The sequence below is a fragment of the Anolis carolinensis genome, unplaced genomic scaffold, assembly GCF_035594765.1.
Source record: "Anolis carolinensis isolate JA03-04 unplaced genomic scaffold, rAnoCar3.1.pri scaffold_9, whole genome shotgun sequence".
In the NCBI taxonomy this organism is placed as follows: Eukaryota; Metazoa; Chordata; class Lepidosauria; order Squamata; family Dactyloidae; genus Anolis; species Anolis carolinensis.
This window is the reverse complement of record NW_026943820.1, coordinates 13,611,820-13,683,908: the sequence shown is the minus strand read 5'-3', so window position 1 is coordinate 13,683,908 and position 72,089 is coordinate 13,611,820. Positions and strand designations below refer to the sequence as shown.

The following is a 72,089-nucleotide window of genomic DNA, read 5'->3' as shown; positions in this document are numbered from 1 at the left end:
CCGGCAGGGACGGTGGGAGGGCAAAAAGCGAGTGGACAACAGAACCCAATCTCCTACCTTGATTTCGGGGCCCGGCTGGCGATGACCGTCAGCGTAGCGTTTATAGTCCTCCTTGGCTTGGTCCAGTTGCTGGAGCAATAGTTGTTGCACTGCTGTGAGTTCTTGCAGCCAGTCCTCTGCTGCGGGGACATCTGAGGTTTCAATGACAGAAGGAAAGAAACGTGGATGGAAACCGTAGTTTGCAAAGAACGGGGTTTCCTTAGTTGAAGCCTGGACACCGTTGTTGTAGGCAAACTCTGACAAAGGTAATAGGGACGCCCAATTGTCCTGTTGATAGTTTACATAACAGCGAAGGTATTGTTCCAAAGTGGCATTGGTGCGCTCCGTTTGCCCATCTGTTTGAGGATGGTGAGCTGAAGATAAACGAGAGTCTATGCCCAGTAGTTGTTGTAGTGCCTTCCAGAACCGAGAGGTGAATTGAGATCCACGGTCAGTGACTAGACACTTGGGCAATCCATGTAGCCGGAAAATATGTTGAAGGAATAAATCTGCGGTCTCTTTGGCCGTGGGAAGGCCATCACAGGGAACGAAATGGGCCAATTTGGTAAAAAGGTCCACCACCACTAGGATCGTGGTATATCCAAGGGAGGGTGGTAGGTCAGTGATAAAATCCGCAGAAATTATCTCCCATGGGCGAGATGGAGTAGGAAGGGGATGCAGTAGCCCTAAGGGCTTCTCCCTTCTTGTCTTGGAACGCTGGCATACCGGGCAGGTATTGACATATTTCTCCACATCCTTGCGGATCTTGGGCCACCAGAAATCCCGTAGGATCAAGTGCATGGTTTTGAAAAGCCCAAAATGCCCTGCTGGCTTGCAGTCATGACACAGATGAAGTGCCTTTTCTCTGCCTGGACCTGGAGGGATGTAAACATGATTTCTGTAGCATAATAGCCCATCCTTAAGTGAGAAAGGGAAACGTAGTCCTTGGCGAATCTGTTCTTGAGCCCAGGCATCCGCATGCTGACTGGCTCTAATTTCTTGAGCACAAAGGGGTTCTGGGTTAGAGGGAGTTGGTTCAATTGAAGTGGATTTGGTGTTTCCCACTGTGAGCGTGGCAAAGTTCTCGGGTTGCAGCAATCGAGACTCTGAGGTCTCTCTGCGCCCTGCAGCATACTCCGGTTTCCGTGATAGAGCATCTGCTTGCTTGGTCTGAGCCGGGGTCACATAATGGATCTGGAAGTCAAAACGTTCAAAGAACAAAGCCCAGCGCTGCTGCCTTTGATTTAGTTTTCGTGCAGTTCTTAGATGTTCCAAATTACAATGGTCAGTATGAACTTCAATGGGAAATTTGGCCCCTTCTAACCAATCTCTCCAATTTTCAAAGGCTGCCTTTATGGCCAAAAGTTCTTTCTCCCAAATAGTGTAATTTCTCTCTGGGGCTGTTAGTTGACGGGAGTAATAGGCACAAGGATGGAGATGCTCTCCCACTGGTTGCATAAGTATAGCTCCAATTGCCCCATCAGAGGCGTCAGCCTGTACAACAAAAGGGGTTTTAGGATCAGGGTGCTGAAGAATTGGCTGGGTCGTGAATAACTTCTTTAGCTGCTGGAACCCTTTCTCTGCTTGCTCCGTCCAGCGGAAAGGCTGTTTCCCACGGATGCAGCTGGTGATTGGGTCAGACCAGCGAGCGAAGTCTGGGATGAATTTGCGGTAGTAGTTTGCGAACCCCAAGAAGCGCTGCACCTCCTTCTTGTTGGTTGGCGCCCGCCATTCCAATACTGCTGAGACCTTTGCTGGGTCCATGGAGAGCCCTAGAGGCGAGACGCGGTACCCCAGAAAGTCTACTTCTTGCAGATCAAAGGCGCATTTTTCTAACTTGGCATATAGTCCATGATCCCGCAATCGTTGTAGCACCATTCTGCCGTGCTTCTCGTGCTCCGATTGTGATCTAGAAAACACCAAAAAATCGTCCAAGTATATGATCAAGAACCGATCTAGATAATCCTGGAAGATATCGTTGACAAAATGCTGGAATGTTGCGGGAGCTCCGGATAATCCGTAATTCATGACTAGGGACTCGAATAATCCGAATTTGGTCTGGAAGGCGGTTTTCCATTCGTCCCCTTCTCTGATACGAACTAGATTGTAAGCCCCCCGGAGATCCAGCTTGGTGTAAACCTTGGCCCCTCGAAGCCGGTCTAATAGGTCCGAGATCAAAGGCAGGGGGTAGCGGTTCCACTTCGTGATATTGTTCAATGCTCTATAGTCCACAACTAAGCGTAGGTCCCCTGACTTCTTTTTCACAAACATTACTGGGGAAGCAGCTGGGGATTGAGAGGGTCTGATGAACCCCTTGCGAAGGTTTGACTCTATGAACTCCCTGACAGCTTCTTGCTCTGGTTCAGTCAGGGAGTAGAGATGTCCTCGCGGAATTGGGGCCCCCTCCACCAAGTCAATGGCACAGTCGTAGGGTCTATGTGGGGGCAGTTTTTCGGCTTCCTTTTCATTGAAAACGTCCCAAAAGTCCGAATATTTCTTGGGCAAGGTGATGATGGGCTCAGCGTCTGTGGGATGGCAGACCTTGGCTACTAGACAATGGTTTTGGCAATATTTCGAGGCAAACTGTAGTTCTCTGTTGGACCAGGAGATGTTTGGGTCATGGAGCGTCAGCCATGGAATCCCCAAAATCACAGGGAAGTGGGGAACCTCGGTAACGAAGAAATCTCTTCCATGTGTTCCCTTATCCACATCCTGGTGGGTTCAGTCCATTGGCTTACTGGGCCCGTCTTTAGGGGACGACCATCTATGGCTTGCACCACCCTGGCATTCTTGAAATCGTGATATTGTAATCCCAGAGAGTCGGCATACTCTCTGTCGATGAAATTGTTTGTTGCCCCTGAGTCTATCATGGCATGGATCATGACGGGTCCCTTCTTCACTGACCACAGCGTAATCACCAGGAGAAATAGGACCCCGGTTTGCGGCTCTTGAGTGGGGTTTTTGACCGGGTTGTCGAGCCTCTCTACGCCCGGTCGCTGGCTTCCCCCGCCGGCTTGGTTTCAGTTGTCGCGGCCGCTTCCGCGGAGGACGCCGCCGCCAGGCGGGTGGTGGGCTTTCCCTTGGCTGGGCATCCTTTGGCGAAGTGCCCCCCATTCCCGCAGTACCAACAGAGGTTTAAACGTTGGCGGTGGGCCTTTTCGGCAACATCTAGTCTGGGGCGCACATTGCCCAACTGCATCGGCTCCTCCTCGCTTCCCCTGGGGTTTGGGGCTGGTGGTGGGGGTCTCCACACTGGACGTGGCTGAATGCTGGCGGAAGCGGGAGGTTTCACTCCGGCTCTTCCACTCTGGCCTCGGAGCCAGTTTTTTTGTTGGCAAGCAGGACTTTGGCTCGTAAACACTGATTGATAAGTCTCTCAAGACAATTTGGTGGATCCACCTTGGAGATTTCTTCCTGCATCTCGATGTTGAGACCCTCACGAAACTGTCCTCTCAGGGCTATATCGTTCCAGCCAGTGTTCTGAGCCAGCACCCGGAACTCGGCTATGTACTGCGACAACGGCCTGTCCCCTTGGAAGAGGCGCCGGAGTTTATGGCCGGCCGCCTCCTTGTTGTCCTCGATTCCCCATGTCGCCTTAAGGTGATTCAGGAAGTTTTGCGCGGAATTTAGGTGCATGGAACCCGCATCAAATAGCGCCGTCGCCCAATTGGCCGCAGGCCCTTCTAGGAGGCTGTAAATCCACACCACCTTGACTTCTTCTTGGGGAAACCCGGCTTGGCGGGCTTCTATGTACGCCTGGCACTGGCGACGGAAAACATTAACCTTGGAGGCTTCTCCGGCAAACTTGGTTGGGAGTGCTAGGGCAGGGAGCCGGATACCGCGTTCCTTCAAGCCCCGTATTTCTCCCTCCTGCGTACGGAGTGTATCGCGGATTCTGTCGAATTCTTCCTTGGAAATGGTGTAGCTGAGTGGTTGGGCTTCCGCCCCGGTTCCTGTAGACATCCTGGCCTAGGTTAATTGGTGCTTAGGGTGGCGGAGTCAAACTGTCAGGACCCAGGCTACAGAGCACCAATAACCATGCGCAGAGGCCGGATTCTATCTAATATCTTTATTAAAGGAATATATAAAGTCAATAAAAACAAGTGAAGAATAAAGTTCAGAAATAAACCTTTCAGGAAAGGTCAAATATAGTCCAGGAAAATAATGTCCAATATGTCATATTAAGGTCCAAAGTTATAATCCAATAACCGAAACACACACTTTGCCGAGCAAAGTGTGGGGAAATGACAAGGTCCTTTAGTCCATAGAACTTGACAACAAGGCTGGAAACAAACTAGATTCTTGGCAAAACAAGGCTTGATATGAGGCAACAAGAAACAAGAACAGGGTCCATGGCGAGGTCCGGGGAACAAGGCAGGCTTGGAACTTGGTCTTGGAAACAAGGAACTGGAGTTGCGTAGTCCACACACGATCTCACTCCTTGAGCTGACGAGTTGACTCCGCAAGGTTTCCTTCGCGGCAAAACACCTAAATAGGGTCTCGTTTCCCGCCAGAAGAACACTTTCCCTGGAGAACTAGAAGTGAAACCCATCTCTGTCCAGATGCATGACTCCTTAGAATTTCCCAAGGGAAGCAGACCTAATCAGCTAATTGTTTGGCTGCGATTCTGGCGCTCCGGCGATTCGCCTCCCTAGCGCCTCTATCTCTATTATAATTGTCCTTTCGAGAAAACAGGGGAGAATTCTGCCCAAGGCTTGTTTGGCTGACTTCTTGAGGGCAAACATCCTCCAGGTGCACGGGCTCCGATTCTGGCTGAATCGGTGGAAATCCCATGTTTTCCTCTTCGTCTGCCACAATAGTACTAGGAATGGGACTACAAGGCCCATGAGACATCACACCAAGTGTCTAGGATTGTATGATGTATTTTCGGATGATGCGCACAGATCCCAGCAGGGTGGCCTTTTGCAGCTGGCAGATTGTAATTTTGTCAATGTCTATTGTTTCCAAATGCTGGCTGATATCTTTTGGCACGGCACCCAATGTGCCCATCACCACCGGGACCACCTGCACTGGTTTCTGCCAGAGTCTTTGAAGTTCAATTTTGAGGTCCTGATAGCGGCTGAGTTTTTCCTGTTGTTTTTCATCAATGCGACTGTCACCTTTGATGGCAAAATCAATGATCCAAACCTTTTTCTTTTCCACAACTGTGATGTCTGGTGTGTTGTGTTCCAGAACTTTGTCAGTCTGGATTCGGAAGTCCCACAGTATTTTTGCGTGCTCATTTTCCAATACTTTTGCAGGTTTGTGATCCCACCAGTTCTTTGCTGCTGGGAGGTGGTACTTGAGGCATAAGTTCCAATGAATCATTTGGGCCACATAGTTGTGCCTCTGTTTGTAGTCTGTCTGTGCAATTTTCTTACAGCAGCTGAGGATATGTGCCTAACATACATGCAAAAGTAACCCAGAAAGGAATTGGACTGATGTTTTCCATTTTGCTATCCCACCACAATCACACTAGTTTAACTACAGAAGCATCAATCTTTATCACACTCAGTATTACTGCTTTATCACTGCTTAACGTGGTTAAGGTGGGGGGGGGGGGTTTCCACACCATGGCCATAACTCCTTCGTACCATGTATGTTCTACCCTGCACATGCATGGTTTTTGGAAGACAGACATTCCCACAATGATAGACTAGCATTATTTCTTGTAGGGTTGGGGAAGCAAAGTGTGTCCCCAAAGGAGGAATGGCAGTCCTTGCTGAAGGAAGGAAGGAAGGAAGGAAGGAAGGAAGGAAGGAAGGAAGGAAGGAAGGAAGGAAGGAAGGAAGGAAGGAAGGGAGTGAAAAGGGGAAGGAAGGAAAGGAAGAAAGAAAGAAAGTTGTGCACTGAGCAACCACCAAAACTACCATGATCCTATAGTAACATCACTTTACCAGCAATAATATGAAATGCTTTCTTGAAGATTTCTAGACAGCTAGCAATGCCTTATTTCAAGGTATCCAAGTTCATGGCAAGATAGATGTTGTCATCATTTGGGTACCACCACAAAATAACTAGGCATGGCCTGAGGGGAAGACACTCACAAGGGACTATACTTTAGGGGAGTAATTGTAGAAAAGCAGAGTTCAATGTACCTCTCCCGCTGTCTGAAAACAGCAGCAATTTTCTCTGTGGGCACAATAACTAATTTACCGAAGATTGCCTGGATGATAGGGGAGAAGACAGGGCTGCTTCAGCTTGTCATTTCCTTGTCTGCAACGCCCTGAGTGGTTGGTGCTGTGGGAAAGTTGGATGTGCAAGAAAGAAAAAGACATACAGCACACTTGCATACCTATCTACCGAATGGGTTCAAATGGGCTTCCTTCTAGATCAAATCATGGGATTGCAGCCTTTTTGACTTGGCACATTTCTACGCCATCTGTTTTCTACCTAGTTTCTGTTTACTTACCACGTTTACGCTTCGTTGGCTTTGCGGGAGAAGGAGTGAAACACAACATTTAGCAGACTAAAGCCAAAGGATACAACATAGATTCTAATTAATTACATCAGCTTGTCTGAATTTGTTATAAACCAGTGGGTTGGTATGTGCTTTTCGCTATATAATAGAGGTAAGTATTATATTAGGTTGCTCTCCAGATGCATAGAAATGCACAGTGTAAAATGGATGAATGATTGAAGCCAATTGTAAATAGATGGATGTGTGAGATGGATGATGTGATTGATTGTGATGATCTGAGGCAGGGAGGAATCCTTTTGAATCCCACCGCTTGCCACCAAATTGTAATTAGATGGATGAATGATGTTAAAGCCAAATTTAATAGATGGATGTGTGTGTGGTGATGACAGGGAGGAATCCTTTTCGATCCCTCTCCTTTATATATCTATCACCTTTATATGAGGGAAGGATTACAGGGGGTGATCTTTATTTCAAGATCCCAGCCTCTGTCTCTGTAGTTAGAGATTTCTATATTGTGGTTCCCTTTCTGAGGTAAATGTGGCTCTTACTCTTCCCCAATTAAGTGATTTATTAAAGTATCTGCCACCAACGTGAGGCTTTTGAATTATTACCGATGAAATCTGGCTCCACAGACGCAGACAAGATCAAATGAGTCAGTTGTTAACAAAGAATAACAAGTTTATTGCGTACAAAGCTTATGGTTGCAGGTTGATTGATTTTCTTATGGAACTTTAAATAAACAAGTGGTTTAATAACTCTTATAGCCATCCAACAGTAGTCTCTGGTGTAAATCCTATCTCACTCTCCTACTGATGTTATGAATTGTAGCGAACTCTAACCTCAGCTGAGTTCCTTCATGAACAATGTTCCAATTACAATATAATCTTTCAATTTGATCTATTACCGACCAAATCCCTGATCACTAGTCTTTTCTTCAACTAGAGATCTTAATTAGGTTCTCTTAAGTCTTCCTTGACTAAAGATTTCTTGGCCAGGACTGTCTCCTCAGCCCTTCCTGACTGAAAAACCTCCAGCCACGCACACACACCTCACACTCTCCGGCTTCTCTTTTTAAAACTGCTCTTTTTTTCCTTTCTTGGCTCCGCCCACTTCTCCCTCTGATGAGCTAGCCAGCTTTGTTTCCTAGGTAACCGCACTACTCTGGATTGAAACAAAATGGCTTCTGTTTCAGCCAGTGTCAAATGAACACAAATACATTCTCCGACAGTCAAAATTAAACACAATAACTATAACTTCTCCACACACAGCAACCCTTGGTTGTGTAGCTAATGGTGCAGAATGTTGGGAGTTGCAGTCCAACATCATCTGAGGGCCATCACCATTTACACCATGAATCTCTTATGAGTTAATAGCAGTATCCATATGACCAGTACTTCTGATTGTTATTGTCTTCTGTATGTATTTCCTAGATCCCCCAGTGTCACTCTAATGTATATTTCATTTGATAGTGTTTACTATTACTCATGGTTTTGCATGTCCACAAAAGGTCTTGGAGTATATTTCCCCACAGGTACAGGGGCTGTGCTATATTTATTTGCAAAGAAAACATAAGCTATTTTAAAGGTCACACTTGAAATGTTTTTACATTCCGTTACAAAAATGAGGAAAGTTGCACATAGATATCTAATTGGTGTGAGCTCAAAATGTTCAAATCTTAAATCCTTTTTAAGAAAGGTTTAGAATCTGATACTGGGACTGCTGTCTTTATCTAAGACAGTGGAGCATCCGGTGGCCTAGGGGATAAAAGCCTTGTGACGTCAAGGTTGGGTTGCTGACCTGAAGGCTGCCAGGTTCGAATCCCACCTGGGAAGAGTGCGGATGAGCTCCCTCTATCAGCTCCAGCTCCATGCGGGAACATGAGAGAAGCCTCCCACAAGGATGGTAAAACATCAAAACATCCAGGCGTCCCCTGGGCAACGTCCTTGCAGACGGCCAATTCTCTCACTCCAGAAGCAACTCCGGTTGCTCCTGACACACACACACACAAATCTAGGACAGTAGTTCCCAACCTTTGGGCCTCCGGGTGTTTTGGACTTCAGCTCCCACAGTTCCTAACAGCTGGTAAACTGGCTGGGTTTTCTGAAAGTTAAGATCCAAAACACCTGGAGGTCCAAAGCTTGGGAACCACTGATCTAGATCCATATTTGAATTTACATCTATAGAGAAACATACAAAGGAACATGAATAACCAGACTCTTTTGTGTAGATATATAGTAGATCTTTTACTAAAGTGCTAAAGTGAAGACCAGAAGAAAACAATAAAAATGACCAAGGAGGTGAATCAATTCCTTTAAGAAGACACTTAGAGAAAATGTATTTGGATAATACAAGTAGAATATAACATATCCACATGTCCTCATAAGAATGCTTAGAAAACAACAAAAATTGTGTATGTGTGTGTCGGTATTCATGTTTGCTCGTCCTTTCCGGAATCACCTATTGTCTACACCAGTGGTTCTCAACCTGTTGGTCCCCAGATGTTTTGGCCTTCAACTCCCAGAAATCCTAACAGCTGGTAAACTGGATGGGATTTCTGTGAGTTGTAGGCCCAAACACCCGGGGACCCACAGGTTGAGAACCACTGGTCTACATCTTATTAATTTCAAACCCTTCTCCTACTTATATCCATCCTTTTTTCACTGTTTTAATGTGATTGCATGGTCAATTGCTTGTTTGCTTTTCTGTTATTCTTGATTTCACTTTTTTTTGGTCTTAACTCATATATGGACGATCTTAGGTTCCTCAATGGTAGAGAGATGGGATATAAATTACATAAATAAAATGGTCCTGTGTATGTGTGTGTGTCAGGAGCGACTTGAGAAATTGCAAGTCATTTCGGGTGTGAGAGAATTGGCTGTCTGCAAGGACATTGCCCAGGGGATGCCCGGATGTTTTGATGTTTTTACCATCCTTGTGAGAGGCTTCTCTCATGTCTTCACATGGAGTTGGAACTGATAAAGGGAGCTCATTGCACTCTCATCGGGTTGGATTTGAGCCAACAACCTTCAAGTCAGCAACCCAACCTTCAAGTCATCAGTCTGCCAGAACAAGGGTTTAACCCACTGCTCCACCGGAGGCTCCGATAGTCCTGATATCTAATACAAAGGGCGGAAGGATCCAGAGTGCATCTACACTGTAGAATTAATGCTGTTTGATCCCCCTTTAAATGCAATGGGTCAATGCTATGGAATGCCTGGAGTAAGGTAAAGGTTTCCCCTGACGTTAAGTCCAGTCATGTCTGACTCTGAGGGTTGGTGCTCATCTCCATTTCTAAGTCGAAGAGCCGGCATTGCCCATAGACACTTCCAAGGTCATGTGGCCAGCATGACTGCATGGAGCACCGTTACCTTCCCGCCGGAGCGGTACCTATTGATCTACTCACATTGGCATGTTTTCGAACTGCTAGGTTGGCAGAAGCTGGAGCAACAGTGGGCACTCACTCCGCTCCCAGGATTTGAACCTGGGACCTTTCGGTCTGTAGTTTGTAAAACAGCAGCAGTATTTGGCAGAGAAAGCTACAACTCCCATGATTCCATAGCACTGAGCCATAGCAGCTTAACTGGGGCCAGACTGCATTAAATCTATAGTGTATATTCACCTGCAGGTGGCCAAAGGAAAGGACTGGAAGAGAATCTGCCACTCAACTTGCCTGGAGTGAATGCATCCGAGTGGAATACATCACATTCCTGGACCCCATATGAAAGCTTTCATATCAGTTTTGCTCTCTGCTTTCAGACCATATGTGACCATTTCCCCTCTGCTGTTTTTTCCTGTCCTCAGTTCCAAAATGAATGGGCTTCGATGCCATTCCTACAGATGGGAACCATAATACAGCCATCACTGGTTCTCCGGTCTCTATCAATATCCGTTCCGTATTGCCACGCACTTAATTAAAACGGAGGCCCCCTTTTCCTTTTGCTTCTGCTGCCTTGTCCGCACATAATTAAAAGTCCAGGAAAGATTATGACTGACAGTGCTTACATAACAGATAAATTACCTGTCAAGATTAATGCGTCGTCAATGCATCCTCCCGACTGTGAAAAGAAAGAAATCCGAGTTTTCAAATCTGCTGTCATTTCAATTTTTCTGACAGGTAGCACGGGCCAAATTTTCAAGATGTCTCACTTGCAAACGCATACAGTTCTGGGATGCAAATGATGGAATTTAGACATCTGCCTTCCTGGTTGGCTCCCAAATTATGTCTAAATTTCCATTATAGAAGCTAATACAAATATGGGAGAGAATGAAAGGCAGATGCTGAATCTCTGCCCCCAGCCCCCCCCGGCATGGATTGCCATTTTACTTGTACCAAGTGGCTTGTCAAATGGCCATCGCATTGCATGTTGTTAAAAACAGAATGGCCTATTAAACTCCTGGAAATGTGGCATATTATTCTTCACACATCACATTCCCAGGATGAAGGAAGGAAGGAAGCATTATGTGCGTGTGTTGCAGCTCCTTAGGATCTCACATATGATCAAGGGTACAGCATTTAATGAGAAAGGTTGGAATCAGGAAGCAAGTGACAAACGATGTTAATTGACTCAAGGCAATTAATGTGCATGTTGTTTATTACATCAAAAGCAGCCAAGGGAAATTGTGTCCTGTTCTGTCTTTCAAGAACAGCCTTAAAACAATGTGGTAAGTAAATGAAAACTGCTTTACTTCAGCAAAACATAAAGAACAGCACACTCAGTGGTATAATGTAAAAGAAAGCAAGGAAGTCTTAGGGCAAACCCAGTTCTTAAGTCTTATAAATTCCCAAATCAAGTAGCAGTCTTACTTCAGATAAAGAAACAGCAATAAATCCTTAGGAGCAGTTCCCCAGATGAAGACTCGAAGCAGGCACAAGGGGAGCCAAAGCTTAGGCATTAGAATATGTTTGTTGCCAGCAAAAGCTGACTGCACCTGCTTCTGATTGATAGCCCTGAGTCCCCTCACAGCTGCTAGGGCAGTTCCCAATTACTCGGCTGCATTTCTGGTAGCTATTCTAGCTGAACGACGTCTCTGCTCTGTTTCCTTTCGACTTTCCTGAAACGTAGGTACTTGCAAAATCTCCTCCTCAGATTCCGACTGCCCCTCTGACTCATGAACAATTTCCTGCTCCACTCCCTCTTCTGAAGAAGAGGGATCCCTAACAAGTTGGACCATACACCAAGCCATGGCAGTTAACATTGTGTCAAACTGTATTCATTCTACAGTGTAGGCACAACTTTTGTTATCCCCCAGCCACTACTTGTTTATCACTGCAGCAAGGATAATGTTGAGTATTTGAAGCTTCTCAGTTTTAGTTGTTTAACCAAGAATGCGTACAAATATACATGTAATATATTGTATATACATGTAATATTAATAATAATATTATGATGTAATACAATGTAATAATAATTATAATTCACTATTATAATTGTATATTTATATTACATGCAATATTACTAATAATATTGCAATATAATCGTAATATATAATATATTTATATATACTTGTAAACCACCCTGAGTCCCCTTCGGGGTGAGAAGGGCGGGATATAAATTTCGCAAATAAATAAATAAATAATAAATATCTGCCAACTAAGGTAGCACTCTCCAAATCTGAAAAAACAGGGTATAGTTTATGAAAGTTAAGGTAAATAAAATTTGTTAGCTGTTAGAAGGACTCTGTTATTGGTCTGAATTTGTAAGCTATCTAATATGCTCATGTATAAGTCGATCTCGTATATAAGTCGAGAGCAGGTTTGGGGTCCAAAATTATGGATTTTGATATGACCCATGGATAAATCAATGATCAATAGTCAATTGTCCTAGTGGTGCAATGGGTTGAACCCTTGTGCCAGCAGGACTGCTGATCAAAAGGTCAGCATTTCGAATGGAGAGCAGCGTGAGCTCCCATCTGTCAGCTCCAGCTTCCCATGAGGGCACATGAGAGAAGCCTCCCACAGGATGGTAAAACATCTGGGAGTCCCCCCTGGGGACATTTGAAAGTCCCCCCTTGCAAATGACCAATTCTCTCACACCAGAAGCAACTTGCAGTTTCTCCTGACACAAAAAAATCCTTTTATTGAAAAACGTCAAGGTATAGTATTCATATTGACACATGGATAAGTCAATACAGATTTTTGGGGTCAATTTTTGTACTAAAATTTCTAGATGTATACATGAGTATATACATCAATCACAACCAAACCAGAGCCAAAACATTGAGTCAACATATAAGTGAATCCCATTGTTACACTGGATCTGTTCTATTTGGAACTAGCAACCAGATTCATTTCCTTGGCCTTTTTTTCTGGGATGGATTTATATGACATTCCTCCTTCTCCAGAAATTAGTATAATTTCATACATTTATAATTATGTGATGATTTGAGCCAATTATGTTTGTTTCATTTCTAATTTTGTCTGCGTCTTTCAGTCAGGTTGTTGTCACTGATGTTGTTTTTCCAAAAAGACTGCCAATGAAAAAATTGCTTACATTCCTCCCTCACTTCCTAGCAAAACACATCAATACCCAGACAGTGTGATCACATGAGTGTTAACCAGGGAGACATCTAACATTAACATTTTCAAAATGTACTTAAATCACTGTAAATACCAACGCAAACACGTGTTTCTCTAAACGATCCCACTTCATAGGAATGCCTGATTTCAAATTGCTGTTTAAGATGCATAACCAGTTAATGTGTAAATATTTTGATTTTTTTCTGATTAAAGCTGGAAATCTAAAATTCCTAACAACTAGTGGCAATTCAGAGAACCCAAATGCTCTGGTGTTCAGGGAGGGAAAGAATTAAGCAGGGCAAAGCTGTCAAATTTAATATTTTGGATATAATAAATAAATGACATTAAATAACTTAATACAGCCCTTATGTCCAGTGGTGGGAACATCTGCTCCAGGCTGTAATTCCAGTTTTAAGAAGCAATGAGTATGGAATCTAGTAACCATTCATCTGTTTGTCCATCATTCTATTTTACGAGGGTTGAATGAAAAGTAATGCCTCTACCTTCGTTACTTCGGTTTAGATGGGAATATTTTAATAAATCAAACGCTCTTTAACTACCACTATTCACTTAAGAGAATCATAGAATAGTAGAGTTGGAAGAGACCTCATGGACCATCCAGTCCAACCCCCTTCCAAGAAGCAGGAAATTGCATTCAAAGCACCCCCGACAGACTTTTCAACATAATCACCAAACAATTGGATACATTTCTGCCAATGATTAGCAAGTTCTCTGAAGCTGTCACGGAAGAAGTCAACACTCTGTTTCCGCAACCGGCGTCTCACAGAACCCATCGTGCACAGATCTTCCAATAGCCAAGCAAAGCAATAATGCCGATTATGAAATGCCGATTATGCTTGAAATTTCTCTCTGAGCGATACAACGATTGTCCTGAATCTATCTGTCAACCTTTTGCTTGTGAAACTCGGTGGTTGCTGTCACAGGACATCTAACTTTTTGTTTGTCACGCAAGTCAGATGTTCCCACCTCAACATCTTTAAACTTACTCACCCAACGACACACAGTACTCACATCAACACAATACCCATAAACAGCTTGCATTCTCTGATGAATCTCCTTTGGGGTGACATCTTCTGCTGTCAAGAATTCAGTGACTGCACGTTGCTTCAATCGCATTGACCGACCGTCTGCGCAGGGTTCCATACTTTGCACTTTAAAAACACAACTGTTCAATGCTAAGGCTTCCCGCCAAATCCAACTGTAGAGGAGAGTCTACTAAACAAGCCAGGACCTGCCACATACCAGGACTGCCATCTGTTGAGGAGTTACAAAGGTGGAGGCATTACTTTTCATTCAACCCTCAGACATGCAATCCTTTTCCCCAAGCTGAGACTTGGATCAGTACCTTGGATAGCACCTTTAAAGCTAAGGCTAAAACATGGCATGTGCTTGCCATTCTACCAACATAAAAGCCACAATCATACACTGATCATGTAATATTGATGGGCTTCTCAGACATCTCCGTTGGCATCTGAATCCAGCAAGGCTCTCCTTATGCAACCCATAGGCAGGCATTTAAGAAAGACAAGCTAAAAACCTGTCTAGATTAAAAGAAGTGAATAATCCTTTGTGCTGTATAATAGCATGAAAAGTAGCCTAATCAATGTCCATCCTTTGATTTCCTCAAAATAACACCTTCTGGAAAAACACAGGAAGCAAATACTTGATCGCTTCTCTCCATTATCTCTTCTGCCCAATGCCTCCCGCTTGAACTATCTCAAAAATATTTTATTTTTCCCAGAAGAGAGATAAGGTGTAGCATTAGGCTGCCTCCTTGGAGTAATTATAGTGCCGTTGCCGGAGCTGTTTAAGATAAGGTTAGATTGCAGATTCCTGTGCTGTGTGATTATGAGTACGGCGCAGAACTCGGTGGGATGGAGGGAGCCCGATTATGCGCTATCTAAGAAACACCCTCCCAGATCGAAAATGATACAGCGACAGGTGGGATGAAGATGCCACTTCGTAGGCTTGAAGAAAATGGTAAAAGGAAATCTCTAGAGGAAAATAAGCAGTTCAACATACTTCTAATTTGTGTAAAGATGAGATTTCCCACACATACAAAGTAACACACATACGTATTTCTCCCAAGTTGGAAGAAATGTGGAGAGTCAAATAATAAATATTATAATGTAATAAATATTATAATGTAATAAAATATAATAATAATAATATGCTGTTATAATTGTATATTATATATTACATGTAATATTACTAATAATATTGCAATATAGTGGTATAGTACAATATAGTAATATATAATGCTTATATTGTGCTCTGCTAATAATATAATTTATTGGATGTACATATAACTTGTAAGCTGCCCTAAGGGTGGGATATAAATGTTGCAAAGAAGAAGAAGAAGAAGAAGAAGAAGAAGAAGAAGAAGAAGAAGAAGAAGAAGAAGAAGAAGAAGAAGAAGAAGACAGAATGAAGAAGTGAACAGTGGGAATTATTGCTGAAATCCTGTTGGTGAACTACTCAATGGTTTTACACCTTCCAACATCATATAGTAGTGTCAAGAATCATAGAATCATAGAGTTGGAAGAGACCTCATAGGCCATCCAGTCCAACCCCCTGCCAAGAAGCAGGAAATCGCATTCAAAGCATCCCTGACAGATGACCATCCAGCCTGTTTCAAAGCCTCCAAAGAAGGAGCCCCCACCACACTCCGGGCCAGAGAATTCCACTGCTGAACAGCTCTTACAGTGAGGAATTTCTTCCTAATGTTCAGGTGGAATCTTGTTTCCTGTAGTTTGAAGCCATTGTTCCGCGTCCTATTCTGCAGGCAGCAGAAAACAAGCTTTCTCCCTCCTCCCTATGACTTCCCCTCACATATTTATACATAGCCATCATGTCTCCTCTCAGCCTTTTCTTCTGCAGGCTAAGCATGCCCAGCTCTTTAAGCCACTCCTCATAGGGCTTGTTCTCCAGACCCTTAATCATTTTAGTCGTCCTCCACTGGACACATTCCAGCTTGTCAACATCTCCCTTAAATTGAGGTGCCCAGAATTGGACACAGTATTCCAGGCAGATGTAGTGCTAGTGACTTTTCTCCACGTGCTATCAATACTAGTGCCATTATATGTTGTGCATGAATAGAATTCTAGATAATACCACACTGGTGGGGATTGAGTCTGCCGATCTGGATCAGGCAGTAAATGGAGCAGAGTGCCGTGAATAAGTGTAAATGAATTGGAAGGTGTATTTCTTCAAGAACTTTATCATACAAGGCTGGTAAACCACAATTACAACAAATAATAATATCTGTAGCCGGTATTTTTGTCACATGCTACCATGGCTTCTTTGGCTTTAAATTGTTGGTGGAGTGCATTTTTCATTGATGGGGAAAACTTCCAATATTGCTACTTGAGTGAGTGGCTCTTTTCTCCGACGCTCCCTCGCTATTCCTAATTAGGCTGAGATTGGTTTTATATATGGAAACCCCAGGGAAGTGAAATGGAGGTTTTGCAAGGTTAGCACTGATTTCACTCCTCCTTAATGCAACACTCCCTCCCATTGGATGGGGAGACAATAGCACAATTGCAGGCAGGTGTGATAGTGATTGTTTCACAGCAGGATGTGACCTGTTATGTTTGCTTCAACAACATCATTTTGGAGAAACAATAAGCTGGTGTGATTGTTGTGGTACCAACAGTGATAAAGTCCTCAGATATCTAAAATGGTGCTTGAATCTATAAGAGGTCATTTTTGTTTTTGTTTTTTAGGGGGTTTTTTGATAGTTTTTATTGAATTTTTCAGTGCTTACATAAAAGAAAAAGCATGGGTGGATATAAGTGAGGGAGGGGAAATTGAAAAACTAGGAAGGACCAAAAAAAAAAAAAGGAAAAACAGAGAAAGAGAAAAAGAAGGAAGGAAAGAATTTAAAGGGAAGGTTGGTTGGGGAAGGGTAATGAGGGTAAAGTTTGGTCTTCTGTTTTCTACTTTTCCTGGTCACTGTCTTTTCTTGTTTGTTGGTCACCACCGTAGTTTGAATTCACTGGTTTCTCCTTTTTGTTTCTTTCAGTCCCTTGCTAATTTTCTATATGATTCATATTTTTTCCAGTCAGTCATCTTTATTGGTTTGCCTTTGGTTTCTTTCATTAAATATGTAAGTCTGTCCATGTCATAGATTTCATCTAGCTTTTCTAACCAGACACCTTTTATTGGTATTTTGTCCAATTTCTATTGTTGAGCAAAGGTTATTCTTGCGGCTGTTGATATATAGGTAAATATAATGTCATCATTTTCGGTAAAGGTTGTAATACTTTCTGTTAGGCCTAAGACATAAAATTCTGGCTTCATCGGAAATATTTTTTCCAAGATTTGTTGTGTCTCTTCATGCACTTCTTTCCAAAATTTAGTTGTTTCTGAGCATGTCCACCAGGAGTGAAAATATGTTCTCTCCTGAAAATTACATTTGTTTTTAATATTTTTATACATAATTCCTTTTTTTTTCTTTTTTCTTTTTTTTTGGTGTGACGTACCATCTATGGAACATGTTGATCCAATTTTCCTGGAGATCTAAGGCATATGTATATTTTAACTTTCTTTTCCAAATCTTCTCTCATTCTTCAAATTTAATTGGGCAACCAATATTCTTGGCTCATAAGAAGTCATTTTTGTATGTGCAGCAAGATGTGTTTGTGTGTGGTTTGTGTGGAGTACATGTAAGACAGAGATGCACATTTGGTAAAGGGATGTTACACAAATGAAGAAGAACTCCCTGAATTCCCCAGTCAGCATAACTAGTGTAAATGGTGGCTAGAGGATAGTGAGAGCTGTCTTCTATAAAACAGAACTTTTCCCGAGCTCTGATTTTGAGATCAGACAATTCTCAATTTTTCACACAGAGTGAAAACAATTCTCTGTATTTCACAAAGAAAGATAGGCAAGGAATCCTTTGGAGTCCCTCCAGCAATCTGTCACTCTTTTTTGTGATACAATTGCAGCAGTCCCAGCCCTTTGTATCATTCTCTCCACTCAGTCCTTCCTCCCCATAGTTTTCCCCCTAACTTCTCACAGACCGTCTACCAACCCAAGTTCATCCCACATGCTGAGCCTCTCAGCTCTCTGTCCGCAAGCGATGATGAGCTGCATTTTAAATAAAGACTTGAAGTGCCTCAACACTTCCTTCACACTCAAAAATTAGCTATCATACATAATTAGGTTAATTTACCCAAATGTTCCTGTGAAATGTGAGCACGATATTGACAGTGAAAGCAAGCATACGGAATAAGTGACCTTGCTGGTGATGGAGAACTGAACTAGCTCTTTGGTCTAATCCAGTGGTTCTCAACCTGGCACCCTCAGATGTTTTTGGCCTACAACTCCCAGAAATCCCAGCCAGTTTATCAGCTGTTAGGATTTCTGGAAGTTGAAGGCCAAAAACATCTGGGGGTGCCAGGTTGAGAACCACTGGTCTAATCCTTGTCAAAGCATGTGTCCAATGTTAGGGAGTCTGGCTTCATGACTAGGCTGCCTCAACTCTCTTGTGACTACTAGTTTTCCTGGCACTTTCCTACCTCTGGTCATAAGAGTTTTTTCTCACTAAGTACACAGAGCATAGCTTAATGCCTACCATTCATCTAGGCATTTCTACTCAGATGTAAATCCCTGTATTGAAAAGCAACTCAGGATCCATCAATATGGTCACAAACAGAGCCGGCCCTAGGAAATTTTCAAGTACAGGCGAACAGAATTTTGCCCCCCCCCCAAACCAATCACTGAAAAACAAAAGCGTTGGATAAGCAAAAATGTTGGATAATAAGGAGGCATTAAGGAAAAGCCTATTAAACATCAAATTACGTTATGATTTTACAAATTAAGCACCAAAACATCATGTTATACAACAAATTAACAGAAAAAGCAGTTCAATACATGGTAATGTTATGTAGGAATTACTATATTTGCGAATTTAACACCAAACATTGAACTGGGATATAGGGCAGTGTGGACTTAGATAACCCTGTTCAAAGCAGATATTTTGGGTTATTCTGCCTTGATATTCTGGGTTATATGGCTGTGTGACAGCTACTCATAAATTCCCACCCCCATGCGTCCTACACATTCTGAGAATCTGCTGGAATTCTATGAAATGATCAAATGATGATGCATTACTTGAAATATGTAGTATTTATGCTTTTCTAAATGTACACAGAATTATTTTCCAGCAAAGATGCAACAGCAAGTGCACTTACCTACCAGGCATGGGCAAACATTGGCCCCCCAGGTGTTTTGGACTACAACTCCCACAATTCCTAACAACCTCAAGCCCCTTGCTTTCCCCCCATAGCCATTTAAGCTAAGGGGAAAAACCTGGACACAGTATATTATTTGAGAACATAGAAATGCTGGACCACTCTCACAACCACCATGTCAGACAACAGAGAAGTCATTGAAATCCACAAGCATGTGGACAATTCCAACAGAAAGGAGGAACCCATGACAATGAAGAGTATCTGGCTACCAGTATTTAAAAACTCAGGACAGTAAATAAAGAACAACACACACAAAAACAGAGGAATTCCAGACATGAATCAATCAGGGGCAGCTCACACCTCCCAACAAAGGATTCCCTCAAATAGGAAGCAGCCAGGCTTTGAAGCTGCAAGGCTATTCAGTGCTAATCAAGGTGGCCTATTGCAATATTCACACTTGCCTCCAGCAGACAAGAGTTCTTTCTCTTCCAACCTGGACTTTCAACAAATAATTAAGCCCCACTTCCCTAGTTTCGAACAGACCTCACAACCTCTGAGGATGCTTGCCATAGATGTGGGAGAGATTGCTTCTGAAACATGGCAATACAGACTGGGAAACCCACAGCAAACCAGTGTTTCTGGCCATGAAAGCTTTTGACAACAGGTTCCAGAAGTATTCTCTCCTGATTGATTAACACCTCCCAACAAAGGATTCCCTCAAGCAGGAAACAGCCAGGCTTTGAAGCTGCAAGGCTTTTCAATGCTAATCAAGGTGATTAATGGCAACAGTCACACTGGCCTCCAACAAACAGACAAGAGTTCTTTCTCCCACCCTGAACATTCCACGGATATGTGTTATGAAATATTTTAATGGTCGGAATCATTGGGTTGCTGTGAGTTTTCCAGGCTGTCTGGTCATGTTCCAGAAGCATTCTCTCCTGACGTTTCACCCACATCTATGGCAAGCATCTTCAGAGGTTGTGAGGTTTGTTGAAAAATAGGCAAGTGGGGTTTCTATATCTGTGGAATGTTCAGGGTGGGAGGAATAACTCTTTTCTGTTTGAGGCAGGTGTGAATATTTGAATTGGCCACCTTGATTTGCATGGAAAAGCCTTTCAGCTTCAAGAACTGGCTGCTTCCTGCCTGGGGGAATCCCTTGTTTGGAAGGGTTAACTGGCCCTGATTGTTTCTTGTCTTCTGAGTGATGTTCTTTTTTTACTGTCCCAATTTTAGCTTTTTTAATACTCAGATTTTGTTCATTTTCATGGTTTCTTCCTTTCTGTTGAAATTCTACAGATACATAAACGCCACTTGCCTAGTTTCCAACAGATCTCACAACCTCTGAGGGTAAAATATATATATTTACTGCATTTTTACCCCGCCCTATCTCAAACTCAAAGGGAACTCAGGGCGGCTTCCTGGTTGGCTGGAGCGGTACCTATTGATCTACTCACATTTTGCACATCTTTGAACTGCAAAGTTGGCAGAATCAGAATATAATATAGAATATGATTACTGTGTTATGTTCTGAAAATCTGTATTATTATTACGGTATCATTATGCTCTGCTAATATTGTGCGATGCTGATAATATAATACATTGTACGTAAATATGACAATATTATTCGTAAACCGCTCTGAGTCCCCTTTGGGGTGAGAAGGGCGGGATATAAATGTAGTAAATAAAATAAAATAAATAAATAATGAATACACTCTCATTATTGTGTTTATTACATTAATATGTATGTCAATATGCATAGTATTGTGTTTATCACATTAACAGGTATATCAATATGTAATAAACTCCCATTATAGTGTTTATTACATTAATATGTATGTCAGTATGCAGAGTATTGTGTTTATTACATTAATAGGTATATCAATATGTAATAAACTCCCATTATAGTGTTTATTACATTAATATATATATTAATATGCACAGTATTGTGTTTATTACATTAATATGTATATTAATATGCACAGTAGTGTGTTTATTACATATATATATATATATCTATATATATAAAAGAGTGATGGCATCAGGGCAGTGGACAAAACAACAAAAGTACAGGCCCCCCAACCTCGAAATTTGACAACACAACCCATCATCCACGCCTCCAGGTTGATACAACAAAAAGAAAAGAAAAATAAAGTCCTAATTAGAGGGAGAGCAATAATATTTTTTATCCAATTGCTGCCAGTTTAGAGGGCTAATCTCTGCCCACTTGGTTGCCTAGCAACCAGCCAAGGGACAGCCAGGCTTCAGTTAGGGGACAGGCAGATTTAGGCCTCACTTAGGCTTCTTCCACAGATTATCTGATTTTAACTGGATTATATGGCAGTGTAGACTCAAGGCCCTTCTACACAGCTCTATAACCCATTTATAATCTTACATTATCTGCTTTGCACTGGATTATCTTGACTCCACACTGCCATATAATCCACTTCAGTGTGCATTTTATACAGCTGTGAAGAAGGGGCCTCATATAATCCAGTTCTAAGCAGATAATTTAAGATTATCAATATACAGTAGAGTCTCACTTATCCTGTAGCGGAACCTTCGTGCTACGGTTCTTGTTGGCGCAGTGGAGGAATTTGAAGACGGACAACTGAAGGAATTTCCCAGAAAGCAGTTTTATTTCGCTAATGGCCACTAGGGGTCCCCCTAGCACAAAGTAAGTGCTTCTCCAGGGGAACCGACCAGTGGCATGCTGAGTGAACATTTATACACACTACAGGGTTCGGGTTATGCCCGCCCTCAAGCAAATTCATTGGCTTAGAGTTGTGACGCTGCCCAATCAGTGCTGACCAGCAGGCCGGCTGCACCCTTTTGTGCCGTGCTCACAAATCTTTCAGAGCGCCTGCGTACGCATGCGCTGTTTGTTTATCTTTAGCTTTCATTTCCTCAGAAACACATGATTTCCCAGAAGTCACATGTTTCTGTGAGTTTATGCACCCGGGTCGCTAGCTGTCGCCATCTCTGCCCATATATGGTATTTCCTGGGGTTCCTTAACCTCCCGCCTCACTCCCCCATTTTCTTTTTGCGAAGCGCATGTACAAAAGCTGAAGCAAAGCATTATGGTTCCATCCAATCCCGCTTGGCTTGGAGTATGGCTATCTTTTTTTCAGGTAAAGATTGTGTGACACACCTAGTACACATTTGCATCATTATTGGAGTGCAACACATAACTATGAGAACAATGAACAATCCTAAAATCCCTACCAACAATATGTTCTTCAACCATTCTATTGAGGGTAACCAGCTAGTCACCCAGGAGAAGGGAGACCAACCTTCTATCTCCTGGACATTATTGTAAATTAACTTTTGTAATGACTCGATGTCATCTTCAATAGTATTATTCAAGTTATGAAATTTCACTACACAACGTCCTCTAACCATGGCGCATAAGCCCCCCCTGGCCGCCAGTAGGTAGTCAAGGGCCAACTTATGCTGTAGGGCCATCTGGCTGATTTCTTCTACTTCAGACTGGATTTCCCGGAAAATTTTACCAGTGGCATTTATGGACTTTTCAAGGCGGCAAGTCAGGCCTAGAACACTTCTACGGTTTGCTTGAGCTACAATCCCTGGGTAAGCACCCAGTGTCAACAAGCCTGTGATCAGGCCTCCTCCTACACGGGAGGCTTCTGAACCTGACAGGGCCTTGTTGATAATGACCTCATCCGAGCATTCTGGTCCTAGAGGGCCTGTTTGCACAATGTCCCGTTTCAGGCGCTGATGCCCTTTGTGTAAGACCTGAACTGGGAATGTCAAATAACCCACACCGACACACTGGTAGTTGCCGGGGTGATAATTTGTGGCCCATTTATCAAAGAAAAACCATAGATTTGGATCCCTAATTTGCCATAACGGACAGAGGCTTTTACCTAGGCTCAGTTGGGTTAATTGTTGCAGTATGTTCATATAAGATTTTAGGCCCTCAATAGAATCATTCACACTAAATGTGGGATAATCTGGATACATGCTAGCCCACTCGGTTGCGGTTAGATTTAATCGTGAGACATAAGATGTATTAAATCGTCCATGTAGATAGAACCGGTCTCGACAATGGGAATAATTGCCTAATCGGGAAAAGAACGCCTGCCTAGTTCCCCAGTGTTTCCACTCAGAATTCCATATTCCCGATCCTCCACAACAGAAGCACAAACCCCTGGTGGAGGTATGGTATCTAAACTGTCGAAACCGAGTTTTATTTATCCTTTGCGGTATGCTAGAAAACACGGTAGGTGGACCCTCCTGAGCCTTGGACAATCCCTCCAACACAATCTGTGGTTCATCAATTAAATCGGGAAGAAATGAAAAATCTCCTACGGTGAGGGGGTGTTCATATATTAATGCTACCTCTTTCCCGTGCTGCTCAAACATATAATTGGCATGTTCTTTTATCCAATTCCCATGTGCTCTTTTTCCAAAAGAGAGAATAAAACTCAGCACAAATAATATACCAAACACAGTGCGCTTTCCTCCCCTCCTCATAGCTTGTCTCCCACTTTTTCCTCTCAAAATGTCTAGCCACCATCTCCCGGAGAGCGCCTTTGTTGGGCCATGCTGCGACATACTTGACCACCGACGCTCCGTTGCACCCGAAGGGATCAGCTTCATGGCCTTGTTGACCCCTTAGGGAGTTGCCGGATGATCCTGAGTCTCAGGTCCTCACCAGGAACTCGCTCCGTCCGCCACTCCTCAGGTGCTAGTTTTACACGGGTGTAATGTATCCACGGCTTAATCTCCTTCACCTTCACTGCAGTGGGGGTAGACAGGAGCACAACATAGGGTCCTCGCCACTTGGGTCCCAATGGCTCAATCTTCCAATCCTTGACCAGAACCTCGTCACCTGGTGAAAAACAATGTAGAGGTGTGGTAGGGAATGGTGGGTTCAATTCAGAAATGTATTTTTCTAACTGCTGCATTTGTCTGCCCAAAGCCTGAACCTGGGCCAATGTCTGTTTCTCTCCTATGAGGTGCTGCTCAGCTCCTGTCTCTAAGGCTCCCTTCAAGTTCAAAGGGGGTCGTCCATAGAGTCTTTCAAAAGGGGAGAGTCCTGTCCGTTTGTGTGGTGTACATCTGATTCCTAATAATGCCATGGGCAAAACCACCGTCCACGGCAATCCTGTCTCTTGGCAAAGTTTCCCAAGCTGAGCCTTTAATGTCCTATTCATTCTTTCCACTTTTCCAGAAGATTGGGGTCTATATGCACAATGTAACTTCCATTTTATGCCCAAAATTCTACATAATCCTTGCACAGCCTGTTGAATATATGCGGGGCCATTATCTGATCCAATTTCTAAGGGTATGCCAAATCTGGGAATAACATCTTTCATTAGAGCTCTTGACACCTCTACAGCCTTCTCAGTTCTTGTAGGGTAAGCTTCCACCCATCCTGTGTATGTGTCCACGAACACCAGTAAATATTTGTATCCTTTGTATGGGGGCATTTCTGTAAAGTCAGTGACTAAAGCTTCAAAGGGTACCCCACCCACATGTTGGACTCCTGGTGGCTTGAGGGGTCCTTCTCTGGGGTTATTTTTGATACATGTCCAGCATCTTCGGGCTGCTGCTGCCGTTAGGCTATGTAATCCATCGATATACAACTGTCGTCCTAGCAGATTTGCCAATGCCATTTTTCCTAAATGTGTGTTTTGGTGCATGTGTTGGACTAAGTGCCATGCCAAGTCCTTAGGGACGTAGACACGGGCGTCTGGCATCACTATGAGTTCTCCTGACCACTGACCCTTCTCCTTTAAGGCCCATTCTTCTTCCTCTGGTGTATATGTAATGTTATGTTCAGTTAATTCTACCTGTAGGGCCATTACCTGATGTTCAATATAGGGCAGCCTAGCTGCCTCTTTGGCTGCCAGATCAGCCTGCCTATTTCCTTGCACTACGGGATCGTCTCCACGTTGGTGCCCTTTACAATGCATCACAGCCACCTGCCTTGGCTTCCAAACCGCCTCCAGGAGATCCACAATCTCTCCAGCATGTTTCACGCACTTTCCTCCAGACGTGAGGAGCCCGCGCTCCTTGTACAGTGCTCCATGTGCGTGGAGGGTGGTGAAGGCATATTTTGAGTCTGTGTAGACGTTAACCCGCTTTCCGCTTGACAATTCCAACGCTCGGGTCAGGGCAATCAATTCGGCCTTCTGGGCAGAAGTCCCCGGGGGCAGTGACTCTGCTTCCAGCGTCTCTCCCCCCCACCGAACAACCGCATAACCTGAGTGTCTTTGATTATTTTCCATAAAGGAGCTTCCATCTGTGAACAGAGTGTCGTCCACCTTAGTTAGTGGCACATCCTTCAAATCCGGTCGACTGGAGAATACCTCATCCATCACCTGGGCACACTGATGGATCGTGGTGTCTCCTGGAGTTGGGAGCAAGGTGGCCGGATTCAGAGTGGAGCAAGTCTCCAGGGTCACCAGTGGGTTGTCACACAACAATCCCTCATATTTCATTAACCTCTCACTTGTGAGCCAGCGCGGTCCCTTAATGTCTAACAGTGCCTTAACGCTATGGGGCACCTTAACTGTCAGTGGCTGTCCTAGGGTCAATTTATTCGCTTCTTTGATTAAATCTACTGATGCTGCCACAGCCCTCAGGCAAGGTGGCAATCCACGAGCCACTGTGTCCAATTGCTTTGACAAGTAGGCAATCGGCCTTTGCCATGAACCTAGTGGTTGGGTCAATACTCCAACCGCTGTTCCTTCCCGCTCTGCAGCGAACAGAGTGAATGGTTTTTCCAAATCGGGCAGTCCTAATGCTGGAGATGACATCAATGCTTCTTTTAATGCCTTAAATGCCTGTTGACATTCTTCTGTCCACTCAAATGGATCTTCTCTTCCACCTCTCGTAGCCTGGTACAGTGGCTTAGCCAACACGGCGTAGTTGGGGATCCACTGTCTACAATATCCTGCTGATCCCAAAAATTCCCGCACCTGTCGCCGGGTGCTGGGAGTGGGGATGGCACAAACAACTTCCTTTCTTTCAGCTCCTAACATCTTCTTTCCTTCGGTCAGATGGAACCCCAAATATTTCACCGTGGGACAGCACAACTGGGCCTTTTTCTTTGACACTTTGTAACCCTTTTCTTCCAATGTCTTGAGAAATCTCAAAGTATGCTCTTTACAGCCCCCTAGTGTCCGGCAAGCGATAAGCAGGTCATCTGCATATTGAAGCCAAATTCCCTCTTCCTTAGGTATTACAAAATCCTGTAAGTCTTTGGCCAGGGCTTGACCAAAAATGGTCGGGCTGTCCCGGAACCCCTGAGGAAGGCGTGTCCAAACATACTGGGTCCTTTGCCCTGACTGCTGAGATTCCCACTGGAAAGCAAAGATCGGTTGGGATACAGGGGCCAATCGAATGCAAAAGAATGCATCCTTTAAATCCAATACAGTAAACCATTTGGCAAATGCTGGTACTAGACTCATCATGATGTATGGATTTGGCACTACCGGGGTTAGGGGAACGGTGACTTGATTTACAGCCCGCAAATCTTGGACTGGGCGATATTCTCCTTGTCCTCCTGGTTTCTTGACTGGGAGCAGGGGCGTGTTCCATGGGGAACTGCATGGTACCAATATCCCATGCTGCAGAAGTCGCTCTAGATGCTTTCTGATCCCCTGCACTGCCTCTCGACTGACGGGATACTGTGGCTTGCATATGGGCCCCATTCCTCTTTTCACTTCCACCACCACCGGTGGAACATATTTAGCTAATCCTGGAGGATTATCTTCTGCCCACACTAAAGGAGTCTCATGCCATGGCCATTGTATTTCTTCAGTAAAAATCCTAACTTGAAACAGTCTCCATTCCTCTTCCATGGGAAATGATAGCTCCACTTGTCCATTCTTCATGAACTGGAGTTGTGCTTGTAATTTTGATAAAATGTCCCTTCCCAATAAAGGGACTGGGCAGTCTGGGAGATATAACATCTTATGCTTGACCTGATGTCCGGCCAGATTGCAGGTGCGTTCCTTAAGGAAGGGGCACTTCTGGGTCTTCCCAGACACCCCTATTACTTTCGTAGTTTCCCGAGTTGGTGGACTAATTTTTGTATTTACTACTGATTTTTCGGCACCTGTGTCCACTAAAAAGTCCAATTGTTGGTCCCCGATTTCAAGTGTGACCATCGGCTCCCCGGGGTCCAACAAAACAAGAGCCTGGCTTCCTCATTCCTCTCCTCCATCCATATCTTCCCATTCTTCTTCCATCACAGCTGCTGCAGCTATCACCTCTCTTGCAGGAAAAGGTACGTAGTTCCCACGTCCTCTTCCCCTTCCTGGGTTTCTTCCTCTCTCAGGCCTTCCTCTTTCTCTCGGTCCTTCCTGACTTCCTTCTCTTCCTTCTGGGCATTCACCTTTCCAGTGTCCAAACTTCTTACATTTAGCACATTGGTCTCGACCTAACCTCCGAGGGGGCCCCCTTCTTCCTCCTTGTCCCCCTCTGGCATATCCTCCTCTTCCTCTCTGTCCACTTGCACTTTGTTCCATCATGGTAACTAATGCTTGGTATTCCTGCTTCTTCTTCCTGTCCTTCTTCTCTTCTTCTACCTGGTCCCTCGCCATATAAACTTGATCTGCGAGTGCCAACAATTCATTCATAGTCTTTCCTAGAAATCCTGGTTGCTTTTGAATCTTTCTCCGGATGTCAGGAGCCGCTTGACTGATAAAAGACTGTTGAATCGCCCTCCTACCGTTTTCATCCTCCAAATTATACGGGCTATACTTTCTATATGCTGCCTCCAGCCTTTCCAAAAAGGCTGTTGGTGACTCAGATTTTTCCTGTACCACTCCCTGAATTTTTACAATGTTGACGGGTCGCGGCGGGCCCCTCTTTACCGCTTCTACCAATATACGCTGGAATCCTTTCAGTCTCTGCAAATGTCCTTCTTCTGCGGTGTCCCATTGGGGATCTATTTCCACAGGAAACCTCTGTGCTCCCCACTCGGCTGCATCACCATCTTGTGGGGCACCAACCTGGGCTATGGCTACCCCATTATTCAACACTGCTCTTCTCTCCTCTGATGTGAACAACATATTCAACAATTGTCTGCAATCTTGCCAGGTGGGATTATGGGTTGCCATAATCCCTTCCAATAGCCTAGCCATAGCTTGGGGTTCTTCACTATAAGGTGGAGTATTATTTTTCCAATTCAAAATGTCACTACTACTGAAAGGCACTACCTGGTATGCTTGAACTATCTCATTCCTGTTGTTTATCACAGGCACCGTTCTCAAGGGCATCTGGAGGGCCGGTCCGGTCGGTGAATCACCAGACCACACCGGAGCTCCATGTCTCCGAGTTTGTGCCGGAGAAGCATCACTGGGCATCCGTTGTGACTTCTTCTTTTCCTTTGTTTCCTCCTGATATTTTTCTAGGCTAGGATAGTGTTTCTTGGCCGCTTCGGTTGACTCCGAAGAGTAGGGTGGGGGTCTCGTTCCTAGTGTGGGGGCTGTTCCCTGGGGTGGGGGGGGCGGTGGCAAGGGTGGCGGCAATAATTCCTGTTGTCTAGCCTGTACACTCAACTGTAAATCTGGGTAGTCCTCCTCATTGGATTGGAAAACTTCCTTCTTTTTCCCCTCCTTCTTCACCACCATACATTTGCCATTCCTGCACTGTCGAACCCAACCTGGATCTTCTCTAACTACCCGTTCCCACGTAGCAATATAGACCCACTGGTTCGGATGATTCACAGCACAATATTCTTCCACTGTTCGGATCAGTTTCAGATCCCACGTTCCTTCTACTTGCCAACCTAAACCAAAATCTGGCCATTCTCCCTGACACAAATTTCTCAGTCTATAATCTCTTAGGTCCCTTGGATTCCCTGCTACGGCTCTGCTAGCAAAAGAGCCAAAATTATCTAAGATGCATTGTAAGGGAGTGGAGCTCTTTGAATTTTTCCCTCCCATCCTGCCTAATAGAGGGGACTGTCCTGGCCTGGGCACCTGGCCACTCACGGCATGCGTCAGGAAACACAAGACAGAACCCCTTTCTACCTCCCTGGGAACTTTTTTTTTTTTTTTTGTCCCTCCCAGCGCTGGCGTTCCCTTAATATCTCATGCAAACCCCTATACTTGCCAGATTTCTGTAGACGTCGGACCAACCTTCGCCCCTGGGCTTTTTTCCCCTGGATCCTTTTCCTCCTAGCCGGTTTCTGTGGAACCTCGCTGATGTTGCAGCTCTCACCGTCAGTCGGCGTTGGCATCAGAGGCAAGCACCGCAGCCGGTCGTGTAGTATTCAGGGGCCCCTTCTCGTCTCACGGCAGTTGCCTCAGGCCCCCACCGCTGAGTTGAGGCCGTCCCGCCAACGGGATCCGTCTCCAAATCTCCTGGCCCGTCTTATAGGAAAAAATCACGTCGGGGTCACCAGAAAATGTAGCGGAACCTTCGTGCTACGGTTCTTGTTGGCGCAGTGGAGGAATTTGAAGACGGACAACTGAAGGAATTTCCCAGAAAGCAGTTTTATTTCGCTAATGGCCACTAGGGGTCCCCCTAGCACAAAGTAAGTGCTTCTCCAGGGGAACCGACCAGTGGCATGCTGAGTGAACATTTATACACACTACAGGGTTCGGGTTATGCCCGCCCTCAAGCAAATTCATTGGCTTAGAGTTGTGACGCTGCCCAATCAGTGCTGACCAGCAGGCCGGCTGCACCCTTTTGTGCCGTGCTCACAAATCTTTCAGAGCGCCTGCGTACGCATGCGCTGTTTGTTTATCTTTAGCTTTCATTTCCTCAGAAACACATGATTTCCCAGAAGTCACATGTTTCTGTGAGTTTATGCACCCGGGTCGCTAGCTGTCGCCATCTCTGCCCATATATGGTATTTCCTGGGGTTCCTTAACCTCCCGCCTCAATCCAACATAAACAGGCCGGCAGGATAAGTGAATATGTTGGATAATAAGAAGGGATTCAGGAAAAGCCGATTAAACATCAAATTAGGTAATCATTTTACAAATTAAGCACCAAAACATCATGTTATACAACAAATTTGACAGAAAAAGTAGTTCCATGCGCAGTAATGCTATGTAGTAATTACAGTAGAGTCTCACTTATCCAACACTCGCTTATCCAACGTTCTGGATTATCCAATGCATTTTTGTAGTCAATGTTTTCAATATATTGTGATATTTTGGTGCTAAATTCATAAATACAGTAATTACTACATAGCATTACTGCGTATTGAACTACTTTTTCTGCCAAATTTGTTGTCTAAGATGATATTTTGGTGCTTCATTTGTAAAATCATAACCTAATTTGATGTTTAATAGGCTTATCCTTAATGCCTCCTTATTATCCAACATATTCGCTTATCCAATATTCTGCCAGCCTGTTTATGTTGGATAAGTGAGACTCTACTGTACTGTATTTACAAATTTACCACTACAATATCACAATGAATTTAAAACACTGACTACAAAAACATTGATTATGAAAAGGCAGACTGCGTTGGATAATCCAGAACATTATATACGTGAATGTTGGATAAGTGAGATTCTACTTTAATATGAAATAATTACTGGGATAGAATAATGCAGAACAATATAATCTCTAAAACCAGGACAGTAAATAAACAGGGGAATTCCACACAGGAAACAATCAGGGCCAGCTAACACCTCCCAACAAAGTATTCCCATCATCAAAGTCTGGCAAATCCTCTGTTTTCTCAGGGCCACAGACAGTAGAAGCACATAAAATATCGCAAACAACACCACTCTGAAAACAAGGGAATTCCAGACAGGAAACAATCAGGGCCAGCTAACACCTCCCAACAAAAAATTCACTCAGGGAGGAAGCAGCCAGGCTTTAAAGCTGCAAGGCCATTACATCCTAATCATTTTTCCTAATTGCAGCATTCATACTTGCCTCCAACAAACAAAAAAACCCAATCAGAAATATTGTATATTCACAACCTTTAGGAAATAATATCCCCTGATGGCGCAGCGTGTTAAAGCGCTGAGCTGCTGAACTTCTGGACCAAAAGGCCACAGGTTTGAATTGGGGGAGCGGAGAGAGCCCCCACTGTTAGCCCCAGCTTCTGCCAACCCAGAAGTTCGAAAACATGCAAATGTGAGTGCATCAATAGGTACTGCTCCGGCGGGAAGGTAACGCCGCTTCATGTAGTCATCCCACATGACCTTGGAGGTGTCTACGGACAACGCCGGCTCTTCGGCTTAGAAATGGAGATGAGCACCAACCTCCAGAGTTGGACACGACTGGACTTAATGTCTGGGGAAAACCTTTACCCTTGACCTTAACTACCACCAATTCCTCAATACTTTATTTCCCAGACCACCAGACTTCGCCACAGCAACGCGTGGCCGGGCACAGCTAGTATATATATATATATCAATCTCTTTAACCAGGGCTGGATTTTGTGGTTTTCTTCATGGGGTTGGACTAGATGTCCTTTGGGGTTCCCCCTTTCCAATCTAAGATACTTTCAGGAGCTAATGCAAAGCCTTTGGAGTCTTTTTGGGATTGTTTACATTCAAAATTGGGGGAATCTCCATCTCTCTTCCCATAGTAAATCCCAATATTATGTATATATGTGTGTATATGTATGTATGTATACACACACACACATTGCAAACAAAAGGATCCCCCTCATTTATGTTGCAAAGGGAAAAGAGAAAGAGCAGCAGGTAGTAGGAATGGTTGGGAGGAAAGAGAACAGCGAGAGGGCCCAAAGGAAAAAGGATCCAAGGCCCCAAGGCCTGGTCCCTCTTCCAACAACAACAATAAACCCCGTTAGCAAAGCCCCCCCCCAAGCAAAACAAGCCCCTTAAATGGACTCACAAATAGAAAAATACTTACTAAAATGGGAAGGCAGTGAGTGGGTCACAGTGGCTTGGCTTCTCCCCACACTCCCTCGCTCCTTTCCCCCTTCTCCCTTCTTCCTTTCCCCCCAATCCCACTGCTTGCTTTACAGGGGAGGCAAAAGGATCAAAGGGACCCAAGCCAGCTCCACGTGGAGCCTGATTCCTTCTGTTTGGCTGCTGCAAGGCAAGTTGCAGCCAAGGGGGGGGGGGAGGTGCTGGGCTTCCCAGTCTGCAAACTGCCCAACATCCTCCTTCTCCAGAGGGAGCTGCTGGGTGCTTTGCAGACTGGAGAAGTGCTGTTTCACTCTGCAAACGGCCCAACGTCTTCCTTTGGGGAGGAAGGCACTGGGCTCTGCAGAGCAGAGGCACAGCAGCGGAGGCAGGAGTTGCCTTGATGGCGCCCCCTACAGGATGGCGCCACAGGCAAATGACTAGTTTGCCTCTCGGTTGAACCGTCACTGGGCACAAAGCATTGCTGCTTTGGACCAGTCTTGTATTGTGCCATGATTTTCTATACGTCTATTTGTCCATGCAATTCTGTATCTGTCTATTCAGAAGTAAGCCTCTGCCTACACACAATTTAGCTCCACAGACTGCACAAACACAACTCAGTTCTAGGCAATGCACATCTCTGTTCACAGGAGAAGAACCTTGTGAGCTGGATGGAGGGGTTCTCTTACATAAACTATATCTAGTGTCTCATCCCTGTCCTACACTTCGTTGCTTTCATATCCTGGATATTAAAAGGTTTCCCATAAAATATTTGGGTGATCAAATATTTTATGGTAAACCTTTTAATATCCAGAATATGAAAGCAACAACGTATAGGTTTTGTTTGGTTTTGTTTGTTTTTTAAAAACTTTTTCTACACTACTTACTTTTCAGTTCCCTTTGATAAATTATATGTTGGCTTTTCACTTCATCATGTTTTAATGACTTCCTGCCATTCAATTCATTGTTCCATCAATACTGCTTTGCTTTGCCTGAAACTCAGAAAATGTAAATAGCCCAGAAAAAAATGAAATAACAGTTTGTCATACTTGCCAATCCCTCTGATGTGTCCCACTATAAGGAAAGAGTTTTGAATACTTTGTTCTCACTCAAGCTATTCCCTGTAATGCAGAAAGTCTCTCATGTATTCATATCATTCCCACTGTCAGAAGGAGATGTACACAATCCTTTTACTAACACAAAACTATTTAATGGTAATGATCTAAAGTGATATGAATGGGGTGTTTGAGTGTCAAACTATTACTCTTGGAAACCAGGGTCCAAATCCCTACTCAGCCATGGAAACCCAGAGAGTGACCTTGGAGAAATCATAGTGTCTTATCCTAAGTGGAAAGCAATGGTTACCTCTTTTCAATAAATCCTATCAATAAAACCCCACGGTAGAGCTTCTATAAGTCAAAGTTGACTTGATGGCAGATAGCAATAATGCTTATGTATAAGCTTGGAAAGTATTTTTTTTTTTTACTTTCATGGGCTGGGCTGTGTTGCAGCTGCAATAAATCACTACTGACCGAGAGGTCGTGAGATCGAAACCCGGGTCGGATTGAGATCTTGACCATTAATAGCCTAGCTCACTGATGACCTAAGCAGCTTGAAAGACAGTTGCATCTGTTGAGTAGGAAATTTAGGTACTGCTTTATACGGGGAGGTTAATTTAACTAATTTACGACACCATAAAACTTCCAGCAGCGTGCAGAAAGGAATGAGGAAGTACTACCATCAAGGACTCGGTGTCACAAGTGGACGATGAAGCAGCAGCTCCCCCTGTGGCCAAAATTGAGCATACCCTCATGAAGCCAGAAGCTGGAAAATGTTAAATTGCCTCTGTGTCTGTCTATATGTCATATGTCTAATGGCACTGAATGTTTGCCATGTATATGTGCATAGTAATCCGCCCTAAGTCCCCTTCGAGATGAGAAGGGCAGAAGATAAACACTGTAAATAAATAAATAAATTTTTTAAAAGAGTTTGTTCTAGTTATGATTTCTGCCATTACACTTGGAGTTTCTGGAAGTAAAGTCCTTGTTTGAAAGTAACTCTCAAGTTGTTTGAAGGTGCACCTACACATCAAAATTAATGCAAAGTGATACTATCATAACTGTCATGGTTTAACACTTTGGAATCCTGGAATTTGTAGTTTGATGGGGCACTGGCCCTTTTTTGGCAAAGAAGGCTATAGACCTTGTAAACTTACAACTGTTATGACTCTACAGCATGGAGTCATGGCAGTTAAAGTGATGTCAAACTGCATTAATTCTACAGTGCAGATGGTTCCTATAGAGAACATTGTTAATCATTGAACCCTGGCTAGAAGTCCAAAACTGTTTATTCCTAAATAGCTCATTTTTCGCAGGTAGCTCATTACTTGCACACAGTTTCCTCCATGTCTGTTCTAGGGTTGCAGTATTATGCTAATGTACTCACATACTGAGTTCAGTGGAATATTCTTCTGAGTAGAAATGCAAAGAATTGCACAATGAAACAGGCCCCCAAAAATGTAGTTTTTTTGCATTCAAGTTCCAATTCCCATTTTGCTCATTATAATTACAGCCTGCCCACTAGTTTAGAGAACTGAAATAGTCTATTAGCATTCATTCTACTGCATTCACTCCGTGTATGTAAGAAGTGAGACCATAGGGGAACTTTAAACCAATGATTTGGTTCATTAATTTTTTATCCCTTTTCTTTCACTGTACTTGGGGCCATCAAACAACTCCCCACTTTATTTTATTTTTATTTTATTTTTCTGCCTGATAGGGTTTTTTTGTAATCAAAAGATGTGTGTCAGCTCCTAAGACAATCCGCAGAGAAGAAGTGTCATCCCGAACATGAATTGACAAGATGTTTGCTGGTACTTCTCAACTTCAGAGAGATTACCTTCCCGGGATAGGGAAATGTCAGAGAGGTTTCCATCTCCAGCATAAATCAATGCTTTTCTCCTACATCTTCCTTCCTGAGTATCATTGCTGCATGACCCGGTTTGCTGCAGATGCCCTTGCATGTGGGACATGCTGAGATGGTTTCATGTGGATGCTTCTCTGACATAGAGGCCAGGAAACAGAATTACTGTATATACTTGAGTATAAGCATAGCTTTTCAGCCCTTTTTTTAGGACTAAAAAAGCCCCCCTCAGCTTATACTCGGGTGAGGATCCTGGTTGGCTTATATTTGGGTCAGCTTATACTTGCTCCATGCAGTCATGTCAGCCACATGACCTTGGAGGTGTCTATGGGCAACGCCGGCTCTTCGGCTTAGAAATGGAGATGAGCACCAACCCCCAGAGTCAGACACAACTGGACTTAATGTCAAGGAAACCTTTACCTTTTACTATACTCGAGAATATAAGGTACATTTATTATTTTTCTCTATTATTATTGGTATTATTACATTTATTATTTCACTCTATTATTATTACATTTATTATTGTACTCTATTATTGTTGCTACTATTACATTTATTTTACTATATTTTTATTATTTTTATTAATACATTTATTATTTCACTCTGATCTTATTATTATTATTACATTTATTATTCTACTCTATTTATTACAGTAGAGTCTCACTTATCCAACATAAACGGGCCGGCAGAATGTTGGATAAGTGAATATGTTCGATAATAAGGAGAGATTAAGAAAAAGCCTATTAAACATCAAAATAGGTTATGATTTTACAAATTAAGCACCAAAACATCATGTTATACAACAAGTTTGGCAGAAAAAGTAGTTCATTACACATTAATGCTATGTAGTAATTACTGTATTTACAAATTTAGCACCAAAATATCACGATATATTGAAAACATTGACTACAAAAATGCTTTGGATAATCCAGAACGTTGGATAAGTGAGTGTTGGATAAGTGAGACTCTACTGTATTACATGTATTATTTTCCTGTATTTATTATTATTATTATTACATGTGTTATTTTACTCCATTATTATTAAAAGGATACATAATAAGCACATTTACATTGAAGAAGATGATTTAAAGATTTAATCAGAGTTAGTCTTATAGTAGAGTCTCACTTATCCAACACTTGCTTATCCAACGTTCTGGATTATCCAACACATTTTTGTAGTCAATGTTTTCAATATATTGTGATATTTTGGTGCTAAATTCGTAAATACAGTAATTACTACATAGCATTACTGTGTATTGAACTACTTTTTCTGTCAAATTTGTTGTATAACATGATGTTTTGGTGCTTCATTTGTAAAATCATAACCTAATTTGATGTTTAATAGACCTTTCCTTAATGCCTCTGTGATGTCTCAGGCACCTTTGGCCCATGACCATCATAGATCAAACTGAAGAGGATTTGGGCTTTCTTCCATCTCAGCAAGATTCCATCCCTTTCCAGATGTCTCCTGTTGACATTTCTGTGCCAGAGCCAATTAGGGATGCCCTTGAAATGGAGCCTGGTTCTCCAGAAAGTTTGGTGTTTGATAGAAGGGCTTTTCTCAAAACAGATCACTCCCAAAGACAGATTTTAAGGAGAAGTGCGAGATTAGCGGAGAGAGGCGATTGTGGCTAAATCGGTTCTCTTGGGAAGTTTCAGGGAGGCAGGCATCTGGTGCGATTTGAAACAGCTCTGTTCTCTGGGAAGATTTGTGGAGTCAAACACCTGCTTGGGGGGGAGCTCTTGAACTTCAATAAAAGTTCTGCACTGAGTTTTCCCTATCGTGGTGTCAACGTGACTATTGACTGAAGAACATCGTCTCTTGTTCCTGAGCTTCCAAGCGGCCCACTGGCGCGTTTATTCACGAGTAGTCTGGAAGTTGCGTCCCATTCCTTGCCAAATTTGGACTGCGTTTTCAGATCCATCACGAAATACCTTGCCTAGCCTTGAATCCTTGTTCTGGACTTTATTTCAAGAATCTTCCTGCGAAACCTTGCTCTTTCCCCACTCAAACTTCCAAAGAGTTTGAGTGTGTTTCGGTTATTTGGATTATAGACTTTGGACTCTAATACTGGATACATAACTTCATTTTATTGGACTAATTTTGATCTTCTCTAAAAGGTCAACTGCTTGACTATATACGCTGCTTATTTTTGTTTAGAACTTTTATTGCTTTAATAAAGATATTAGATTGTTTATTGGCCTCCGTGTTGGTTTCCAGTCCTCACGCTGCTTAGGGGTGTTACAGCCTCCTTATTATCCAACATATTTGTTTATCCAATGTTCTGCTGGCCCATTTATGTTGGATAAGCGAGACTCTACTGTATCTTAAATTAGAGCTTGATGTAAATATTCAAAAACATTTCACCTACGGATGCCTCAATTAATGTAATTTTTTGGTATCTATTTTTATTTCTGAAATTTCCCACCCTCGGCTTATACTTGAGTCAATGATTTCCCAGTTTTTTTGTGGTAAAATTAGATGCCTCGGCTTATATTCGGGTCGGCTTATATTCGAGTATATACGGTATTTCAGAGGGCAGGTGTAGAAAGAGGCAATTGGACCAGTAAGGCTTGCAAATGTTCTCTTTTTATAACAAGCCATGAGCTCTTCTCCATCTGTGTGCAAACGGGTATCTCACGGCCCCATCAGCCAAGCAGCACAAAGTCTGCCAATCCACTCTTTGCTGGGGAGCGAGCATTTCAACCCATCCTTCTCTTTTCTCTTCCAAATAGCTGGCCAACACAAGTGCCAACCGCCTGGCGGTCTTCTGATTATTTGCACACAGCCTTGGAATCTGGATCCGGTTTGACATTCAAGTGTGCAACACCTGCCTGTATGCAGCATTCTCCATCCAGATGGAGACAGAGATGTGGAAGGTTGCACTCATGCAAAGTGACCCCAGCTGGCTTGAGGTGACTGCCTTCCATCGAAATGTGGGTTGCAGCCATACTCCATTGCTATGCCCATCCCATGTTTACATGCAATATTCAGGAAATTCTCTTCTCTCCTGGCCAGGGTTTTCATGAAAATTTACTACATTACACACAATGGTTGTTTTGACAATGAGAGCTGAAACTCTCACTGGGGTCTCCTTCTATCAAAGAGTTGTGTGTTGTCAAAGGCTTTCATGTCCGGGATCACAGGGTTGTTGTATGTTTTCCGGGCTGTATGGCCATATTCCAGAAGTATTCTCTCCTGACATTTCGCCCACATCTATGGCAGGCATCCTTAGAGGTATGGAGAAACTAAGCAAGGAAGGTTTATATATCTGTGGAAAGTCCAGGGTGAGAAAAGGGTGGTGGAAACTCCTTCCTTGAAAACTTTTAAACAGGGGCTGGATGGCCATCTGTCAGGAATACTTTGATTGTGCTTTTCCAGTATGGCAGGAGGTTGGCAAGATGTGATTTCCTCCAGCTCTATGATTCTAAAGGTAAAGGTTTCCCCTGACGTTAAGCCCAGTCATGTCTGACTCTGGGGGTTGGTGCTCATCTCCATTTCTAAGCCAAAGAGCCGGCGTTGTTCATAGACACCTCCAAGGTCATGTGGCCGGCATGACTGCATAGAGCGCCATTACCTTTCCGCCGGAGCAGTATCTATTGAACTACTCACATTGGCATGTTTTTGAACTGCTAGGTTGGCAGGAGCTGGAGCTAACAGCAGCCGCTCCCGCCGCTCCCCGGGTTTGAACCTGGGACCTTTCGGTCTCCAGCTCAGTGCTTTAACGCACTTCGCCACCAGGGCTCCTCTATGATTCTATGATTCTATGATTCTGTTATTCATAGGCATTGTAGTTTTACAGTCTCTTGAGCCTTCTCTGCTAAATGACAATTCCCATGACTCCATAGCCTTGAGCTTTAGCAATAAAAGTGGCATCAAACTGTGTTGTCGAAGGCTTTCATGGCCAGGATCACAGGGTTGCTGTACGTTTTCCAGGCTGTATGGTCATGTTCCAGAAGTATTCTCTCCTGACATTTTGCCCACATCCTCAGAGGTTGTGAAGTATGGAGAAAATAAGCAAGGAAGGTTTATATATCTGTGGACATTCCTGGGTGAGGGGAAGAACTCTTGTCTGCTGGAGGCCAGTGTGAATGTTGTAATTAATCACCTTTGTTAGCATTAAATTGCCTTCCAAGCTTCACCTCCTGGCCTGGGGGAATCCTTTGTTCAGAGTCGTTAGCTGCCCCTGATTGGTTCCTGTCTGGAATTCTTCTGTTTTCAGAGTGTTGTTTCTTATGTACTTCTGTTTTCAGAGTGTTGTTTCTTATGTACTGTTCTGATTTGGAGTTTTTTAGTACTGGTAACCAGATTTTGTTCATTTTCATGGTTTTCTCCTTTCTGTTGAAGTTGTCCACGTGCTTGTGGATTTCAATGGCTTCTCTGTGCAGTATGACAAGACAGTTTTTGGAGTGGTCCAGCATTTCTGTGTTCTCAAATAATATGCCGTGTCCAGGTTGGTTCATCAAGTGCTCTGCTATGGCTGACTTCTCTGGTTGAATCAGTCTGCAGTGCCTTTCATGTTCCTTGATTCGTGTCTGGGCAATTCTGCATTTGGTGGTCCCTCTGTAGACTCGTCCACAGCTGCATGGGATACGGTAGACCCCTGCAGAGGTGAGAGGATAATAATAATAATAATAATAATAATAATAATAATAATAATAATAATAATAACTTTATTTTTATACCCCGCCCCATCTCCCCGAAGGGACTCGGGGCGGCTTACATGGGGCCAGGCCCGATAAAACAAACAAAACAGTAACAAAGCAATAAAACAATTATCCCAGTAAAAAAACATCAACATCAATAAAACCAATCATTAAAATCAACAAGCAGGATACAGTGTTAAAAATAGGAGACTAATTCGTAGATCCCAGGCGAAATGCAGAGTGTTACGAAATGGGAAAAGGAAATCTCAAGTTGAATGGACAATAAAGTGCGGTATAAAATGGCAAGACAACAACAATGGGACTATTATGGAATGGACAGATAGATCAATCCAGCAACAACTAAACATCGAAGGCCTTTTGGAAGAGCCAGGTTTTTAAGTTCTTCCGGAAGGAGCGGAGGGTAGGGGCCTGCCTGATCTCTCTAGGTAGAGAGTTCCAAAGCCGGGGGGCCACGACGGAGAAGGCCCTCTCTCTCGTCCCCACCAACCGTGACTGTGAGGGTGGTGGGAGCGAGAGAAGGGCCTCCCCCGACGAGCGAAGAGAACGTGTGGGTTCATAGAGGGAGATGCGGTCTCTAAGGTAGGTGGGTCCCAAACCTTTTAGGGCTTTGTAGGTGATAACCTGCACCTTGAGGATCCCTCTTGTCCTTCGCTGAACGTAGCATTTGTTGGATTTTCTTAGTGGGTCTGTAGATAGTTTGTAGGTTGTGAACAGAAAGACGGAGTGGCCATGGGGAGCCCTCTCAGCCCAGTATCTCAGAAGTGGTATTCACACACTTGCAGCATTTGAAAATGTGGCAACTGTTACCCTGTACTTTTTCAGCTGCAGAGCCCTTTTTGAAGCAAAAGTTTCTCATGGAGCCCCAAGAAACGTTTATATATTATATTGTATATAATGTATATACATCAGGAATGGGTTGGACCAGTAGCAGATGGAACAAAAAATAAAAGAAAGAATGAGGAATACAAAATTTAAAATGAAGAACAATTTTAGCCAGCATAAACTTAACAGTGGCTCAGTGTGTTAATGCACTGAGCTGCTGAACTTGCAGACCGAAAGGTCCCAGGTTCAAACCTGGGGAGCGGAGTGAGCGCCCACTGTTAGCTCCAGCTTCTGCCAACCTAGCAGTTCGAAAACATGCAAATGTGAGTATATCAATAGTTACCGCTCTGGCGGGAAGGTAATGGCGCTCCATGCAGTCATGCCGGCCACATGACCTTGGAGGTGTCTACGGACAACGCCGGCTCTTCGGCTTAGAAATGGAGATGAGCACCAACCCCCAGAGTCGGACACGACTGGACTTAACGTCAGGGGAAACCTTTTCTTTTACCTTTACCTAAACTTAACAGTATTTTAGTGAAAGACCCTCAGGGCCATCCAGTCCAACCTGCTTCTGCCATGCAGTAAAGCACAATCAAAGCACTTCTGGGTGGTGGAAGGGTTTTGGAAACAAAGAAAGTGGTGGTGGGGGAGGAGGGTCTGGGCAGTAAAGAAAAGAGTCTGGGCTGAAAGGGGGAAGGGGTCTGTGCCTGAGAAGATGCCGCAGCCACTGTTTCCAATAGCTCAAAACTTTAATTTCCCTGAATTTCTCAGGAGGAGGAAAGAGGAGGACGTGGGAGGCAGCATGGTGCTGTGGAGCTCCTCACTATCATCTGCAGAGCCCCAAGGGCTCCTCAGAGAACTGTTTGAGAACTCCTGCCTTATATTAAGGACTTCATCACATAGGAGCAGAAAATGTGGCATCTCTGTGATGCAGGAGAGAGGCTACTTACCAGCCTAACTGGAGGTCAGCTGTGACCAGCTGTGCTGTGGAACCTATGCCTAGTCTGCACTGACCATATAATGCAGTTTCAAATGGCATCATATGGCAATGTAGATGGGGCCAGCAATTCCTAGCACCCAAAAAGTACATTTTATAAAAACCTTTTGATTGTCCTTTCCACTCCTAGTAATACAATTTTCTCTTATTCTTTCTCTAGAAATGTTGTGAATTGAACTGGGAGGCTTTCCGCATACAAAGCATGTTCTCCGACAGAGCTCTGCTCCCCCATTCAAGGACTCTCCATAAAAATCAGGCCGAGTCATCCACTTTGCTAGGAAAACTTCTGTTGAAGCATCTCTAGCATGGGGACCACTCACAAAATCATTACTCAGGGTATCCTATTATGAAAGGATCGAAATGATAATAAGCACAGGAGTGTTCCCAGCACTCCACTTAGTGCCAAATAACCCAGCAAAGAGGCCGGCTCGACTCTGGATATTATGACACTTTTAAAGTCAAGCGCTGATTACCAACTTGCATCCCTGATAAATGGCACAACAGGGAACCCTTTCTAGCACGTTTACCTAATTAGTGATTATAAAGTGTTATATACGATTTCCCTGCCAAGCTTCGGAGAAAATGACAGCATTCCCATTGAGGGAACTTGGGCTGGGGGGTGAATCCACAAAAGTTACTTCTGATCCAGGCTTTGGGTTGACCTTGAGCTCTGACACCAAAGAAAAACAGAAGAGGCAACAATTCATTATTATTAGCCAGCTGGTATATACTTGCTGCCACGTCTTGGATTTCCACAAAGAGAAATCTTTCGCATTGACCTCCCATCCTAAACAAACTTTCCCTGCAGTAAATCGTATTGATTTTGCTGAAGATGGCTTTTAAGTCAACATACACTGCAGTCTTGTTTTAATGACCATCTTATGATTCAGCAATAGTTTAAAAAATTCTGATCACTGCTTTTTCTTCAAATAAATTCAGGCAGCCAGCTGTTTGTCATGTTATTCTGATACACAAAACAATAAAAGTTGACATAGACTGATCTTCTCATTGAGTTCAGTGCCTTTAATCCAGTAGTTCCCAACCTTTGGGTTGATGACCGTCACCCCAGCTTTCAAATTGATTTGAAAACGCAGCGGAGAGTTCCATAGATTGCTCACCAAAGGAACGGAGCGGGACCGCAGCAGACTATTATTAAAAGATTTTTTCTTTCTTCACTTTCCCTTTCCCTGAACTATGTAACCAATCCCCCAATAAAAGTAGCATTTATTTTAAACAATAACACTCTCTATCTGGTTATTTTGTATCTCTCTCTGGCTCCTTCCCTTGCATGCAAATTCTCTCTCTCCCGTCCTTTTAACTCCGGTTGAGGTTTCTCCGCCATAGATTAACATGGCGGACGATATAAATTGGCTCATATCTCTATCAAAATTACCCCTAGAACGCTCCTCTTTTAGTCCTAACCCTTTCTAAGGCTCCTGACTCGAAGACAACCAGCAGAACCGGAATCGGTCCAGTTTTCGGCACCTCAACAGCTGACTGTCAAACGGGACCGACGGCTCCTTTCAAGCTGAAATGCTGCCTTATCCCGGACTTTCCTCTCCCCGCGGCCCGCGGAATGGTTTTAAGAGATCCCTAGCCCCTTTCTGAGAACTGGGAATGGAGGGATCGCTCTCTCGCTGGGGAGACATAGTTCTCCAAGGACCCTCACCCTCTACAGCTGCCAGGGGGTGCCCGGACGGGTGCCCTCCACGTTTCATTCATACTTTCATGATTTTATGAAGGAGAAGAACACCCTTCCCCAGACCTACCCCTGGACTTATGAAATCCTATACTTCCAAAGGCTACAACCCACATGTGCCCCTTCCCCATGCCATCTCTATGAATTCCTTATGAACTCTTTTTCCTCATGTATTTGTGAATTTTCATATTCTATGTACCTGGACACCCTCATGACTCACTGTTGTATGAATTTCTAATCATTGGGCTAACTTCATGAATTGTGAAATCATGCTGCTAGGACTCCACTCTTATGAATTTCCATATTGGGTTCCCCAGATATTGTAAACCTCATTCTTATCAAATGTTTTCAAATTGATTATATCATCCATGGTTCCCCTTTGTGTAATGTAACCCCCCCCCCCTCTATGGATTCTCCCTTTTCCTCCTTGAAATCTACCTATCTGCTAATATGTATTTATACTCTTTGGGATCCCCGGAAAATATGTGTTTTTCCCAGCTGGGTTTATGTTCCAACTTTATTTTAATTTTCATTCTATCCCATATAATTGTCAAATCATGAAATCAAATGGGAAATATTATGACCCCAACATGAACTCTAGCCCGATGACCCAGACCTCCCTTCCCAAAAACAAAAGGATAATCTGCCACAGTTAATCCAATCTCATTCCGATCGCATGGACAATATAGGGCGAGTCACCAAATTCCTAAAGGTGACTCGCCCCCAAGGCAAACATTGTCATATCCCAGGCCAGGACGCCGCAGGAAGGCACCCTGTGGGGCCGTCAATGACGGCTCATCACCACCCATCACCACTTCCCGTCTGACACCCCAAGGCATATCTAAAATCTGTGAACGTGACAGGACCCCGGACACCCTTGATGGGTGCCATTAATTCCTTTAGAAATCGGCCGGGTCAGGATTAATCTATCCGGTCACTTCATTGTTTCAATAGCTCCCGCCTCCTCCTCTCTGATTGGCCCGAGTAGGGACAAAAAGCGGCTCCCCATTGGGCCAGCAGAGCAAAGCGGGAAACAAAAGCCCGCCTCGTTCAACCTCTCAGCCTATCCGCGATCAGATGGGCGGGGGAGCGGGGCGGGAAATTCAAAGGGCTGTCAGACCGAAACATTGTATAAATATGGCTTTATTTTAAACATATGTACGCTAGTAGATTGAATGATCGCTATTAGCGTCCTCTTCAGCTGAATTGCTCAATAAAGACTCCTTGGCGGATTTTCCTTCAACTTGGCGGACCTTCTTCATTTCAGGCTTCAGGTTGTATTGCGGCTTATATTCTCCTTTTGGCTTCGCCAAGGTCCGTTCCCTCAGGACCGGATCGGCTCTCTCCTTAAGGGGCCCGATCCCCTAAAAACGCGGTCGACAACATAATTTGGCTTTACCACGAAGGGACTTGCTTGGAAGTTCCAAAGATCAATTTCTAGGCTAAAATTCCAAGCGGCGATCTTGGTCCAGATATTCTGGGACAGGTTGGGGAGAGAAACGGCTGCAAGGAGGGCCCTCCGACCAACAATTTGACCTCATTTCACATCCAAATTTCTCTGGCAGTCCCTTTCTCCCTCTAGATCTGATTCAGGGTACTGAACAAAGGAGCCAGATAGGAGGAAGCAGATTTTTAGCTCCTCGAAGGAAAGGCGCCAACGTGAAACAGGGGACGCCCTGTAAAAATAAAAGGGAACCGGCCCCGTTGTTAAGACCCAGGTGGGCGGAGCCTTGGAGGTATTGCACTTCGGATCAGGGCTCGGTAACAAATTCCTGGTGAAACGCGGGAACATCTGGCACCCGGGGGGCGTGTGAGAACAGTCTGGCTTGTAAGATTACAGGTTCAAGAATCGCGGGGTAGGGGAACGGTTGTGTTCCCGGGGCACCTGCGGATTCCACGGACGCCAGCCATTCAGTCTTGGTGAAGGGAACTCTCGGAAGGACGAGCGGCACCTAGCCGGTTGGGTGAGTCGTTACTCCATTAACTGTCAGGTACTGGGCAGGGGTTGAGCCAAGAATGGGTGTTTGTTCAGCACGTCTAGGGTGTCCCACCCCAGCAGACATCCCCAGGGATTCTCCATTGGGCAAGATCCTGGCCGATTGGGGTGGGTTTGCATCGAAAAACATGGTGCAGGCCAGGTTGGTCCAACTCAGCAAGCGTAAGTGGCCCCTCGTGGCCCTTGAAGGGGGAGTCGCTTGGCCTCCACACGGCAGTGAGGATGAGAGTCTCATTTTGAAACTCCAGAGCCATTGCCATGGGGAGGGCAAGTGGTCCCAACTTGCTTATGCTGCGATGTTCATGGCCTTAAGCCAGAGGGAGAGTGGAAGGGGGAAGGGGGTCCAAGTCTTCCCATGCAGGGACATGGGCTCCAAACCTACTCTCCTCAGAAGCTCCTCTCTAGACCTACTTCCCCTCCCGCCTCCACCAGAAGAGGAACTTCTGGAGACATTTGCTTGCCCCCCCCCTTACCAACCCCAACCCCCATCCCTTGCCCCACCTCCTCCCCCGCTTTCTCCTCCTGTCCTGAGTCTTGCACCGATCCAGAACTCCCAGATTGACCCCTCAAGGGAACCTCTGCTTCCCGGGATCCCCACTCTCCCAGATTCACTCTCCCAACCCCCTGCCATTTCCCCCCGTCCGCCCTCCGTTTCCCAGCCCTCTGTTTTCTCTCAGCCCCATCTCCCCTCCGTTTCCCATCCTCCTATTCCCTCTCAGCCCCCCCAATCCTCTCTTCTCTCTCCTCCTCCCAACCCCCCCATTCTCCAATCCTCTTCTCCCTCTCCTTCTCAATTTCCTTTCCCATTCTTTAATGGCTATCTTCCGTACACGTTTCCCAGAGGATCACCCTTCCCGGTCCCAGACCCTCTCGCCTCTCAGACTTTCCACCCTCTATTACTCCCATCTGCGCCTCCTGCAGGGACCCCCCCTGTCTCTTCAGCACCCCCAGCTTCTCAGACCACCCCACCAGTCCTTCTAGCGCCCAAAAGACCCAGCCCCAACTGTCCCCCTTCTACTCCTTCGTCAGAAACTTCATCCCTCCCCCCTCGAAGGGTTTCCCAAGCGTCAGAGGATCCCTTTGAGCCCCTCATCACCAAAAATAGCCTGCGGACCCGCCCCGCCACTGTAATGGCCCCCCTACGGGAGGTGGTCGGGGCAAGGGGAGACCCGGTCCTAATCCATGTCCCTTTCAGTACAACAGACCTCATTACCTGGAAGAAGACAACTGCACCACTTTCCCAAGACCCCTCGGAAATGACCGAACTTTTTAGAACTATTTTTCTAACCCATCGCCCCTCCTGGGCAGATGTTATGTCTCTCTTGGGTTCTCTCCTTACTCAAGAGGAGAAGCGCCGCCTACTGGCCGCAGCTCAGGCTGAAATCATGAAGGCAGATGTAGATGACGGTAGAGATTCTGAAATTATTTTTCCAACAAAGGAAGACCCCGGCTGGGACTACAATACCAACGCTGGTATGATGTCTTTAAAGGCTTTCCACCGTGCCATCTTGGCTGGCCTGCCGTTGGTCTATCCTCAACCCATAAACCTTTCTAAATACTATGACATAAAACAGACTCCTGAGGAAAGCCCCTCTGATTTTTATGATCGGTTATGTCGCACTGCAAAACAGTGGACACACATTGACCCCTCTGACCCCCGAAATGCATCCTCTTTAAATTCCCTGTTCATTGGCAGATCTTGCAGGGACATTCGGCTAAAACTCCAGAAACTGGAGGGGGGAGCAGGTATGCCCATCTCCCAGTTAATCAATATTGCTTTTAAGGTATTCCACAACCGGGAGGATGCAGCGGCCCAGAAGGAAGAAGATGACCGACAGGCTCAAGCACAGGTCCAAGCAACCAGTATGGTGGCTGCACTGGCAGAACGTGACAGGGGACGAGGAGTTGGGGAGAACAGAGAAAGGCCAGTTTGGAGGGACAGGGGGCAAGGAAGAGAACCACCAAGGGAACTCCGTTGTTACTACTGCCAGCAGAGGGGGCACTTCAAGAGAGAATGTCCCGATCTCAAGGATAAGGGGGCAGAGAGCCGGGTCATGTGACTAGGACAGCGGATCGTCTTGGCTCCCAGTGACCCGTTGGTGCCATTGAAGTTAGGAAAAAGAACTGTGGATTTCCTTCTAGACAGTGGGGCCACCCATTCAGTGGTCACCGAAGGGTTTCGGGGAACAGACATGGGAGCTAGGAAGACTCAGGTAGTGGGGGTCTCAGGGAAAGAGGCAGAGAGGTCTTTTCTCAAGCCCATGGAGTGTGAGGTGGGAGGGAAGACTCTGTCTCATGAGTTCCTGTACATGCCTGAGTGTCCAGTTCCCCTTCTGGGCCGAGACATCCTTTGTAAAATCAGGGCGCAGGTCACCTTTGGGCCAGAAAAGATCATCTTGGCTGTCCCAGAGGAGGAGGGGTGGAGGATACAGGCTCTCCTGCTTCATCAGCCCAGCCCAGAGGCTGACCTGATCCCTTTGGCCATTCTGGAACAAGTCGACCCTGTTGTGTGGGCCGATGGGATTCCAGGGAGGGCCAAGAACGTTGCCCCAGTCAAGATTGCCCTAAAACCTGACATCAGGCCTCCTAGGATTCCCCAATACCGCATCCCCCTCGAAGCCAAAAAGGGCCTCCAGCCCATCATTGAAAATTTTCTGAAGCACTCTCTGCTGAGAGAGTGCGCCTCCCCTTACAACACACCTGTGCTGCCAGTCAAGAAGCCCAACTCAGATGAATACCGCTTTGTACAGGACCTCAGAGCCATCAATGCCGTTGTGGTGGACATTCATCCCGTGGTGCCTAACCCCTATACTCTTCTTTCTACTATCCCTCCTTCCTGCTCTTGCTTTACTGTTCTGGACTTAAAAGATGCGTTTTTTTCTATCCCTCTACACGTAGATAGCCAAGAAATATTTGCCTTTGAGTGGGAGCATGTGGACTCGGCCAGGAAGGTGCAGCTCTGCTGGCAGGTTCTTCCGCAAGGTTTCACCTGTTCTCCTACGATCTTCAGCCAAAGCCTCGCTTCGGAGCTGGACAGGTGGCCGGATCGGGACCAGGGGGTCCTTCTCCAATACATTGACGATCTTCTGCTTTGTTGTGAGGATGTACCTACCGGCGAAAGACTTACCATCAGTCTCCTCAACTTCCTGGGAGGGGCTGGCTTCAAGGTCTCCAAAAAGAAAGCTCAAATCTGCAGGGACACTGTGCGCTACTTGGGGTTTGATGTCTCTCAAGGACAGCGGGCTTTGGGACCGGAGCGGAAGGAAGCCATCTGTAAGGTCCGAGAGCCCAAGACCAAGAAGCAACTGCGGGGTTTTTTGGGCATGGCTGGCTTCTGCAGAATCTGGGTGCCTAACTTCGGACTGCTTGCCAGGCCTCTTTATGAGGCAACCACCGGACCGGAGACTTTCCTCACCTGGACCGCAGAATGCAGGACAGCCTTCGATGCCATCAAAAAAGCCCTCATGTCTGCACCAGCCTTGGGACTCCCTGACATGACCAAGCCCTTCTTCCTTTATGTTCACGAACGTCGGGGGGTGGCAGCGGGGGTGTTGACCCAACCTCTGGGCAACACCAAAAGGCCAGTCGCCTACTTCTCTAAGCGACTGGACCCCACCAGCCTTGGGTGGCCAGCCTGTCTCCGTGCCGTGGCTGCCACCGCTATGCTGGCTGAGGAAGCCCGGAAGCTGACACTGGGCCAACCAATGACTGTCTATGTGCCCCATAGCGTCCTGGCAGTCCTGGATGCTAAGGGGACCAACTGGCTGTCAGCAGGACGGCTCACTCGCTACCAGGCTTTGCTCATCGACCAGGGAGACCTCACCCTGGCCACCACCAACTGCCTCAACCCAGCCACCCTGATGCCCATCGAATCAGCCGAAGGGGACGACCAGGAGCCACATGATTGCATCGCCACCATTGAAGAAGTCTACTCCAGCCGGCCGGACCTCAAGGACCAACCACTTCCCCAGGCAGACTTGGAATACTACACTGATGGGTCGAGCAGTGTCCATCAGGGCGTGAGGAAGGCAGGCTATGCAGTTGTTACTCTGTGGGACACCATAGAGGCAGAGCCATTGCCAGCCGGTACCTCCGCCCAAAAAGCAGAACTCATCGCCCTCACCAGAGCTCTGGAGCTGGCAGCAGGAAGGACTGTCAACATCTACACAGACTCTAAGTTTGCCTTCAATGTCCTGCATGCCCACGGAGCCATTTGGAAGGAGAGGGGACTGCTGACCACTGCAGGCAGCCCAGTCAAGCACCAGGCAGAAATCCTGAGGCTGCTGGATGCTGTCTGCAAGCCCACTGCCGTTGCTGTCATCCACTGTCGGGGACACCAGGCAGGAGACCAGGACGCCGCCAGAGGGAACAGGAGAGCAGATGCCGCAGCTAAGGGGGCCGCCAACCAAACGCCCACCTTCCAGGGAGCCCTCATCCCGGATACCACCATCACCAGCCTCCCTCTGTATGGAACTGTGGACGATGAGTTTGCTAGGAAGGAAGGACTGACACGGGATGAGGGTTGGTGGAAGGACAGCCAAGGCCGTCTGATCCTCACAGATCCCCTGATGCGTGAAGTGGCCCTCCGCCTTCACAAAAGCACCCACTGGGGCCATGATGCCATGCTGGAACACCTCCGATCTTTCTTCATTGGACCACGCATGGCCCAACAGTCTATCTGGGCCTGCAAGCGATGCCTCCTCTGCCTAAAGAACAACCCCAAGATCCAGAAGAAGCCAGAAGTGGGGCATCTCAGGGCAGGACTGCAGCCAGGACAGGTATGGCAGGTGGATTTTGCTGAATTGCCCTCCAGTAGGAAGTACAAATACCTGTTGGTGTTTGTGGATTGTTACAGCGGGTGGCCTGAAGCTTTCGCCTGCTATACTTGTACTGCCAAAGAGGTCACTCAAGCTCTCCTCCATGACATCATCCCACGTTTCGGCCTGCCCCTCTGCATTTCTTCGGACAACGGGAGTTCTTTCATTTCCAAGGTCACCCAACAGGTCTCTCAGGCCCTTCAGATCCGGTGGGACTTACACTCCAGCTGGCACCCAGAAGCAAGTGGCAAGGTTGAAAGGATGAACCAAACCCTTAAGAGACAAGTGGCGAAGATCTGTCAGCAAGCTAACCTACCTTGGCCAGAGGCTCTTCCACTCACTCTCACTCGAGTCAGGGCTGCCCCTAGGGGCAAGTTAAAATTAAGTCCTTTTGAGATTCTTTATGGTAGGCCTTTTCCTTCTTCCCAGGTTCCCTTGAAGGCTGAACACCTACATGAGGTGGGCTCCGAAAGCCTTAGAGCTAGACTGTCTTCTCTTACCTCTGTCCTCTCTTCTCTAAACAGGTACCTACTCTCCCACCTTCCTGTCCCCTTGGATGCTCCAGTCCACGACTTTTCCATTGGAGATTGGGTCTTCGTGCGGACGTGGCGACCGGAGCCTCTGACTGAGAAGTGGGTCGGACCTCACCAAGTCCTCCTGACCTCCTACACCGCTTGCAAGGTTGCTGGAATCCGTGCCTGGATCCATCACACCAGGCTCAAGAGCGCTCCTGAACCTGAGCCAGCCCCCACCAGCGGTGAGGAAGACAAAGACCTGTGGACTGCTGAGCTGGGAGACGACCTGAAGGTGTTGTTCCGGAAAACACCTCCTCAGGGCCCGCCGCCCGCAAGCTGTCCTGACCCACACCCTCCCGAGGCCCGGAGAAAGACCAAAAGCCAGAGACCAAAGCACAAGACCCCCTCCAAGGACCCCTCCAAATCCCATCCTTCTAGCACCACGGGAACACCCCTATTTGGACCTACAAACATTTGACAGCTCACTTTGACAGCTGTCAAATCGGCCCTCACTTCAACCCCCCCCGCTCGGAAGAACTGAACACCTTAGGTTCCCTGCTGGGAGCTGTCCGGCGTGCTGAATCAGGAGCCGTGAGTTCTAATTTTCACTCTATTATTTCCCTCCCTGTTCTTTCCCTGCTGGGAGCTGTCCAGCGTACTAACCCTAGAAAATGCTAACCCTAATTCTGATTTTTTCTCTGACTCTCCCTGCCAGCTCTAGTCCGGTTTTGTATGAATGGCTTTCTTCTAAAGTAAACTTCTGGCAACAGTTGGCCACAAAAGCCTTAAATGTCTCAGATTTTTGCCTGTCCAGTGGAGCTTCTGCCACAGACCTGTTTTCCACTTGTTTAATTGGCATTCCAGAACCCCTGGAAATTTTTAGAAATTATACCATGTTCCAAGACATCCCAAAGGATATGTCTTATAGAGATCTCTCAAACTGGGGAAGAGTTTCCATGGACAAGTTGCCCGGCATGGCTACCATCCGCCTTGCTCATGTTCCTCAAGCAAAAAATTGTTTTCAAATACCCACCTGCATCGGTGAGTGCCATCAGCTTCCCATTGACAACTCTCTAAATTGCACACATATAGAAAAACTGTCTCATCTGAATGCCCATTTGGTCCTGCCCCCAGGATGGTTTTTCCTGTGTGGACAGACAGCCTATGGTTATCTACCTGCCAATACCTCCATGGGGAATTGTGCCTTGGGTAGGCTGTCTCTTTTTATGCCTTCCAAGAACGACTTAGAACTGGCACACTCTTTGGGTCGGAAGGCAAGATCCATTCACAACTTGGATCCCAATTGTGATCCCTCAGTAGTACTAAAAGGCATTCCTCAATTTGTGGCGGCTGCACTGTTCACTCCTGGAGTAGCCTCAGCCATGAATTATAGGGCCATAAAGCATCTGGCCTGTGCACTGGTCAAAAACATCAATTATACCTCTCAAGCCTTGGCATCAGTGGCAAAGGAAATGCATGAGCTGCGGGAGGCTGTGTTAGATAACAGGGCAGCTATTGATTTCCTCTTATTGAAAAACCACTATGGCTGTGAGAGTGTAAGGCACATGTGCTGCTTTAATTTAACAGACCAGACTCCTATGATTCATAAATCCATCGAGAGTTTGAATGACTTGGCCTCAGGAATTAAGGAGACGACTGGATTCGACCTTAGTTTTCTGACCGACTGGCTCCCTTCTTTAGACTGGCTGAGGAAAGGTTTTCTCCTCTTTCTAGCTGTAATCCTTCTCCTTCTAATAATAAGCTGCTGCTGGTCGCATTTGCCCGCTCTGTTCCAAATTTGTCGCAAAAAGAACCATTCGAACCCCTCTCAGCAGATGGCCATGCTGCCGCTAAGAGGTTATAATGCTTATGCGGTAAGGCAGGGGCGAAATAGGCTCCGCCCATCTCGCCCCGCCCTCCCGAGTGGGGGTATGATGACCGTCACCCCAGCTTTCAAATTGATTTGAAAACGCAGCGGAGAGTTCCATAGATTGCTCACCAAAGGAACGGAGCGGGACCGCAGCAGACTATTATTAAAAGATTTTTTCTTTCTTCACTTTCCCTTTCCCTGAACTATGTAACCAATCCCCCAATAAAAGTAGCATTTATTTTAAACAATAACACTCTCTATCTGGTTATTTTGTATCTCTCTCTGGCTCCTTCCCTTGCATGCAAATTCTCTCTCTCCCGTCCTTTTAACTCCGGTTGAGGTTTCTCCGCCATAGATTAACATGGCGGACGATATAAATTGGCTCATATCTCTATCAAAATTACCCCTAGAACGCTCCTCTTTTAGTCCTAACCCTTTCTAAGGCTCCTGACTCGAAGACAACCAGCAGAACCGGAATCGGTCCAGTTTTCGGCACCTCAACAGCTGACTGTCAAACGGGACCGACGGCTCCTTTCAAGCTGAAATGCTGCCTTATCCCGGACTTTCCTCTCCCCGCGGCCCGCGGAATGGTTTTAAGAGATCCCTAGCCCCTTTCTGAGAACTGGGAATGGAGGGATCGCTCTCTCGCTGGGGAGACATAGTTCTCCAAGGACCCTCACCCTCTACAGCTGCCAGGGGGTGCCCGGACGGGTGCCCTCCACGTTTCATTCATACTTTCATGATTTTATGAAGGAGAAGAACACCCTTCCCCAGACCTACCCCTGGACTTATGAAATCCTATACTTCCAAAGGCTACAACCCACATGTGCCCCTTCCCCATGCCATCTCTATGAATTCCTTATGAACTTTTTTTCCTCATGTATTTGTGAATTTTCATATTCTATGTACCTGGACACCCTCATGACTCACTGTTGTATGAATTTCTAATCATTGGGCTAACTTCATGAATTGTGAAATCATGCTGCTAGGACTCCACTCTTATGAATTTCCATATTGGGTTCCCCAGATATTGTAAACCTCATTCTTATCAAATGTTTTCAAATTGATTATATCATCCATGGTTCCCCTTTGTGCAATGTAACCCCCCCCCCCTCTATGGATTCTCCCTTTTCCTCCTTGAAATCTACCTATCTGCTAATATGTATTTATACTCTTTGGGATCCCCGGAAAATATGTGTTTTTCCCAGCTGGGTTTATGTTCCAACTTTATTTTAATTTTCATTCTATCCCATATAATTGTCAAATCATGAAATCAAATGGGAAATATTATGACCCCAACATGAACTCTAGCCCGATGACCCAGACCTCCCTTCTCAAAAACAAAAGGATAATCTGCCACAGTTAATCCAATCTCATTCCGATCGCATGGACAATATAGGGCGAGTCACCAAATTCCTAAAGGTGACTCGCCCCCAAGGCAAACATTGTCATATCCCAGGCCAGGACGCCGCAGGAAGGCACCCTGTGGGGCCGTCAATGACGGCTCATCACCACCCATCACCACTTCCCGTCTGACACCCCAAGGCATATCTAAAATCTGTGAACGTGACAGGACCCCGGACACCCTTGATGGGTGCCATTAATTCCTTTAGAAATCGGCCGGGTCAGGATTAATCTATCCGGTCACTTCATTGTTTCAATAGCTCCCGCCTCCTCCTCTCTGATTGGCCCGAGTAGGGACAAAAAGCGGCTCCCCATTGGGCCAGCAGAGCAAAGCGGGAAACGAAAGCCCGCCTCGTTCAACCTCTCAGCCTATCCGCGATCAGATGGGCGGGGGAGCGGGGCGGGAAATTCAAAGGGCTGTCAGACCGAAACATTGTATAAATATGGCTTTATTTTAAACATATGTACGCTAGTAGATTGAATGATCGCTATTAGCGTCCTCTTCAGCTGAATTGCTCAATAAAGACTCCTTGGCGGATTTTCCTTCAACTTGGCGGACCTTCTTCATTTCAGGCTTCAGGTTGTATTGCGGCTTATATTCTCCTTTTGGCTTCGCCAAGGTCCGTTCCCTCAGGACCGGATCGGCTCTCTCCTTAAGGGGCCCGATCCCCTAAAAACGCGGTCGACAACAGGGTCTCCAGGGGTTTTGGACTTCAGCTCCCATAGTTCCTAACAGCTGGTAAGCTGGCTGGGATTTCTGCGAGTTGAAGTCCAAAACACCTGGAGGCCCAAAGGTTGGGAACTACTGCTTTAATCCCACTGTAAATATACATGATGGAAAAAATGTTGTTGTACAATGTCAGCAAGAGAGCTCAGCACAACCCCAAGGAATCACGTGGTGTCAAACTGCAGGAATCCTACAGGAGTGTCAATCTCATTCTAATCAAGGGCCACATCAAGCTTATGGTTTCCTTCATCCATTGAATCTATAGGTGTGGAATCTGTAGACAGAGATCTGGCTATAATTTTTTCATATACTGGTTGGTGATCTTTAGTTTTTACCTTATTTGAGTTTATTTATTTTATTTACAGTATTTATATTCCGCCCGTCTCACCCCGAAGGGGACTCAGGGCGGATCACATCTATATATATAAAAGAGTGATGGAATTCGGGCACCGAGCAAAAAAACTAAACTACGGGCCCCCCAACCTCGAAATTGGACCACACACCCCATCATCCACGCCTCTAGGTTGATACAATAAAAAATCCCGTCACAAACCTCCACGGAGCCTTAAAACCCCAGCCGTCAGCCTGGCTGGAAGGCCCCATGGTGGTCGGAGGAGGAGGGGCCTCCACGCAGCGGGGCCTGTGACGCCCGCCGAAGAGGAGGGTCGCAAGGCCCCAAGGTTTTTCTTTTCTTTTCTTTTCTTGATGTTGAGGCCTGCAGAGGCGAAGGCGGGGGGGGGCTTCCAGAAAGCCCCCCCCCCCCACGAAGAGCACTGCAGCCTCCTTCGTGCCCCGCAGGCCTCAGGGCGGCCCCGGCCAGTAGAGAGCCGGAGCCGGAACCTCCCCCCCCCCCCTCCCGAAGAGCCAGGCTGGAGGGAGGCCGCAAGGACCAAGGTTTCTTTTCTTTTCTATTTATTTTCTTTTGGAGATAGAGGCCTGACGGGGTGGCCTCAAGGCTGGGAACAGACCCCCCCCCCCCGTCTTAAAGGGTCCTAAACCCTCCCTCCCCTTTTCCCCTCTTCGGACAAAGGCCCTCCCTTCCCAGCCTCACCTGCCTGTGCTCTCAGGCAACAAATATCATATCTACAATTACTGTGGTGTCATAATACAGAACAATATCATCTCTAAAATCAGGACATTCAAAAAAGAGGAACACTCTGAACATGGGAATTCCAGACAGGAAACTAACAGGGCCAGCTAACACCTCCCAACAAAGGATTCCCCCAGGCAGGAAGCAACAATATAATATCTAAAATCAGGACATTACATAAACAAAACACTCTCAAAATGAAAATTCCAGAAAGGAAACCAACAGGGCCAGCTAACACCTCCCAACAAAGGATTCCCCCAAGCAGGAAGCAACAATATAATCTCTACAATCAGGACATTACATAAAGAAAACACTCTGAAAATGGGAATTCCAGACAGCAAACCAACAGGGCCAGCTAACACCTCCCAACAAAGGATTCCCCCAAGCAGGAAACAACCAGGCTTCCAAACAGCAAGGCTATTCAGTGCTGTTCAACCTAACCAACCAACATTTCCCCATCATAGTACACCCTCAGGGTTTCAAGCCATGAGGCTACTCCATCTCATTCAGCCTGCCCAAGAAAGGATGCCCCTTTGTAGAAAGCAGTCAGTCTTTGAAACAGCGAGGCTATTCAGTGCCATTCAAATTCGCTACAAAACCATTTCCCTACAACCCAACCTTCCAAGCAGCAAACCTATTCCACTGTATTCCAGCTCACCAAACAAGGATTCACGTAAGGAGAAAACACCCAGACTTTAAGACTGCAAGGCTATTCACTGCTATTCCAACTGGTCAACAAATGATTCCCATCAGCCACAGCAACGCGTGGCCAGGCACAGCTAGTTACACATATAAGGCAAACATTCAATGCCTTAACATAGAACAAAGACAAGACAAACACGGGGCTCCGAGCTGGCCTCGAACTCATGACCTCTTGGTCAGAGTGATTTGTTGCAGCTGGTTGCTCAACAGCCTGCACCACAGCCCGGCCCCGATATTGCTAAATAAAAACTCCCCCCGTGGTGCAGTGGATTAAAGCCTTGTGACTTGAAGGTTGGGTTGCTGACCTGAAGTCTGCCAGATTCAAATCCAACCTGGGGAGAGCGCGGATGAGCTCCCTCTATCAGCTCCAGCTCCATGCGGGGACATGAGAGAAGCCTCCCACAAGGATGGTAAAAACATCAAAACATCCGGGCGTCTCCTGGGCAATGTCCTTGCAGACGGCCAATTCTCTCACACCAGAAGTGACTTGCAGTTTCTCAAGTCACCCCTGACACTAAAAAAACCTCCCATCCACTTTTGATTACACTATATAACATGAATTTTGCTCCTGGGTTGTAAATGTCATTTCCTAATTGGTTCTATCATAAAAACATGGAAAAAGTTTATTAAACTGCACAAGCTTTGTTTTTGCGGGAGGGACATCCTGCTGCACATTTTGCTCCCGTTTTTCAATTCATATCTTATCGAGTCTCAACAAATTCAACCTAGTTTGTGGAAGCCACAAAAACAAAGTTTCTGGAGTAGAACAACTACTTTCAAAGTAAGTACTACGCAATTAAACAGGAAGAACACTTTCAAACCAGGAACATAGTTCCATCGTGTCTCCTGTGCCATAGCAACATGCTATGCTAATTTTATATATATACACACACACACATACACACACACACACACACACACACACACACACACACATATATATATATATATAATTTATAATAATTTATCAATATATAATATATTGTATATACATATAATATTGATAATAATATTATTTATTATTTATTTACAGCATTTATATTCCGCCCTTCTCACCCCAAAGGGGACTCAGGGCGGATCACATTACACATATAAGGCAAACATTCAATGCCTTGATATAGAACAGAGACAGAGACAAGACGCAGGCACCGGGCTGGCCTCGAACTCATGACCTCTTGGTCAGAGTGATTTGTTGATTTGTTGCAGCTGGCTTGCTTTCCAGCCTGCACCACAGCCCGGTCCTAATATTATAATGTAATACAATATTATACTAATAATACAATATAATAATATTAATTATATATTATATATTAAATGTAATATTACTAATAATATTACCATATAATGATATAGTACAATATAGTAATTTAATGCTTATATTGTGCTATGCTAATAATATATTTTATGTACATTTGATTTGTAACCTGCTCTGAGTCCCCTTCGGGGTGAGAAGAGCAGGATATAAGTGTAGTAAATAAATAAATAATTTTTTTTGTTACATTTTGTTAAATGCGCTTGTTGTTCTGAGGGTTGGGGTAAAGTTAAATGACATTTTCCAGCCAGAAATCCTATCCACAAACTTAGAGAGGGTGGTGGCTTCTCAGTTCCATCATTCATCAATTGGATGAAACTGATTATCTTGACCCCTTGCAGTCTGGTTTTAGATCTGGTCATGGAACAGAGACAGTTTTGGTCACCTTTGTGGATGACCTCTGCAGAGAGCTAGACGGGGGAGTGTGTCCCTGCTAATTCTCTTGGATCTCTCGGCGGCTTTCGATACCACTGACCATGGTATCATTCTGGGTCGGCTCTCCAGAATGGGTCTTGGGGGTATTGTGCTCCTTCTTGGTAATGATGTGGGACATCTGCTTGGATTCCTGGCCACTGACCTGTGGGGTCCCACAAAGTACTATTCTCTCCCCCAGGCTTTTCAACATCTACACGAAACCGCTCGGTGAGGTTAACTGGAGTTTTGGAGTTAAGTGCCATCTCTACGCGGATCACGCACAGTAACTATACTACTCTTTTTCACCACATTTCAAGGAAACTCCCCGGATCCTGGACCAGTACCTGACCACTGTGAGGGACTGGATCAGGGGTCCCCAAACTTTTTAAGCTGAGGGCCGGTCCACAATCCTTCAGACTGTTGAGGGACCGAATTATCATTTGAAAAAAAATACGAATTCTGATGCACACTGCACATGTCTTATTTATACTGCAAAAACAACAACAACAACAACAACAACGAAAGAACAATACAATATTTAAAAATAAAAACAATTTTAACCAACATACATTTATCGGGATTTCAATGGGAAGTTTGGGCCTGCTTCTGGCCAATGAGATAGTCCAGTTAATTAGGATTGTTGTTGTTGTTGTTGTGTGCCTTCAAGTCATTACAGACTTTGGGCGAGCCTAAGTCTAACATTTATTCATTTATTATTTATTTATTTACTACATTTATTTAGTACATTTGTATCACGCCCTTCTCACCCCAAAGGGGACTCAGAGCAGCTTACAAATTATATGTACATACAATATATTATATTATTAGCATATCACAATATAAGCATTATATATTACTATATTGAACTATATCACTATAATGTAATATTATTAGTAATATGTAATATATAATATATAATTAATGTTATTATATGCTATTATTATTAGTGTTATATTGTATTACATTATAATATTATTATCAATATTATATGTATATACAATATATTATATTATAAAACTTAGGGCGGGGCCCAGGTAAATGACCTTGGAGGGCCGCATCTGGCCCCCGGGCCTTAGTTTGGGGACCCCTGGACTGGATGAAGGCCAACAAACTGAATCTTAATCCAGACAAGATAGAGGTCCTCCTGGTCAGTCGTGGGGCTGATTGGGGTATAGGGTGGCAACCTGTGCTTGACGGAGTTACACTCTCCCGTCGAGCTCCACAGTTTGGGGGTCCTCCTGGACTCAGAGCTGATGCTTGAAGTTCAGGTGTCGGCAGTGGCTGGGAGAGCCTTCACACAATTAAAACTTTTATACCAGCTGCCGGTGAGCCTCCGGTGGCACAGTGTGTTAAAGCGCTGAACTGCTGAACTTGCAGACCGTAAGGTCCCAAGTTCAAATCCGGGGAGCGGAGTGAGCGCCTGCTGTTAGCTCCAGCTTCTGCCAACCTAGCAGTTCGAAAACATGCCAATGTGAGTATTTCAATAGGTACCGCTCCGGCGGGAAGGTAACGGCACTCCATGCAGTAATGCCGGCCACATGACCTTGGAGGTGTCTACGGACATTTCGACTTAGAAATGGAGATGAGCGGCCCACAAATGGGCAGCCAGGACTGGGATGGGCAGAGTTACGAGCTCTGAGGCAGGGCTGAGCGTCTATCCCTGTGCTGCGTTGCCTGCCAGGACACAGGGGGTGGGGCTAGAGGAGGGGGAGGGGCCTCTTCTCAAGTGCCTGATGGGGCTGAACCTCTATACCCCAACCCCGTGTTCTAACAAGCGCCTATGGGGAGGTATACAGAGGCTCAGCCCTGTCTCGCGCTCTTGGGAAGAGGCCCCACCCCAGCACCGCCCTTTAGTCCTAAAAGGCCTCTCAGGAGAGGTATAAAGGCTCAGTCCTGTCTCGGGCTCTTGGAAGGAGGCCCCGCCCCCTTCCTTAGCTCCACCCTCTGTGTCCCAACAAGCACCTCAGGAGAGAAATAGATTCTCAGCCCTGTCTCGGGCTCTTGGGAAAAAGCCACGGCCACTCCTCTAGCTCCGCCCCCTCTATCCTAACAGGCGCCTCAGGTGCTCAGCCCTGTCCCCGGCACTTGGGAAGAGGCCCCGCCCCGCCCCTGGCCCCGTGCCCTTTTCCTAATAGGTGCCATCACCGCCCCCCTGGATCACTGCAGTGCCCACCAGGGGGCGGTAGCGCTCACTTTGGGAATCACTGTATTAGAGGTTACATGCCCATGAGAGGCTGAGCTGAATGGCGATGTAGCTGTGCTATATTTCTTCTCGATTCCCCATCTCCACCTTTTCCTATGCATAAGCTGATTATGTTCCATCTCCATGCAGTCTTTTCTTTGCTCTTTCCCTTTCTTTAACACATATACATCTACACGAGAGATGCTTTTAAAGTCAGTACAAAAGCCTACAAAGAGGGCTCAGGCAATGTCTTTACCATGTTTCCCCAAAAATAGGACAGTGTCTTATATTAATTTTTGCTCCGAAAGAAGTGCTAGGTCTTATTTTCAGGGGATGTGTTATTTTTCCATGAAGAAAAATTCACATTTATTGTTGAACAAAAAAATGACCATTTATTATATACTGTGGAGTAGTTGTCATCACAAATCAGCATAACCAGACAAACTGTGAATCCTAACAAGAATTTCTTATTACAGTAGAGTCTCACTTATCCAACATAAACGGGCCGATAGAATGTTGGATAAGCGAATATGTTGGATAATAAGGAGGCATTAAGGAAAAGCCTATTAAACATCAAATTAGGTTATGATTTTACAAACGAAGCACCAAAACATCATGTTAGACAACAAATTTGGCAGAAAAAGTAGTTCAATATGCAGTAATGCTATGTAGTAATTACTAGGCTTGAGCGATCCACGAAAAAATTGATTCTAAACTCGTTTCAAAAGTAGGGGGGTAGCGTTTCGTTTCTGATGTCATTTCCAAATTTTGCCCTCAAATTTTTTTGAAATTAACGAAAATTAGTTAGTTTCAAAAGTAATTCGTTAATGGCGGACGCGCACGTGCAGTGGCCCAAAACAGCCCAAGGGGGGGGCTTTTATGGGGATCTCCTGCACTCATTTTTTCAGCTATACTGATCAAATTTGGTACAGTGGGAGAACACAATCCACCCTGCTTGCTCGCCAAATTGCAGAGCGTTTGCCCTTTCCTAAGATTTATTGCGCAATTTCATAGTTTATATTAAAAAACTTTATTTAACAATTGCAAAAATCTGTTCCTGCTTTTGAATTGTTATTTCCTGTTCAATAGGGGTTCCTTCACTGTGAAGTACACCCTCCCTTTTCCCCAAACCAAGTTGTATTGCGGAGGATGATGGGACTTGCTACCTTTTGCCAGACTTTGCTAGCGTTGATAGGAGAAAGAGAGTCACTGCTGCCAGCCCTATGAGCAGCTCAGAGAAAGGAAAGAGGGAAAAACAAATACACCCTCCCTTTTCCCCAAACCAAGTGGTATTGCGGAGGATGATGGGACTTGCTACCTTTTGCCAGACTTTGCTAGCGTTGATAGGAGAAAGAGAGTCACTGCTGCCAGCCCTATGAGCAGCTCAGAGAAAGGAAAGAGGGAAAAACAAATACACCCTCCCTTTTCCCCAAACCAAGTGGTATTGCGGAGGATGATGGGACTTGCTACCTTTTGCCAGACTTTGCTGGGTTGATAGGAGAAAGAGATTTGCTGCAAGCCCAAATTGAGCAGCTCAGAGAAAGGAAAGAGGGAAAAACAATACACCCTCCCTTTTGTTGTTTTTCGGTGGATTATGGGGAGTTTTGCCAGACTTTGCAAAATGAAAATTGGTAAATTTGATTTCTTCTATTTGCAACTCACTTTAATGCCTATGCAAAGAAAAGTTTCCTAATCAAACGGCCAACAAGCTGCTGAACTCCTCTTTGTCCGAAAGAAAAAAGCCCACCCCGCACCAGGCAATATGGCGCAGCAGAAAAAATGCAGGGCTGGTGGGCAAATGGCAAACGCCAAGCTGCTGGGGAAAAAAAGCCCACAGACCCTTTGAAAAAACACCCTAACCCACAAACACCCACCCACCCGTTTTCCTCCTCACCCACCCACCCTTTCTCCCGGGCTCCGTCCTGGGCCCGGTTCTGTTCAACATCTTTATTAACGACTTAGACGAAGGGTTAGAAGGCACAATCATCAAGTTTGCAGATGACACAAAACTGGGAGGGATAGCTAACACTCCAGAAGAGAGGAGCAGAATTCAAAATGATCTTGACAGACTAGAGAGATGGGCCGAAACTAACAAAATGAAGTTCAACAGGGACAAATGCAAGATACTTCACTTCGGCAGAAAAAATGGAATGCAAAGATACAGAATGGGGGACGCCTGGCTTGACAGCAGTGTGTGCGAAAAAGACCTTGGAGTTGTCTTGGACAACAAGTTAAACATGAGCCAACAATGTGATGCGGCTGCTAAAAAAGCCAACGGGATTCTGGCCTGCATCAATAGGGGAATAGCGTCTAGATCCAGGGAAGTCCTGCTCCCCTCTCTTCTGCCTTGGTCAGACCACACCTGGAATTCTGTTTCCAATTTTGGGCACCACAGTTGAAGGGAGATGTTGACAAGCTGGAAAGCGTCCAGAGGAGGGCGACTAAAATGATTAAGGGTCTGGAGAACAAGCCCTATGAGGAGCGGCTTAAAGAGCTGGGCATGTTTAGCCTGCAGAAGAGAAGGCTGAGAGGAGACATGATAGCCATGTACAAATATGTGAGGGGAAGTCATAGGGAGGAGGGAGCAAGCTTGTTTTCTGCAGCCCTGCAGACTAGGATGCGGAACAATGGCTTCAAACTACAGGAAAGGAGATTCCACCTGAACATCAGGAGGGTTGGACTGGATGGCCCATGAGGTCTCTTCCAACTCTACTATTCTATGATTCTATGATTCTTCTTTAGCTCAGCCAAGGAAGGAAGCTGTGCGCACTCGCAGCACTAAAATCTTGCCTGCCTGCCTGCCTGCCTGCCTGCCTGGAATCTCACTCCCAACCACCCTCTCTCTGCAGATCCCGAGCCAAATGAGCCACGAGGCTCCCTGCAGGCCTCTTTTCATTCAGGACGTACAAGCCCCTCCCCTGGGTTAAACGTGCTCTCTGATTGGCCACAAGGTGGAAACAACATCTAGGTTGCCCCAGTACAAGTTTGGGTGATTTGCAAAACCTTGTTTTCCTAACAAAAAAAAACGACGACATTAGAAAAAGGGCCTATCGCGGTTCGAAACCACGGGATCCACACGACTGGACAATCTAGGTCGAATATTGCTTCACAAGTTACAAAACTAATGAAATAGTAACGACAAACGGGGAAATCGAATTCTTTGAGCAAGCCTAGTAATTACTGTATTGATAAATTTAGCACCAAAATATCACGATATATTGAAAACATTGACTACAAAAAATGTGTTGGATAATCCAGAACGTTGGATAAGCGAGGCTTGGATAAGTGAGACTCTACTGTACTATCAATATGTCCATGTACGAAACTCTATGGTACGTACATTTACCGATCCTGCATGCTCTGGTGTTCTGTTCGTTGGGCATGCTTCCAAACAAAAACTTTGCTAGGTCTTACTTTCGGGGGAGACCTTATATTTAGCAATTCAGCAAAACCTCTACTAAGTCTTATTTTCTGGGGATGTCTTATTTTAGGGGAAACGGGGTATATGGGGAGGGAGAGAGGACTAATAAATACAATCCAGGGACGATGTTCTGCCCATGAGATGAGCACCCATCTCTAGATAGGAGAAACAGCTCCCAATATAAACTCAGTTCATAGTGATGGGAAGCAATTTGATCACTCTCATTTCCTTAGTAGAATCGCATTTGAACACAAATACACACAAACGCACTAAAAGCTTTCTCCGAAACTACTAGACTGTGCTTCTGACACTGTCGAAAAACACACATCCTCCAGAGGCTTAAATTGCTACTGACCTCATGTTGTGAATGTCAGCTTTCTCTTTTAAAAGAGCGCTTCGTAAATATTACATACCATCCATATTTTTGCTTGTTATTTTTAACAAGTGCATTTGAATAACAAGATCTTTCTTTCTCAAGAGTTCATCAACTCCTGCTGGGTTTTCTCCCCCTGCCTGGAGTTATTATCCTCTCTCTGCAAATGACATACAGTAATTGGTTGCTCTAAAAGTCATAATGAGGTCACAAAATAACGATTAGGATGATGACAGGTAAGGAATGTCAAGCAAGGAAGGAGAGTGACCCTTCGCCAATGGAAACCCTCTTCTTTTGCAAAGGCCAGGATGGAAGAGCTGCTTATACAACCAGGAGGAGAAAATGCTACACCTTTGCCTGCGTCGTACCACTCGTGGGACGCACGGTTCATGTTTGAATGCTCTCTGATGGATAAAATTTCAGGAACACAGATGAGGAGAGGCTGAGGGGAAAGGTTAAATCTAGCCTTCTCATTTTTAGAAATGAAAAGGGTTTCTCTTGTGGCACAGTGTCCAAGAAAGCTACTCCCTGCCTTCCCATTAATGTTGTCGCGGTTGTTGTCACTGCTAGTACTATTACATATTTATTTATAGCTGGACAGTGTCCCAGTCTGGGACTCAAAGTTGCTTACAGAAATCAAAACAGACACTGCGTAACCATGTTCATCATACAAACGTTATAAATCTTGGCCAGGATCCTAGATCAGTTGCTAAGTATACTTGTATAGTTAAGTATAGTAAGTCCTCTATATCCATAGGGGATGCTTTTCTGGCTGGACCGCAGTTACCTGAAACTGCAGATATGACCAAACATAATTACCGTATATACTCGAGTATAAGCCAACCCGAATATAAGCCAAGGCACCTAATTTTACCGCAAAAAAACTGGGAAAACATTGACTTTGGTATAAGCCGAGGGTGGGAAATTTCAGAAATAAAAATAGATACCAATAAAATTACATTAATTGGGGCCAGGCTGTGGCGCAGGTTGTTGAGCAGCTGCAATATATCACTCTGACCATGAGGTCATGAGTTCGAGGCCAGCCCGTGGCGGGGTGAGCACCCATCAATTAAAAATAAAAAATAGCCCCTGCTCGTTGCTGACCTAGCAACCCGAAAGATAGTTGCATCTATCAAGTAGGAGATAAGATACCACTTATAAAAGTGGGGAGGCAAGTTTAACTAATTTACGACTTGGAATGAGGAAGTGCCATCAGTGTGGATGATGAAGCAGCTGCTCCCCCCTGTGGCCAGAATCGAACATCCCCTCAGAAGAAGGTTAAATTGCCTCTGCGTCTGTCTGTCTCGGTCTCTGTTTGATGTGTTATGGGCATTGAATGTTTGCCCTATGTGTGTATAATGTAATCCGCCCTGAGTCCCCTTCGGGGTGAGAAGGGCGGAATATAAATACTGTAAATAAATAAATAAATAAATCATTAGGTTAAATGTTTTTGAATATTTACATAAAGCTCAAATTTAAGATAAGACTGTCCAACTCTGAGCAAATCATTATTCCCATCTTCTTCAATGTAAAGGTGCTGCTTATGCATCCTTTTAATAATAATAGAGTAAAATAATACATGTAATAATAATACTAATAATAATAAATACAGGAAAATAATACATGTAATGATAAATACAGTAAAATAATAAATGCAATAATAATAATAATAAGATTAGAGTGAAATAATAAATGTACCATATTCATTGCATCAACTATATATATATATATATATATATATATATATATATATATATATAGAGAGAGAGAGAGAGAGAGAGAGAGAGAGAGAGAGAGAGAGTAATGAAATTTCGGCCTAGGACAAAACAACAAAACTACATATCCCAGAAACACTAAACTTGGCAGCACAACCCCTCATCCATGCCTCTGCGTTCATACAACAAAAAGGAAAAAAAATAAAGTCCTAATTAGAGGGGGAGGAATAATTGTTTTTATCCAATTGCTGCCAGTTAGAAGGCTAAGCTCTGCCCACTTGCTCTCCTAGCAACCCACTCAGCCCAGGGGACAGGCAGAGTTAGGCCTCACTTAGGCCTCTTCCCCACTGCCTATAAACTACAGATTAGCAGATTTAAACTGGATTATATGGCAGTGTAGACTCAAGGCCCTTCCACACAACTATATAACACATTTATAATCTTATATTATCTGCTTTGAACTGGATTATCTTGACTCCACACTGCCATATAATCTACTTCAGTGTGCATTTTTATCCAGCTGTGTAGAAGGGGCCTCATATAATCCAGTTCTAAGCAGATAATATAAGAATATAAATATACAGTAGAGTCTCATTTATCCAACATAAACAGGCCGGCAGAATGTTGGATAAGTGAATATGTTGGATAATAAGAAGGGATTCAGGAAAAGCTGATTAAACCTCAAATTAGGTAATCATTATACAAATTAAGCACCAAAACATCATGTTATACAACAAATTTGACACAAAAAGTAGTTCTATATGCAGTAATGCTATGTAGTAATTACTGTATTTACAAATGTACCACCAAAATATCACAATGAATTTTAAACACTGACTACAAAAACATTGACTATTAAAAGGCAGACTGCGTTGGATAATCCACAATGTTGGATAAGCGAATGTTGGATAAGTGAGATTTTACTCTACATGGTAAAACCTTTACCCTTTACCTTAACTACCACCAATTCCTCAATACTTTATTTCCCATACCACTATACTTCGCCACAGCAACGCGTGGCCGGGCACAGCTAGTATATATATGTATGTGTATGTGTGTATGTATGTATGTATATGTATGTATGTATGTATGTGTGTGTGTGTGTATATATATATATATATATATATATATATATATATATATATATGGTAAAGGTTTCCCCTGACATTAAGTCCAGTCATGTCTGACTCTGGGGGTTGGTGCTCATCTCCATTTCTAAGCCGAAGAGCCGGCGTTGTCCGTAGACACCTCCAAGGTCATGTGGCCGGCATGACTGCATGGAGCGCTTATCTTATATGTTGTTTCTTTTCACCTGTGTGCCCCCCCCCCCCCCCCGAGCCATTTCAATTTACATTCTCTTTCCAAAATACCATTTCTTCTTGTGGAGGTAATTTCCCATCTACTTCTTATAAACTCTTCTCAATAAATTTTCCCCAAATCTCGTCAAAGTCATTTTCCTTCCATACCCCTTTCCTAACTCTTAACCTATATGTCAACTTATCGTTCATTGCTAATTTCCATAGTTCTTTATTCCATTCTTCTATTTGTATGTTTATTTTACCTTTCCAGTTCCTTGCTATCAACAACCTTGCTGCAGTTAACATATTATTTATTGCATCCTTCTCTGTTTTTTTTTTTCAAATTCTTGGCATTATATAATGACAACAATGCAATACAGTAGAGTCTCACTTATCCAAGCCTCGCTTATCCAAGTTTCTGGATTATCCAAGATATTTTTGTAGTCAATGTTTTCCATATATTGTGATTTTTGGTGCTAAATTCGTAAATACAGTAATTACAACATAACATTACTGTGTATTGAACTACTTTTTCTGTCAAATTTGTTGTATAACATGATGTTTTGGTGCTTAATTTGTAAAATCATAACTTAATTTGATGTTTAATAGGCTTTTTCTTAATCCCTCCTTATTATCCAAGATATTTGCTTATCCAAGCTTCTGCCGGCTCGTTTAGCTTAGATAAGTGAGACTCTACTGTACCGGCACTTTTCCCTATCTTCTTATCCATTATAGCTTCTATTTCTCTAAATACCTTTCCCCAAAATACATTTACATATTTACATTGCCACCACATATGTATATATGTTCCCACCTCCTGGCAACCTCTCCAACCATTTTTGTGACATTTTTATTGATGTTTGCTACCTTTACTGGTGTTAAGTACCATTTCCAAACCAGTTTATAATAATTTTCTTTAACATGTATCATAGGTTCCTTAAATGTCTTTGATTCCATAACTGTATCCAATCCACTTCCCTTATCCTAATCCCTAAATCTTCCTCCCATATCTCTCTTAATACAACAACAATTTATTGATTAGCCAGTTGGCCTTATCAAGCACAGACAAAACAAACATGGAATACAACATACATCTGGTACACTTAAAATAAAATAAAAATATACAGGTATTTGCCAGTTTGGTGCCAATGTAGCTTAGCCATAGATGTATGCATCAGCTATCCTCATCTCCCCTACACTGCACCCCAATCTGATCTATGTACTCCAATCTCCTTTTAGCAGTTATAACTGGTTATAACCAGTCAATAAAAATGTAGTTTTGGCTGCTATGTCCCAGCTTGTTTTATTACAAATAAAAGGCCATAAGTATTGTTTCCTTTCTTTTTCGTATAAGTTACAATTATGCAAAGTGTGGTTCAAATTTTCAACTTCAGAGGCGCCACAAATACATAATCTTTCTTCATATGGGATGTGGTTGAATGTGCCATATCTCTCCATGGACTCCCTTTGTTCGAATCTTGCCCTGGTGAACGCGATTCTTAGGTGTCTCGGCATATCTGCTTTTAGGTATAACGCCCGCTGGAAATTACATTTAAAATGTCCTAACCACTTCAGAGATCCTGTGTTTGACAGGGTGGCTATGTCTTTCTGGGCTTCAATATCTAGGATCCTTTGGGTTACTGTCCTTCTTTCAGCCTCCCTATTCTGGCCTAAGGAAGTAATTTGTAATCCACAGATGTGAAGATACCTAGTTAGTTGTTCTGCCCATGAATCTTGGTTTTGGCCATTAGATTGTTCTAAGAAGCACAATTTTGGGAGTCTGTTATTTTGGAGATTTTTTATTTTAGCCCAGTAATTAAAGGCCCTGATTTTGGCAAGTCCTTCAATAGAATATATTTCTAACTCTGCTCTGACTGCAGCAGCGGTGGTCTTAGTGTCAACGCCAAGGATCTGTCTTAAAATTTTTGATTCATATCTCTCTTAATAATTATTCTGCATTGTAGCATAAGATATAATCAGGAATAGTAGACAGTAAAGGATGCTTTAAAAAACATCAAGACTTGGACATGCAGTGAAGAACTCCAACTTTGCTGCATGCTCACGTCACTTATGGTCTCTGTCTCTGGTACAATGAAGAGCAAAATGCCAATCCTCATTCCAATTGGTGTGAATCAGCCTTAAGCGTCTTGGTTTGCATTTGCTCTCTTGGTCCCGATCAGTACCATCTTAAATGTTAGCATCAATCATGCGGAAGAACATGCACTCTCCTGTTCCACTCACTCCTTTTCACCTGTATACAGCAAATTTCATATCTTTTTTTCCCCTTACTTGAAGGAATCTCATTATCCTTCAGCTTTACCTATATCAGGGTTGCCCAATAGGAACTGATTATCTCTGTAATGAAGTTCAGCAGGGGAGCCTGGTATAATCTATTCTTTGAAACACTATCTTACCCTAATGATTTCTATGTCCTTATTTACTGCAATCTCTCTTGCCTCGGTGGCTGCCTCTTTGCATAATAATCAGCACATTCGGTGTGTCTATGAGCAAGAGAGAGAGCGAGAGAGCGTGCAGATTGATTTTCTTCTCCCTTTTCCATTATATTTGTAATTATAGGTATACATCACTGTAGCCACACCCAAGATTGGATAAATACAAACATGAGGTGAAGTACCGAACAGGGAAATGTGGAAAGGAAGGGATTTTTTGCTCCTAAGCCAAATAGAAATACCTTTTTTTTAAAAAATAATAATATTTTTATTGAGTGTTTTTGAACATAAAAAGAGTGAGAACAATAATAAATAGAGAAAAGAAAGTGAAAAGGGGGGATGTGGAACGAAGAAAGAAAAACAAATGGAGCTAAAAATAAAAATTATCAAAAAGAGAAAAAAGAAAAAAGTTGAAAAAGGAGTTTAAAAAATAATAAATCAAAACACACAAAAGGAAAAAAAAGAAAAAAAGGGGGAAAAGGTTGTACCCGTCTTTTCTTCTGGGTGCTAAAGTATTTTATACTTGTTATCATTATAAGTCCACTCCGTCATTATATTTTTGTAAAAAGTTCCTCTTATTCTATGTTGTCAATAATGTCCAATCTGTTTTTTTTTGGTTTTTTTTGGTTTGCCATGATGGGTTTTCAAGTAATAGGTCAGAGTATCCATATTGTTTATGTCCATAATCTTTAATATCCATTCTTCTTTAGTTGGTATTTCTGTTGATTTTCACTTCTTTGCATATAATATTCTAGCTTGCTGTTACGAAATAGTTAAATAGAATCTCTTGATTCTTGTTAAGATTCATGTCAGTCATTCCTAACAAAAATATTCAACTGAATATTTATTTTGATAATTTTTTGTATCATTTCATGGATTTTTTTCCAATACTCCTTTGCTATTTTACATTCCCACCACATGTGGAAGAATGTGCCTACATGTTTTTTGCATTTCCAGCATTGGTCTTCTACATTCTTATAACACTTTGCCAATTTTTGGGGGGTCATATACCACTGGTACATCATTTTGTACCAATTCTCCTTTAGGTCGTATGAATAAGTATAGTTCAGCTTATGAAATAGAAATACCTTGATATGCGATGCCTGGATCCCAAAGCCTGAAAAGCTGACTTTTTGTCACCAGAAGTCTCAGAAGCTTCCAGACATAATGCCCAAGGGATGTTGTAGTCCCCAAACGTATAATCTCTAAGGTCAGATTGGTCTTAGAAAACATAAGATGTCTTGTATCTGTCGGTGTCTCCTGAAGGGATAAAAAGATAAGAAAAATGTCTCATTCTCCATGTGAAAGGTTGTTGTTAATGCCTCTGAATCACAGATAGGCACAGGATGAATCTTTCTTACGGTTTCCGATATTTGGACAAAATCTGCATACAATGGGAGAACAATGTGCTCAGTGTGAACTTGTGCATGCAATGCCATTTCTGCATGGGCATTATAGAGAATTGCTTTCAAAATTATAGCTATTATAGAGGATTTTGCAAATTGCCAAAACTACAGAGGCTTTAGTTTCAGCTGCCACCAAAAATATGGAGGATTTGAACTCGCCTCCTCTACTAATGTTGCCACCAATGTTATTTTCAGGAGCCTCTTCTATGTTAGGATATTGAGAGAGTCACACGAGACACTTTATGTGAGGAAAATAAGAAGTTGATGGTTATTTGTATTTGAACAGTAAAGAAGCGTAGCAGTTTCATTAACATTGAACAGTAAAGATGTACAGTGTTCCCTCACTACTTCGCGGTTCACTTTTCGTGGATTCGCTGTTTCGTGGTTTTTCTATTATATATAAATCATAAAAAATTACAATTTACAGCCTAAGGAAGGGAGGAAGGAGAAGCCAAAGGGAGAGAAAAGGAGTCCAAGCGGCAGCGGGAGGAAAAGGAGGCGATTTATCAACACACGATTGGTTGATACTTAAAATAGTGTATGACTACTAAAATAATGTATAAATATTAAAATAAATATAGCGTCCCTACTTTGCAGATTTTTACTTATTGCGGGTGGTTCTGGAACCTAATCCCAGCAATAAGTGAGGGAACACTGTATAGCGGTTTTAATAACAAGTTAGGCTTTACTCTTATAAAGGATGGTTTTAAAACTTGGTTTCTGTGGAAATACGTTCATTCACAAAGGAAACACAAACAGGACATTTTAAACTTATAAATCCACTTCTCCTGGGATTTAACACCAACACTCTAGATTATAGAGTCACAATATAGTTCTCAGCCCTTCCTTTCATGAAGGCTTTTAAATATATTCCTCAAAGAGGCTTTCTTTTCAAAAACACAGTTCCCAAAACTTATATCTATCTCCACACTTTGAACTCCCACTAACCAACGGACTAACTGAAAAAGAATTCTTTTTCAGCCTAGCTCCAACTGTCACTTTGTCTCCGCCCATCTCCAATTGTAAAGCAACTCCTCCCCATTTGCATCAGCCAGTCAGATTGCACTCACTGTAATGGTCGCTTGATCGCTCCTCCCCCTTGCTCCACTGAGCTTTTGAAAACAAGGCCTGTAAAATGGCTGCACACCAACCTTGTAAGGTAGGCAGGATCCGTTACAGACATGCATGCACGTTTTGTGCATTTAGTTGCTCGTTTGACATCTTGCTATTCAACACAAGATGTGCATCTGCCCTGTAGCATTAATGCAG

General features: G+C 44.3%; 1 protein-coding gene across 1 annotated transcript; it reads right to left on the bottom strand.

Annotated features, from left to right (window-relative positions):
• Window positions 1–21,809: 21,809 nt before the first annotated feature.
• Window positions 21,810–27,342, bottom strand: LOC134293602 (uncharacterized). The gene has a single exon (XM_062961696.1). The coding sequence runs from the start codon at window positions 27,335–27,337 to the stop codon at window positions 23,813–23,815; it is 3,525 nt and encodes a 1,174-aa protein (XP_062817766.1). The 5' UTR covers window positions 27,338–27,342; the 3' UTR covers window positions 21,810–23,812.
• Between the last annotated feature and the right edge of the window lie 44,747 nt (window positions 27,343–72,089).

Excerpts from the sequence above, each read along its gene's own strand:
- LOC134293602 (XM_062961696.1), bottom strand. The coding sequence starts at position 27,337 with ATGGTCACACTTGAAATCGGGGACCAACAATTGGACTTTTTAGTGGAC.